At 34.7% G+C, this 72,089-nt stretch overlaps 1 protein-coding gene and 1 long non-coding RNA gene across 7 annotated transcripts; both read right to left on the reverse strand.

Moving 5' to 3' along the window:
- Positions 1-25,148: 25,148 nt before the first annotated feature.
- On the reverse strand, positions 25,149-29,649 carry LOC145136126 (uncharacterized). 6 transcript variants are annotated; one of them, XR_013720244.1, is made up of 9 exons: positions 28,682-29,645; positions 28,494-28,554; positions 28,186-28,377; positions 27,558-27,761; positions 27,377-27,461; positions 27,215-27,291; positions 25,783-26,015; positions 25,340-25,374; positions 25,149-25,269 (listed from the first exon to the last, which is right to left on the reverse strand). It is a non-coding gene; the product is annotated as an uncharacterized LOC145136126 (long non-coding RNA). The 6 variants fall into 6 exon arrangements; XR_013720245.1 differs by having other exon boundaries at positions 28,186-28,745; positions 28,856-29,649; XR_013720242.1 differs by having other exon boundaries at positions 28,186-28,554; positions 28,682-29,647.
- Positions 29,650-46,296: 16,647 nt separating this feature from the next.
- On the reverse strand, positions 46,297-46,986 carry LOC145139465 (uncharacterized). Its single transcript, XM_079073280.1, has one exon. The coding sequence runs from the start codon at positions 46,984-46,986 to the stop codon at positions 46,297-46,299; it is 690 nt and encodes a 229-aa protein (XP_078929406.1).
- Between the last annotated feature and the right edge of the window lie 25,103 nt (positions 46,987-72,089).

Here is a 72,089-nt window from a genome sequence, read left to right on the forward strand (position 1 = left end):
TCATGAATTCATGAAGCCCTTAAATCAATAAAGTTGGCACCTTTATGTCAAAAGAGCTCATGTAGACCTCAGATCTGAAAGAATAATCATTTGGGACGTCCTAATACCCAACATCCACACAACCATGGCTAAGAAGCATAAACTCTAACCCAAGAAGGAATCTAAGCAACTAATAAGCAAGGTGAGAACTTGATACCTCAAAAACTTGGCAAATAAGATAGATATTTTGGATCCAAGACTTCTTCTTCAAGCCAAGCAACTCCTAATTGCTTAGCTCCTTCAAAAACTACCAAAAATGAACTCTCAAGGTTCTCCCCAAGCTCTCACACTCAACAATGGAAGATAAGGCTCGATTTTAGGGTTTCTGGACAGAGGAGGCTGGTAAGGAGGCTAGCCAAAAAACTTAAGGCCTTTAAATAGGATGCAACATCCTAAAAATTAGGGTTTCTCAATCAACGTCCAACTCGTCGAGTCCCCTTCACTAACTCGTCAAGTTGGTCCATAAAAACGCACATCCCAAAAGCCTCCAGCACGTCGAGTTTCCCACCATTAACTCGCTGTGTTGGTACCTAGGAAAGGGGATTTATTTCCACAATTAATCTTTTAGATTCCGGGTGTTACATTCTCTCTCTAGAATACTTGTTATTTTCTCTTTCTCTTTCTAGAACTTGGTTCATATTCAGTTTCTCTATCTCTAGAGATTTCATTCGAAAATCACTTTATCTCTCTAGAAATATTCAAGTTCTTGTGATCATAATGTATTTGGCTTATGATTCTTGGATCGTGATGATTAAATATGTCAAATACAAAGTTAATGAGAAACAATTTTATGGGTTATTATTGAAAGGCGGGTTGATTTCATGGGAAACTTTCTTAGGGAGGATTGAAAGATGATCAAGGCAAGTTGATATTTCAACCTCTTATTACAATTGATTGTTTGATTCAAATTTCCATGAATATGTTATCTTGGAGTGCTAATCAAAAGGAAGGAAAATAAAGAGAATTATTCGATAAAGAATATGTTTCTCTTATTGAAGACCAAAATGATCTTCATGTTCTTAAGTTTGTTGAATTTCAAGAAATGGGAATTCAATGTGATTTTGATGATGATGTGAAATTTTTCCGTTCAATTGTAGTTCAAACCAATGAATGTGTGAATTCTTGTGATTCGTTTGAAGGGATGCTGCCTTATTGAAAGCCTTCAATTCAAGAAGTTCAAATGTATCAAACTCCAAGAGATTTGATTCAAACTTGCAAAGTTGAAGTTGTTAAGAGTGAAGTTGTTCTTGAATGCAAAACTTCAAGATCTAAAAAGATGAGGAATAAAAAGAAGAAGAAGTTCAAAAGCAAGAATAATTGGGTTTCTTCACAAAAATCTTCAAATGTTGTCTTGAAGCCAAAATCTATGAAAGAAATTTGGGTTCCAAAGAAACAATCATCAAGTGTTGCAATGAATTTGAATTCCAAACCAAAGTTGTTGAAGATTCTTATGAAGATGATGCTAGATTCTTGAAAAATGTGAAGAACGGATTATACAACACGCATCGTGGGTGGTACAATGTGAAGATTGGAGATTTTCTTTTTCCAACAAAAGAACCAAGATCTTCAATCATTGATTCATGTGTTGAAAATGGAAAATGAATCATCAAGATGGTGTCTCAAATTCTCAAATGGATTCAAAAAAATTCATGTTGAGATCGAAGATGAACGATCAAGGTTTTTCTATAAATCCGAATTCAATTATTTTTTTAATCGTGCTTTTCGTTTTTGATTGTTGATCGTTTTGACTTGTTGGATCAAAATTGTTTCGAACCCTATTGATGATCTAATAATTTTTTTAGATCAAGCCCAATCATTTTTTTTGTTCATTGATTCATACTTCGAAGCCCAAATTCAATTGCTACTGTTCATCTACTCATTTGATTGAGTATCTTACTGTTCATAGATCCAAACCTTGATCCCAAACTAAAATTCCGAGTACTGATCATCTAATTCGACCCTAAATCACTTTTCTTAATTTATCTGTCCATCTATTCAATTTCCATGGTCCAAGAGTGTCACACCCCCAGCCGGCGGCGGAAACACCGGGCGGTGTAACTTCATTTTTGTATCACAGTTATCAAACATATAATGAACACTACAGAGAATTTTATAAGCTACATACCTTTGTTGATGATAGAAAGTTACATTATTATTGTTTCCTATTGATTATTACATAATATTCGAATGATCGCACACGTCCTATATATATATATATATATATATATATATATATATATATATATATATATATATATATAGATATATATATATATATATATATATATATATATATGATCCATATGAACAGAGATGATAATAGTAAAACTTCTCCTGTTCGACTAACATTGCAGCTTATCAAGTTCCTGAAAACACATGCATTTTTAAAATACGTCAACATAAAGTTGGTGAGTCCACAGGTTTTGACTCTGAGTGAAAATAGTACTTTTTCCAAGTTTCAAAAGTATAAAATCACAGCTTAAATGTGTCATTCTGACACATACTTGTCTCCAACACATAGTATATATATCCTAGGTATAATGGTTACTTCATAAGTAGCATACCTATAGTTTCATGTACTCTAAGTATAAGTGTTTGTAAATCTTATACTTAACATTAATACTTGTATATCGACAAAGTATAATGTTTATCGAGTATTATTGTGCTACCATGAGTCCATAACCGCGACAGTATGACTAGTTTCAAACCTCTGATTGATGCTACAAGTTTCGCACCTTAAGATAAATTTCGCATGCTTCATCGACGTCGGATAACAATAAAATGGGCAAGTTCGTCACCTTCCAAATGTTGGGTTGTAGCTAGCAACCACGGGTGGGGGGTGTCAACCCACATATATCTATACACAACTTCCTCGCCCGCACGGGATTAGCGGTTACAGGTCAGAGGATTTCCACTAAGATTTCTAATCTTAGTTTATGAATACAATAGCTCATGTAGACTTTGTCGACCTTCTATAGTTCTAACAGTAAAATCATATTTGTGTCTAAAACCCTAAGTTACTAGACTATGCTTTTAAACATTACTCCTAGTTTCATAATACTTAGGCAGTACAACAACTATAACTTGAAGTAAAACTAGGTTTTATCATAACATAAAACCAATAATAACAACATACTTAACAATTCGTATATATAACTCTCAAGTATAACTCCGAGGCAATATCACACATAATATATATATATATATATATATATATATATATATATATATATATAATTCCCGAGTATAACTTAGGGTCTATATTAGTAAGACCATGCTAACAAGTTTAAGATAGTTTTATAACTTCAAAATATCAGATATATTCTAGGTATATATCATACGAAATAACTATATCCCGGTTAATATAACTATCTATGTTGATACGAACATACTATCATATAAAATAGTATTAACTAGTATACAATATTTAGCAGGTGTTTTCCCCCGAAAACATTAAAAAGTGGGGCCGTGAAACTCACCATAGTAGCGTGATTTTATGGAATCTAACTAGAAACGGTCAGCGGTTCGTGATCATCGGGCTCGGGACGTGGAATGCCTTCAGCAAACGAGAGAGAGGTAAGAATTTTAGGTGTAAGAATGGTTAAGGTCGAGCTTGCTATTTATAGGTTGTCCAAAACATGTCCACGTCGTGGAGTATAGCGACATCACCTCCTAGACTTGTCATTTGCGTCCTAGCTTCGGAAGGTGTCAAGATACTCATTTCACGTCGTGATCTTTATGGCCACGTCGTGGAGTCTTAACACATCACTACCGTAGACTTGCTATTTTCATTCTAGCCTTGAGAAGTGTCCTAGATCACATTCACGTCGTGAAATTTATGGCCACGTCATGGAGCATGGCTGATTAGGGTTTCTGCTATGTGTCACGCTCTTACACTACTACATCTTCGGAAGATCATAGCTTTCGCACACGAACTCCGTTTTTGACGTTCTTTATATCCATGCGTAGGTATATACGAGTACTACAACTCTCTTTTAGATTCCTATAGTTAAATCTCACTATAGTTTAAGTTCTTCTTATTATAGATATTTATAGTGTTAGAGTTTATCATAACTTCTTCACGCGAAGTTAGATTGGGATTTGTATGGACGTATACTTTGATTTATATGATAAAGACGTACGAAAATTCATACTTGCATAATAATTTACCATGAACTACATAGTAAGTTTATCACACCACTTGTTTAACAAAATCACATTACTTGATTAACATCATCACATGTGATTGTTGTTGGCCTATTTTGACTGATGTTACAAAGTGTACTTTTGACTCTTTCTTGTTCACCGATTCGATTATTACTTCCTGTTCACATCAAGAATTGAAGTTTTCATATTGATGTTTGTATCTCATAAATGAATGAGTTCATGATGGTGTTGAATCGATTTTGACATGAATTGAACTTAGTTTGTGTCAAATATTGCTTAAAGTCAAACTCGTGATTTTCAACTGGTGACGGGTTGTTGAGTTCAAGTCAAATTTGTTTTGAGTTTGATAATCAAAATGTGTTTTGAATTTCGACTAGTATGATGTCGACTGGAGTTCGACTGATGTTTGCAATTTGAGTCGGAAGCACTGAAGTCAATGTCGAAAGTCAAAATTAGGTTCTTATGAATCTAGAATCGAAATCGAACTAGCCTTGTATGATGTATGAATAGTTATTCGAGTCTACAGGAATGATTGTTTGATTCCAGGTCGAATGAATTTCTGATGATTCGAAATTGATTAGAGTCAATGGAGCATTAAAAAATTGAATTCGACTAACATTCCTTTATTTCGTATTAGGATTGAATTGTAGAGGAGAACAGAATTCGAAATAGAAAGTGAATCAAATGGGTAAGGAATCGAGTATTGGTGATGTTAAATTTGTGTTCAATGTGTGACTTATGATTTTGACTGGTGAAAGTATGTTTGAGTTAAATTCGAATTTGTTTTGCGTTGAGTCAAACGAATTGGCGTTCGATTTTTTTGTTTATAGGAAGATTGTGAATTTGATGGGGTTAATGGTTCGATGTGTTGTTGTTAGATCGAACCAAGAAAAATTGGTAATTGAAAGTACGTTTGGGTCGAAAGCAGTACTTAGAGTCAAATGCTTTGAAGTTGAACATGTACTGGACATCGAACTGGGAAGAAGACAGATGGAATTCGATGCATACGTTGGATTCGTTCGATATGCAACCGACGATTTCGACATAAGAAGGTTGAGTCGTTTTGGTTTTGGAGGTCGAACACGGCTTCGCTGTGGGTCAAATAGTGTGATGACGAACACGAGTTCACATCTATAGATTGGGTGTTCGTCATGTAAGTTCTCTTAAGTCTGCATATGTGAACGAAGTGAATAATTCGATTTATTGGTGACTTCATGGATCCAAATGAATTTAGACTGTTTTGATCGTTCGCATCGAACAAACATCGCTTTGGGTCGAAAGGTTTGAAGTTGAACACTTCTGGCCCTTTCGAAATCACATCTGGAAACCAATTTGAGGTTGAAATCATCTTTGTATGGTTGTTCGATGGGCACCCAACAATTTCGACATGTGACAATCGATTATTTCGTATATAAGATCGTGTTTTGGGTTTGGAGGTCGAACAAGTTTTCGCTTTGGGTTAAGTGATTAAGATATCGAGCACAATTTCGATATGTAGTCAAAAGGAGTATTTTTACTTGTGGAATTCAATTTCGAATTGTGAGTTGTGTTGATCGTGTTTGTATCCGGTAACAATTAGGGAAGAAAACAAAAATTTTCATTTCGAGTCCCCTATCTTTCAAAGAAGTGGCAGAAAAGTCCCACTTTCGAAATGGGATCATTTTTTTGTGAAGTATGTTGAATTTTCGTTTCGAATCTCTGACGTTTTAGCACTTGGACAGAATTTACCCAGTTTCGACATTGGGGTATAATTCTGAGAAATAGGGAGATTTTTCGAGTTCAGTCCCTGAAGCTTTTACAAATTGACACTTTATGCCCAGTTTTGCTTTTGGGGTAAAGTTTTGCATTGGAAGATACTGTGGCGCAACGGGTCTCTGCATAATTACAAAATTGACAGTTTATACCCAGTTTTTCGAATTTCTTGCAACTTTCACCTAAAATTCGAAAATTTTCACAAAATTTGGAAATTTTTCTTGTCTTTTCATGATTGTTTTCGTGTAAGATTTTCGCGGTTGCATTTTTGCCACACATCAAGGGGGGGGGGGATTCTTCAAAGTTTATTGCTCGAGCGCTTCTCATTCTATGTATATTTTATAATCACTTGTTGATTATAAAAAAGGGAGAAGGTAGAAATGGGTATTCGAAGCTTCTCGGGTATTCATTTGTGGATTTAAAGACCGGTGTTACTTCGATGGGAGTTTGTCTTGATCACACGAGCTCGTTTGGAAATTAAAGTCGGGACATCCAATCCTAACTTTCAGGGGGAGAATGTTAGGGTGCAAAGTTCTCCTTGGATGTGGCTTACTCTCTTGTATATGTAAATGGGTTGGGTCTTTCCTATAAATAGGAAATGAGTGACTCCCATCATGTAAGACCCATTTTTTGAGTGTTAGTTTAGTGAGAGAAATATTCAAAACTTACTTGTACTCTTACTATTCTAATGGATTTTAAATGATTTTATTTACTCCTTGTGTTCTTGATGTTTGTATGATTCACTAGATCTTTACAATTATTCATATGTCATCATAATTAGGGTCACTACAGTATAAACAAGTCATTAAGATCATTGTGTTGTGTTGGTTGATTATTATTTATTCATAAGATGTAATACATAAATATGTATTTTTTTCATTTGTTTATTTGTTGTACTAAATTAGTTAGACTAGTTGTATTCTTTTTTCTGAATATAACAAGTTCAAGAAATGACCATTACCTTGAAGATTTGAAGATCGTAACCATTTTGGACTATAATCCCAACCTAAAGCATGTACTCTTTGTTTTTAGGGTTAATTATAGTCTAAATGGTTTAAGTGTTATCACACACATGGAGCCTTGAAGTTCTTTTTGCAAGCAAGAGTTGACTTGGCAAGTGGGAGCTTGAATACCTTTTGAAGTGTCCCTTAAATCCTTTAGAAAAGACTTAATAAGTCTTGTGTTGGCTCACAAAAATTATTACTAGTTTATGGCTTGGTTTATACACATTTTGATGCATGCTTGTGATGTTTATTTTATGTTTATTATATGTTATGTTTAATGTATGAAAATGGTTTTTACATGTTAAATAACATTTTATCATAAAATAATATCACTTGCAGCTTGAGGAATAAATATTTAAAAGATAACATAAGTTGTTTATAAATGACTATTCATTAAAGTGTTTTAAAACGGTTAAAATCGAGTTTTTGTTAAAAAAAATTTATTGTAAAACTTTTAAATAGTGTAACACCAAGTTTTAGCAATGTTACAATTTCGAGATGTCGGGCCGGAATTTGATCAAGATATAGTTTTTGGCTTCAAAGGAATAGGGTTTAGGCCCTTTTTGGATATTGGCAATGTTGGATTAAGTGATAGAACCATCGATCCGTGCCTTGAAGCAAAGGGTAAAATTAGGAAGGTGATATATTAGGCTTCTTGCATGAATTAAGGATTTTAGTTCGATATCTTTTTATTCAGAAGTAACTAGATAACAATGTGGGGTTCGTCGATACCTTTTCGAGCATATAAATAATGTCGATAACGGAGTTGAAACGAAGAAGTTATGGTTATTTGAAGTTAAATTGGAAGTTTAGGGTTTTGCCCTACGCAAGGCGTAGCTTGCTGAATGTGGATCGCGTTTCTAATGGGCTATGCATTGCGTAACTTAGGTTACGCAGGGCATAGCCGTTGCTCATTAAAACCCTAATCCTAAGGTTTTGGGCCCTATTTAAGGGCTCTAACTTCTTGGAACCCTTCCCATTACCAGCCTCCATCACCTCAAACCGTTCTTTTGAAACCCTAGCCATCAGTGGTGAGATCTGGAAGAATTAGTGTAATCCTAAACCCTAATTTTTGTTTTTCGACAATTACCTAGGGTGCTTAGGGTTTCTTATTTGATGTTCTTAGTTATAGGTTCAATAGAGAAAACATAGATCCTATTTAGGTTGCGTGCAAACTTAAGGGTTTTAAGTTTATTTGTTTTACCTAAATCCTATCACTAACATCCCTAAACACATATACCATGATGTTCTTTGCTTTGGAGGACCCGACAAGAGAACTTCCCAGTGAGGTCATCCATCTTGAAATTTGGCCCAACAATGGACACTTAACACTAGATTTCTCATGGGATTTAAGGCTCTTGAGGTTTTAAAACCTATATTTATATTAAGGTATCAACATTCCGTAGAATGATTTCTTATTCTCCTTTTCAGTCAATAATGTAGGATCATAGTTGCAGCTCTTTCACCCCTTTTGATGTGATTTGACGTCCTCGTCGAACAAAACAAGTCAAGTCATTCCCTTGATCTGATATGTAACGCCCGTGTTTCTCGTTAGGCAATATATAAATATGTAACTGACATTGTTCAACAATTTTAATCCTTAAATGAATAAACAAAAAGTAAATTGTTTGAATCTATGTGATTTATGTGCTTATATTATGTATATATAATATTAGGCGAAAACTTAATAAATATGGCTAAAACGAATATTAAAATAAAATATTAATTAGGATAAATAACCTTGATGAAATTCGAAGTAGTCGTAATGAGTATTCTGGGGATATAAGGAACGCTAAAATCTGATTTTGTATAAAGAAGTTATGATCATTTGAAGTTTCGTGTTCGACCCGATACGACAAAATATGTCGTAAATAGTGAATCAGAGATAAGTTGCTTATTAGCTTAAGTAATCTAAATGGAATTCGTAGTAACCATAAAACCGAGAGTGTTCATGTAGAGAACGTCCAAATCTGACTTCATATGAGGAAGTTATGATTTTTCGAAGTTTCAAGGCAGCAGTGCGGACACAGAAATCGAATTTTAAATCGGTTGATTGTTAGTCGAAACAATCTAAATGAGAGTTGAAGATCTCATAAATAGGAGTCCGTCGATATAAAGACAACCGAGAATAGATGTCGTATGAAAGGGTAACATCCCCCACATCACATATCACAATATTGTCTACTTTGGACTACTCGACACGAAAATTTCTCAGTGGGTCACCCAACCTGGAATTTCTTTGCCCGAACATGCTTAAACGCAAAGTTCTTATGAGATTGTTTCCCCCGTGGCTTTTAAACATGTTGTGATAGGGAAAATTTTGAGCATAAATCGGAAGGCAAAAGACGGATGAAATGGAAAAATATTTTACACAACCACATCATAATTGGCATCGCTACGTTAGCTGAAGAAATAAAAAAAATTGGCAACATACTTTGGAGAGACACAACCATGTCAATTTTTGGCCTTTACATGCACATGGCCATGTTAGGAAGTATAATGTTATAATTTTTGGTGACATGGCCATGTCACTTTTTAGTTTCCGAACTTATGAGAAAATCAGTTGTGGTTGGTATATTTGTTTGAACATTATGGCAATTCTTACATAATTATTAAGATCTTGTTCGATAGTTATGTAGTGAATTATTTCCAATTAAAGAGCTTGTTTTAATTGGATAATTTATAACTTTGTTGAAGACCTTTTTTCAGTCTAGCTTTAAACAATAGGATTTATTATTCGATATGTTCATTAATGACTCTAATCATACTAAGAGTTTAACAAATTATTGCACAATCACAACTAATGATCAAAATTTTCCAACAATTACATAATTATAATCTAAATTTCAATTAGGTGGATTACTTTAATCATTTGCATTTGTTTTAGATTATTCTGTGAAATTTTTATATGGATTCATTACATTTCTATCGATATGGCTTTTGATTTCATAATTTCATTATTATAACTTTAGTCGGACTTGAGTAATGCCATTAGGGTTTTAATGACGAATTGCTAATCATTTAATGAATCTATAATCATTTAGAGAATCGTACACTCAATTTTGGAATCAAAGTGGGCATTGTATTACAAAAAAAATATTGGTACAACGTAAATTTTATATCCTGTGAGAATGCTCGTTGTAATTGATGTTATCGTTTGCGATGTTACCTTGCTGATAGATTATCAACAAGGTAACATCACAAACGATAACACCAATTACAATGATCCTTCTAAAAGGATAAGAATTTACGTTGTATACTATCGTGATAGTATACATCCAACTAAATGATAAAAATGTATTAGGAGTTTGTTGATAGTATATTGCCAAAATTGCAAAAATGGTCCCTGTAGTATGCATTTTTTCTGAGGTATGTTGATAGTATATTGACAAAACTGCAAAAATGGTCCATGTGGTATGCATTTTTTTTAGGTTTGGTCCAAACCTCGACTTTTTTGGATTGGTGGTCCTTTTAAGCTAGTTTGTATGTGGAAAATGTCCCTTCCCAAATTGAAAAGACTAAAATACCCTTAATATATTTATTTTTCATTTTTATTTCTTTTTGTTAAGTATTTTGTGATTAATAAACAAAGAGAATAAGGATGCCAGGGTTCGATCCTCAGTGCTAACAAGAATTTGAGTATTAACACTAACACCTAACCAATCAAGCTGTCGTTCAAAAAATAAATATGGCTCTCTCTCTCTCTCTCTCTCTATATATATATATATATATATATATATATATATATATATATATATATATATATATATATATATATATATATATACCACTAAATCCCTAAATCCCCAAATCCATTACGCATCTCACTATACCACCCACACTAAGAATCGCAACATCTCTTCTTCTTAAAATCGATCGACAATCTCCATAATTTTTTTCACAATCGATCGACACCTACCTGGTGTATCCTTTTGAATCGATTATAGGTCTCCCTCCCTTTTCGTCTTCTTTGTTTTGAATAGAGACCTGGGTCAGCAACACTACAAGAAAAGGGCTTCTAATGATTTGTTGTTCAAGAATAAGGAACAAAGTCGATTCTTACCTATCAATCTGGAACCCTAAATCGATTTCCTCAACGTGTATGTGTTCAAGAATCTGGAACAAAATTGTAACGTCCCAAAAACGAAGACTAAAATTTTTTATTTTTATATTAATAAAACCATTATCCAAAACAATATCATAAAACCATAGTGAAATCACAGAATGTCAATGAACATCCAAATACATCAGAGTCATGTAAAATGCATAACAATATGGTGTGTGCAATGCAGGCGTCCCGAGCTCTCCCCTTCGTACCAGAAGTACCTGAAAACATAAACTAAAAACCGTAAATACAAAGCTTAGTGAGTTCCCCAAAATACCACATATCATACATATCAAACATATAATGGGCCCACCCGGCATCGAGCCCCGCTCGGTATACAGATTTGTCAGTCATTGGGCCCCGCTTGCTATACATATAAACATATAAACAGATAAACATATAACACATGCAATAATCACAAAGATAAATAGCATACAGAATGATCATCGGGCCCAGCCCGGCATCGGGCCCCGCCCGGTAAACAAAACAAACACATAACATATGCAAGAGTCACACAAACATCTAGCATCCTAAACATAACAAACTGTGGGTCGGCATTGGTGCCTTCGACCCGCTAAACACAGCGAGGAAACTCACCTCTAGCTGTTGTATCTCTCAAATAAAATCTCAATCTGCTGGTCTGGAAGATCCCCGTGCTAACATTATCAAATAAATATCTAATTAATAATTGGATCTCAACCCATACTCAAGAATCTAGTCTACTTGTCCAATTTCCAGGATAACAGGCCATTTTACCCTTTTCCTTTCTTGGCGCAAAACCAAGGCCCAACCCAACTACTCGAAAAGGCCCAAATTCCTCAAATGGCATCACAAGGCCCAATAAGGCCTAACTTCCAAATTGGGCCCAAAAATCATTATGGACCTAATTCTAAGGAAGTTCATAGCCTTTCCATGGCCCAAAGTCAGAAGTCCAATGGCCAAACAAGGACCAAACTCTAAAATCCAAAAATATGGCCCAAACCGATGAAGTCAAACCGAAGGTCCATTTGCTAAGTACGCGGGGCTTACTCATCTCGTACGCTTAGTGTACTCCTTCCGGGGCCAATACGCGCAGCGTACCAACTGGGTACGCGCAATGTACTCCCCAGATCACCACTCCACTCCATTAAGCACTTAATCAGCTAAGACCTCTTGCCAAACTCTCAGATCTGATCCTAAATGGCGACTTAATACGTAAAGTTGGAAACTTTACACCCATGCATGACTTAATGGGACCTAACACTAAAAAAGAAGCTTAATAAGGCTCTTAACACTTGCATGGACCAATATCTTTCAAAACGTTTTTCATTTTAATGAACAAGGGACCTCAATCGAGCTAAGATCTAACATCCATGGCTTCTGTAGTATATCAGAAGCTCAACTTTAGCTCAAAAGACCGAAAAATGCATAAACAAGGCCCCAAAACTAGACCTAGCATAAGGAACCATCAAGTAGGCAAGTTTATACCTCGAATACCTTGCAAAGATGATGGGGAATCTGGATCTACAAGCTTAAGATACCCCAAGACAATCTCCAAGAGTTCTTCTTCCTTCAAATCACCAAAAAATACCACCAAAACTCACTTTCAAGCTCAAAACTCACAAAAAAAAAACTTGGGGTTTCGATATTAGGGTTAAGGTTGATGAGGCAGAAGATAATAGGGTTTGAACACAAGTTAAGGCCTTTAAATAGGGTCCAAGACCCTAATATAGGGTTTGCATCAGACTGGAGTACTCCCTGCGTACTCTTGGTATGCCCAGCATACTCCCTCGAACACCCGCGATCAACCTGCCTAATACTTTTGTTATATACTGTTATGAACAAACTATGTTGCCAGCTTTTGGAAAAGACGGAGCATTTTAGAGTCACGTCTTTTACTTTTGTTATATACTGTTATGAACAAACTATGTTTTCAAACAATGTAAATATTTTTATTATAATGTAATGCTTGTGTTTACTACGCTTACTATGATACAACTGTTGTGATACTACGCATGACGTCACCCGCCCCGGACGTTTCCGCCGTCCGTTTCGACGGTTCGGGGTGTGACAATGGCTCAAGCTATAACGATTGGATGCGCAACATAAAAATGGCGCTTCGTTTTGAGGACAAAGAGTATGTCCTTGAAAAGGAGCTCAAAGAAATTGATGAATCCAAAGCCACTCCCGAAGAATATGATGCCTACAAGAAGCACTATGACGATGTCACCAAGGTGGCATGCATCATGGTTGCAACCATGTCCCCAGAACTGCAGAGGTACTATGAGGACTACTGGCCTTTTGAGATGAACAAGGACCTTATGGAAAAGTACCATAAGCGAGCTCGTCAAGAAAAGTTCGAGGTAGTCAAATCACTCATGGCTTGCAGGATGAAGGAAGGAGAGTCGGTTGTTAGTCATGTGCAAAGAATGCAACGCTACATTGAGCGTTTGGTCAATCTCAATGTGGAATTTGATGAGGAATTGGCCATAGACATGGTCTTGAACCCATTTGAACAACACCGAGCAGATATTGGCCCAATTGCACAACTTGTTGCAGACAACAGAGGCAGGAATGAAGGGTAAAAGTGTAGCCTCCACTCCTGCTGGTGCCCTTGTCTTGGCTGTTGGACGGGGAAAGCGGAAAAAGAGGAAAGGTCCTCCTAAGCAAAATTGGAAGGGCAAGACCCAAGCTGGGTCATCAAGTAGTGGCCCAAAGGCCAAGCCCAATGTTGTAATTCCCCATGTTTCCGACCCAAAAGACGCTGATTGCTTTTATTGCAATGACAAAGGGCACTGGAAAAGAAGCTGCCCAAAGTATCTGCCCGACATCAAAGATGGAAAAGTAAAGCCATCTTCAGCAGGTATTTACACTATTTCTTCTAATAACTCATTATCTTCTCGTTCATGGGTCCTTGACACAGGATGTGGTTTTAACATCTGTTCTGATTTGCAAGGGCTAAAAGAAAGTGAGGAGGTGGAGCGAGGGAGGATAAACTTGATCATGGGAAACAGAAAGTCTTCACCAGTAACCAAGATCGGAGTTTATCAACTTTTGCTTAATAATGATGTTAGATTAGATTTATTGAATTGTTTCTATTCGTCTGAGATGACGAGAAACATTATTTCATTTCATGCATTGTTCAGACAAGGTTTTAAGTATTCTTTTAATGATTTGAATGGTTCAATTTCTGTTTATAAGAATGGTGTTTTTGTGTTTGAAGCTTTACCTTGTGATGGTGTGTATGAAACAGTGACTTGTGTTGATAGATTAGGTAATATTGTATTTAATATTGACTTATCTAATAGTGTAGACAAGGCATGCTTGTGGCATTGTCGTCTTGGACACATTAACAAGAAACGCATAGCCCAACTCTAAAAGGATGGAGTGTTGGAATCATTTGACCTAAAATCAGATGATACGTGTGAATCTTGTCTTTTGGGAAAGATAACAAAATCTCCATTCACAGGGTCTTGTGAAAGAGGTGAAGGTATGTTGGACCTCATACATATAGATGTATGTGGACCCTTCAGATCAACTACAAGGGATGCTAATGGATTTTATGTGACTTTTACTGATGATTATAGCAGATATGGTTATGTCTACTTAATCAAGCATAAGTCAGAAACCTTTGAAAAGTTCAAAGAGTTTAAACATGAGGTCGAAAATCAATTGGGCAGGAAGATAAAGGTACTTAGATCCGATAGAGGCGGGAGAGTATCTTAGTATCGAGTTCAACGACTATCTAAAGGAATGTGGTATAGTTTCACAAGTAACTCCTCCTAGGACACCACAGTTAAATGGTGTGGCTGAGAGGCGTAATCGAACCTTGTTAGACATGGTTCGTTCTATGATGAGTCGTGCTTCACTTCCTATTCACTTCTGGGGGTATGCCTTAGAGACAGCCGCCCACATCCTCAATCTTGTCCCTACAAAGAAGGTTGCCAAAACACCTCACGCAATGTGGACGGGGAAAGTTCCCTCATTATCACATATTAAAGTCTGGGGTTGTGAAGCTTTCGTAAGACGAGAGACTCACGACAAGGTAGCAGCTAGAAGGGAGAAATGTGTTTTTATTGGTTACCCAAAATAGTCTTTTGGATATTTGTTCTACAGAGCTAGTGAAAACGTGGTCTTTGTAGCACGAAGAGGAGTCTTTCTAGAAAGAGAGCTCATATTCAAAGAGGACAGTGGGAGCACCATTGACCTTGAAGAAATTCAAGAGTTAACCAATGAAGGAACCTTAGATGACACTAGCACTCAACCAGAGGAAACAGTTCCTGTTGAACCAGTTGATAACTCATTACCTCTTCGAAGATCCACTAGGGTGAGTGTGCCACCTGATTTGTATGGTTTCCATATTACTTCAAATGGTGACACATTCATCAGTGATAGGACACTGGTAAATTTAGATGAACCAGTTACTTACAAGGAAGCAATGGCAGACCCAGAGGCTTCCAAGTGGAAAGAGGCAATAGACAGCGAGATAAAGTCTATGTATAACAACCAAGTTTGGAATTTGGTTGATAGTGCACCAGGTCGTAAGACAGTTGGGTGCAAATGGATCTTCAAGAAGAAGACAGACATGGATGGAAATGTGCACACATTCAAGGCTCGACTGGTTGCAAAAGGTTTCACTCAAACCCCGGGGGTTGACTATGATGAGACCTTCTCGCCAGTAGCTAAGATTAAATCTATTAGGATATTGCTCGCCATAGCTGCCTTTCATGACTATGAAATCTGGCAGATGGATGTCAAGACTGCTTTCCTTAGCGGGAAGTTGGCTGAGGATGTTTACATGAATCAGCCAAAGGGTTTTGTTGATGCAAAGTTTCCCAATAGAGTGTGCAAGCTTGAGAAATCCATTTATGGATTGAAACAAGCATCTCGCAGCTGGAATATTTGCTTCCATGAGAAAGTCAAAGAGTTTGGTTTCTCTAGGAGTGAAGATGAGTTTTGTGTATATATCAAGGCTAGTGGGAGTATAGTGACTTTTCTGGTGTTATATGTCGATGACATATTACTCATTGGTAACGACGTTCCGACCTTGAAAGATGTTAAGTATTGGCTTGGAAAGTGTTTTGCCATGAAAGACCTTGGAGAAGCTGCCTATATTCTTGGGATTATAATATTGAGAGATAGAAAGAAGAGACTGATTGGACTTAGTCAGAGCACATACTTGGACAAGGTACTAAAGAGGTTTAGTATGGAAAATTCCAAGAAGGGAGAGCTACCTATCCAAAGCAATACCAAATTGAGTAAGACTCAATGCCCGAGTACAGATGAGGAAATGGCTGACATGAGTCGTGTACCTTATGCTTCCGCTGTCGGATCGATCATGTACGCTATGACATGTACTCGCCCTGATGTAGCCTTTGCTTTGAGCATGGTCAGTCGCTATCATGGAAATCTGGGGAGAGCTCATTAGATAGCGGTTAAGAATATACTCAAGTATTTGCGAAGGACAAAGGACTGGGTCCTTGTACTTGGTGGCAATGATAATTTGAGAGTAGATGGTTACAGTGATGCCAACTTTCAAACGGATAGAGATAACTTCTGTTCTCAATCTAGCTGGCTATTTCTACTGAATGGAGGAGCAGTTACTTGGAAAAGTTCCAAGCAAGATACGGTGGCTGATTCTACTTGTGAATCAGAGTACATAGCAGCGAGTGAAGCGTCGAAAGAAGCAGCTTGGTTAAGGAACTTCATCGGAGATCTCGGAGTTGTTCCGACCATCCAGGAGCCCATGGAACTGTTCTGCGATAATGAAGGAGCGATTATCTTGACAAAGGAACCCATAGATCATGGTAAAACCAGACATATCGACAAAAAGTACCATTTCATAAGACATAGAGTAGAAGAAGGTCATCTTGTTGTAAAGAGGGTATCATCTGAGGATAACCCAGCAGATCCCCTCACAAAGGGTATGAGTACGGTTAAGCATATTCAGCATGCTCGGAGCATTGGACTGAGAGATGATATTAGTTTTAGCAGTTAGATTAGTTTTATTCTGAAACTTGTAACAAGTAAATGTAATCGACTTTTCGTGATTAAATAATAAAGTATTATTTATGAGTTTGTTTACTGCCTTTTGTCATTTGTTTATTTTGTATTTCATATTTTGCATGTTTTACTTCCTAAATAATGTGATTATTCAAACTCCACATTCGTTCGTACTTTTGGAAGTAAGTAGTGAATTAAGACTGTCATGAATTGGATTGCAGATTGTCTAAGGGAGTTAGACATAGCAATAGAATTATTGCAATGTTCATGAGTACTTAGAAATAGAGATTTGAGTATTGGATAAACCCTCGCTCAAAGTATTACTTCATGGAATTCATCACGAGTAATATTGAGACAATAATATCTTATAATCTTGAAACGGAGATATATGAGTTGTAATTTGCAAGTTCGTTATACATTGGTGATACGAAAACACATCAGTAACTTGGTGTTATAAAACGCATTGTCATGTATAATTTGATGAGTGAAAGATACAGGCATATGAGTCAAAATTTATTCGTTCCGTTTGCCCTAACGGGAAAAGAAATATATGTGGGCCCCTCGATGATTTGGTGTTGACTTATGTGTTGGGCCCAGCCAGGACTAAATTGATGTGTTCAATTAGAAGTCCTATATCATCACAAATCAGAAATCGGGAAACATAGCTTCCGGACAAAGAGATTGATTACATTCCATGTCTTATGTCTAGGGATATCTTTCAAAACGAAGGATTATATGATCACTTATCTTAGGACACGTAACTGACTGGGTCAGAGTTCAGCAGCAGCTTTTGGAAGCTACAATTTGCTGGTCAAATTTAGAAGTCATACTAGCAATTATAGTTACAGACTTATCCAAGTGGGAGACTGTTGGATTAGGTGTCTAAGCCCATAACTATAATTGGTATGTACTTGAATTGATAGCAGCATAGTCCTTTTGGGTTGCCCTCAAACCTAGCAACTAGACAGGGAAATTATGAAAGGAGAGATATTGATTTATTATAAGATTAATAAATTAATATAAATGATTTATTAATATGTTAAAAGATTAATATATTAACTAGAAATCATAATATTTAATTAATAGTTAGCCAGAAATTAATTAGAATTGATTTTGGGGTTAACTGTGTTAATTATAAAGTGTAGGGACTAGTTTGCAATTATCCAAGAGTTGAGTGGAAGGTTCCAGAACCTCCTTGGAAGGGGGTGGACGAAATCTATAGGGTAAACCCTAATGATTTCGTCCAAGGGGCTTAGATAAGGCCTTTGGATATGCTTAGGCCCTAAGCAAAGGAACATTAGGGTTTTCCCTAAACCCTAGATCCCTCAGCTATATACAGAGTCTCATGGCTCCCAAAATTGGCACTCCTTCTTTTGAAGAAACACTAGGACGATTTTTGCATGCCCTAGCCTCTCTCCTCATAAGTTTCCTTCTTGCTAGCTCGTGGGTGTGATTCCATTAGAGGCATTACATTTGTGGTGCTAGGCTTCCAAGAAGATCAAGATCAAAGGATTACCAATTGTTTGCTATAACAATTGAAAGGTATGTAACTCTAAACCCTAATTTGTTATTTTAGAAAATAGCCTCTCTCCTTAGGGTTCTTGTTTTGCAAATCAAAGTTATATGTTCAATAGTTAAAACATAGATCCAAAGTAGGTTGCATGTGAACTTAGGAATTGTTTTCCTAGTTTATTTGTTTCATCTAAAACCCATCAGCTACAGCAACAACAACATCAGAAAGAGAAGCATATCGATCATCAAATAGCTCAATCATAGCAGTCTTGATAGACCCACACATCTTCGGCATTGACCTCCGGATAGCAGCAACCACCTCAGTGGAGATGATCTCTCGTTCCAAATATTGATCCTCTCGTCTCCTCCATTCTGAAATTAAACCAAAACACATCAGAAAAGCCACAATATTGATTGCTATAATCATAAGATGAGACTAAACTCGTAGGGTTTGTGACTTCCTTGCTACGCGTACGGGTCTTGTGCTTCTAGTAGTACGAGCCCATACTACCTTCCACACATACACGTATTTTTCTCAAGGATCATCAGAACCACCCAAAAAATACAACAAGTAGGATACACATACATCCTATCCTCACTCCCTAGAGAGTGGCTAATCACGCCTCATCTGGCCGACTGCTCACACACCTACTCACCCATAAAACTTCCACCAACCCTGCAGCCACCCGTTCATGCTAATCATACATAACATTGGATCCTATAGACAGTTGAATACTTGATTCTACCCTAAGCCCTTCATCAAAAAAGAACAAGTAATAAGGCTAAGTCAAATATTCTCAGGCTATAAGATCTTAGTTATGCACAACAATGATGCACACTAAGCAACTACAGTAATGATGTCAATTTCATCTAACATACAAGAAGTCCTCCTAAGAAATCAGGCATCACATATTAGGCAATTCTATCAAGCAGTTCCTGAAGATCTCTAGCCTATCACTAGCATGTTGTTCTACCATAAATTATCATATCAAATAACAGTGTGGTAACTCGGGGTATACTTTCTTGCTCTGGCTGATTGTACACATCGCATCCTTCCTTGGTTACTTTCGAAAACAATTTTGAAAACTGTTTTAAAACTTTTGTAATTCCTTATTTTGAGTTTGGATTCACACGAATGTTCATCCAATTCTCTCAAACCAAGGCTCTAATACCAACTTGTAACATCCCAAAAATCATAGTAAATTTAAAATTTTCAAAAACAACCCAATGACCATATTTGTTTACACACCATTGTTTCAAAAGTATAAATCATAATCAAAGTATCCCAAAATCCAATATCAAATAAACATGAAGATGTGCATGATCACACATTCGCTTTCCCATGATCCTCTGATCTACCTGAAACAATAAACTGAAACCGTAAACCAAAGCTTAGTGAGTTCCCCCAAAGTACCAACACACACAAACATATAACAACATATACTGGGTCCACATCTAACAGACTGGATTACCCCTGAACCCACAGTATGAGTCTGGCTTGCCTTTCAGGCCCACAGCTCATATCTGGCTTGCTCACGAGCCCACAACATATGTCTGGCTTGCCCTTTAGACCCACAACTTATGTCTAGCTTTCTCTCGGGTTTGTTGGCTACCGCACAAAGCAGTACTACTTCAACCCAACCATACTATGTCGACATATATATAACATATAACATATATCCAGCAAACAGATAAACATATAACCAGTCAACAGGCAGATCTACAGATCACTACCGCATACTACATCTTATTTACCAGGATATCGATCTAACGTATCATTATAATATATCAACATCCTCTATACCAGGATACATAATCTAGTGGCCCGACATTGGTGCCTTCGACCCACAAGTACAGTGAGGAAAACTTACCTCAATCCGAGCAAATAGTTGAATAGGTCTCTGCTCCGAATATCAGCTCTAACTATCACCTATTCATCAAATAGTGACCAATCTTAAATACAACTCAAAATACCCAAAATACCCTTAGGTAAAACTTGGTCAAATCTTGGTCAAAGTCAAAAAGTCAAACCTGGTCAACATAGCTGAGTACGCCCAGCGTACTCAGCTTGTACGCTTGGCATACACGAGTTTGACCAAAACGCAATGGCTGACCACGAACGCCCAACGTTTGTGACTAAGTCTTTTTCTTTATTATTAAGAGCTTAATCCTTAAGCTCTTTTGTCCATATTCCAGATCTAGCCTTAAAATAATGTCCTAACCATAAAGTTTCCAACTTTATGGTCTTGCATGGCCATTAAGTTCCCAAACACAAAAACTCTGACTACTTAACCCATTAAGACCTCGTAACTCATGCATGGAAGAAAACTAACAACCAAGATCACATTTTTATGCTTCTAGATGCTCCAAAACGTCTGAAAGGACAACTTATATGGATTAGAGTAATCCATACTCATAATACCAAGCTTATGGGACCAAAAGAACACAATTTCATGGCTAAACAATATCTAATCAATGCTTCATCAAGTTCAAAGCTTTTTACCTTCAAAAGGTGTCAAATGATGCTGTTATTCTGGATCCAAAGAGTTCCACTTCTCCAAGATGATCTTATCTTCTTCCTTCCTCCTTCAAGGTTACCAAAACACACTCTAATGCTCAAAAATGCTCTCAAATGGATTAGGGTTTGCAAAGGTCGAAGTTGGGTTGGAGGCTGATGAGAAAATGGAGGCTTGGGACTTTAGGAAGTTTAAATAGGGTCCAAACCCTAAATAGTAGGGTTTGGGATTCTTGCACGAACGTCCGGCGTTCCCCAGCGTTCGCGAGCTTTGCCCAATATTTACGAAAATGTCATCATGGACCAAATTTGCAACCAATTCTCATATTAAGGGTGAGAATGTAATTAATTCTCATGCTAAGGGGTTAAAAGGTAAATACCTAAATATTCGGATGTTATATATATGTTTTTTATTTTTCAATGTGTGTATTTGTGTATGAGACTTTTGAGTTGCATGAGAGAGAGAGAGAGAGAGAGAGAGAGAGAGAGAGAGAGAGAGAGAGAGAGAGAGAGAGAGAGAGAGAGAGAGAGAGAGAGAGAGAGAGAGAGAGAGAGATTTTCTATATTTATTTATTAATTATAAAATAGTTAAAAAAAATAAAAAATGAATATATTAAGGCTATTTTAGTCTTTTCAATTTGGAGATGGGCATTTTCCACATACAAACTAGTTCAAAAGAATCATCAATCCAAAAAAATCAAGGTTTGGACCAAAATCAGAAAAAATACAAAGCAAATGGATTATTTTCGCAGTTTTGTCTACTACATTTCAAAAATTAGTCCAAACTAATCAAAAGAAAAATAAAATAACAATATGAGATGTTACCTGATGGTATACATCCAAAATGTCTGAAATAATACAAACTATGCACGTACCAAGACGACAAAAAACAAATTATTTATACAACAATAAGCATATGAAAGGTATGTAGAAAGTTTATTCGCCGTGTGAGTGCAACTAAAAGAAATTTATAATCTTTTATAGTAGATATCCAATACGTGTGTGAATGTTACTTTGCTTCATTTAATGAAATGATTGTTTCAATTATTAAAAAACCAATTATATATAATTTATTAATTTATCTTATAAATCTTTAAAAACTTTCTATTTATATTTATCTATCTATCTATATTATATTATAAAAGAAACATTTTTTTGACAACATGAATTTGAAACCCTCAAACTCTTTATATTTCATTCTAACGTATGTATTTTTATTTTACTATTATTTTAAATATGTTATAAAATGTGAAATATTATCATATTAATGATATATATTTCAAATTATCAATATAAAATACTTAAAATATTAATTTAAATTTAATGTTAATTCCAAAATACAAATCTAAATGTCAAATAAACTTAAAAATATTCAAAGACTATTTTAAAAAAATAGTTTAAAACGTTTAAATGTTTTAAATGTAAAACTAAATCGAATTTTCAAATTAACTAAAAAAATATCCAAAACGTTTTTTTATAATAATTGAAAGTTTTTCAAATAAATGTTTTTTAAATTAATTACCAATAATAATATTTAAAAATAGCATAACCTTATAAATTACATTATGTTAGCTTATAAAAAATGTCGAAACGTAATTTCTAAATTAGTTAATCATAACATTAAAAGTAACATTAAACTAAGATGTATATTTAGATGTATTCGCTTATCAGTTGTGAATAGTGACCATTAAATGATATAATCTTAATAAATGTTATAATATGGTTCAAAATTATTACAATTTTATATAAAAAAAATTAATGGAAGACACTATTATTTCGTAACATAATTATTTTCTAACATATATTTGTCAAATTTTAACTATATAATTTTATTCTACACAACATGTGTATATTTGCCTAGTATAATATAATAGGCCGGAGATTATTTATATACACGTTATCTTTTACACTTTATCAATTTACCCTTATAAAAATGTCTTAAAAACGATGAGCAATTAATTGCTTTGATAGTATATGTTCTTTTTGCACTTTACGGTTAATTTGTAATATAACCAATTCAACCAGGAAACTAATGAAATCGACGGATTTGATGGCTGCAATTAAGATTTCATGACATAAATTTAAATCGAGTTTTTGTATTTATTTTATAACAAAATGTGGTAATAATTATTATCGGGTGTGGAAAGAGTAGCAGATCACACAACTGTTGAGGCTAAAACGAAGCTCCAAATCGAACTAATGGAGGCGGAGAAAATATACTATTGGACTTAAATAAATTGGCTGGGTGTAATAACTATTTTATTAGTTAATGAAACGAAAAAGAAAACAGCTTGTTTGAAAGAAGAATTGAGAAACGATGGTGGTTGAGTATTGCTCATATGAGGGTTTAATTAGAATATTCAAATGCTGAAGATTGATAACAATGGTGGAAACAATATGTGGATCGGGTGAAGAATACAAACAAACAAATTGGATTTGGGTTGTGATTTCCATGACCATGTGGTGATTGTGGATTTGTTGTCGATATACTATTGGGCCAAAGTAATGAGTTTTGACTGAATATAATCAAGAAAGAAAAACAAAAGCAGTCTTGATGTATTTGATTTCTATTAGGTCATCTGATATAATTAAGATGGGATATATTTCATCATCATATATAAACCACTTCATTATAAAGTACTCACAAATTACTACTTTTTTATTTTTTTATTATTTAAATGAATATTTTTTTTAATTAATTACAACGTAGAGAGATGTAGAGAAACATAGAGAGATATACAAAGAAAGACTAGGGTTGGATGTATTTAATTGAGGTGGTGACCACATTCAACAACTTCACAAGCCACCACGATGCACACGAGGTACTGTTTCACTGTAGTGATGGGCTGCCACGATAGCAATGAAAAGCCTTCATTGTATGTATTCCAGTTCACTTTACAAACAATGTTAAGCATGTCGATTGTGTGTAATTTGCACTTTGGCCCCTGAACTTATTTGTCTAATGTTTGTTGTGTTGAAACATTTCAGAAAATTTAAAATAGTTATTGATCGTTAAAACCTAATAATAATTAACAACTTATGTTAGTTTTAGTAAACGTTGATAACATTCATATTGGTCGAAGTTTTGCTATAATTGTTATCTTTTTTTATGTACCAAAACTTGATTGGTGAACTATTTACTTTTGAGAGTTTATAGAGGTTGATATAAATTATCTAATTATAAAATTGTTATTTTTATAGGTAGTTATTAAACATTGTTGGAAATTTCAAAATCCTAAAGTAATATACTTGCATAAAGGCTGGAATTCAGGTATAAACCATGATCGGTTGATTAGGGTATGCAGGGGATTCAACCTAGTTGCAACGAGAGACTAGTTGTAAGGGGATGATTTACCGACTTAAATATGATAAGAACTAGTGTATTGTATTGGAATTCTTGTTCGGGACTTATAGGAGTTCTATATAGTTGATCATGCATTCTACTAGAGCCAACATCGCTAAGGTGAGTTCATGTGACTTTTTAAATGGGTTGTTGCGTTATTTTTTATTTTATTTTAAAACATGATTATTTATACCATGCTGATTTAAATCGTATTGATATGAACTTTTAAATTGCATAAACATTATTTGGTATTTTGTATATGCTGTGTGACTGTGCTTATTGGGTGGGTTGTGTTAGAATATGACATTTTGTAAGAAAATGCATTGAAATACGTTGTTATACACTATCACAACTTAGTTGAATAATTACATGTATTGTTGTAAAAAAAAAAGATGTTAAAGAGAATGAGTGATAACCCTTTTTAACTAGTGTCATACCCGTCCGGTGGACAGGTTGACAAACGTATAAACAATATATTGATTTATCTTATTTTTATAGCATATTACTTTCATTTCTTTCTATATTAGTTATGTACATGACAAATCTATCCAATTATCTTTCTATCTCTTATACATAAGATAAAATAAACAACATAGTGAATTTAAGACTAAAAAACTGAAATATTATCTTTATTACGATTTTCTATTGAAACATATTATAATATGAAAAACCAAGAAACTGTTAGCTATTACACCATTGTCAATACAATGAAGAGAAAATAGTACTACAATAATGTAAAATAAAAACCATTTAACATCCTACTTTCAAGTAATATTAAAAAAGAAAGCACCACACATTGTCAGAAATTTAAAAGGCTTGTAGTGTCTAAGTCAATGTTATCTTGTGAAATCTGGAATGAAGGATGAAAATTAATTTGATTGGAAATACGATTTTAAGGTAATTTTATTTATGTATTGTACCTTGAGATCATCATGGTGTCTGGATGGAGGGTTTGCTGCAGAAAGGACATAGGTTTTGGAATTAACAAGTGTTGTTATTACTGTTTTAGTAATCAATAGATATTGTATGTTGTTCCATGGTTTCATCAATAAAATTTTTGTAAATATATGAGAAAATGTTGAAAACAATTTAGTAAAACAAAATAACCTGGTTTATAACCTAACATGTCTTAAGGTCTCATTTTGATGAATTCATCTATGTAGAAACTCTATAAGGGTCTTCATTTATTTAAGTTTTATATTCATACAGGCAAACATTACTATCAAGCAAAAGACATGAATTATAAAAGAAAACCAGTTAAGGAAAAGTTTTTATCCATCGCCCTGGGGTATGTATTTGAATGTCTATTTATAAGGAGTGGAATAATTTTGGTCGAGAGAGTTCATGGAACATTTCGGCATACCTCAACTCTTGGTCTTCATTTTTAGACACAAAAGCAAATCATTACTTTTGGAGGTGGAGGTGGCATCTGAACCAAAACAGAACCAGAACAATTGGCTTCAAAATCGTCAAACATTCCCGATTGAACTGCGTTTTTTAACAACTACATGAATTGCTCCTTTGACATTACACTTGTGCTCACATGGAAGCTTGTTTTGTGGGTGTTTTTCATACATCTCATTCCCTGCAACTAGTCTGACACATATTCTATTATGTATTATAGCATTCTAATTTCATTTCCTTCTATCACACCATTGTATGTCTAACTAATTTTTCTTATTAAGACAATCTACTTTTAACAAAATACCTAATTATAGCATTGTACCTTACCTTCAAAAAATTTCTTAATATGATATTATCCTTTGAAAAATCTACGCAATTATTTCTTTTGTATTTGGATAACATTGCTAAATTTAGATAGGCTTTCAAATTACAATGCTCTAAGAGATAGAAATGAAAGTAGGATGTTATACTTAACTAACTATCATATTCCACCCAAATCCTAGCTTTCCAAGCAAATGAGAGTTTAATTCAATCTTATTAAATAGGAAAATGTAAAAATTTATCTAAACCAAATTTTGTAACTAATTTTTGAAGTAAAAAAAGTAAGGGTGCGTTTGGTTGTGGAAAATTTTCCAGTTTTCTAGGAAAATTTTCCAAGAAAAACGGAAATTTTGAAAACGCGTTTGGTTCGTTCAGTTTTCCGAAATTTTCCAAGAAAATGAAAATTTTCAGTTTTCCAAATTGTATGTAAATTAGAAAAGTGATTTTTATAGTTTTCCAAAGTTTTCCAAATTTCTAAGATGAAAAATGAAAACTCCTCCGGTTTCAACCAAACGCGTTTTCTAAAATTTTCATTGAAAATTGAAAACGAAAACTCAACTCTATTTTCAGAAAACATTTTCTCAGAAAATGAAAACAGTTTTCCACAACCAAACGCACCCTAAGTTTCTCTAATGAATGAAGCATAAGGGTCTCTTAAATATGCGGATTCCGAAGGGATTGGAATTCGAGATTCCATTCCACGACATATTTACTTGCTAAATGGATGGACTTTACTAATTTAGTTATGGAATCCTTTAAATTCCACGCTTGATAGGTTTCATCATTCCTAAAGGGAAGGTGGAAGTAAATCGATTTCAATCATTTTCATTAAAAGACCAAAATACCCTAACTGCATATATTAAAATAAATAAAAATCCACGTTTGACAGATTTCATTCCTAAAGGAATGGTGGAAGGAATTCGATTTCATTTTTCTTTTTTCATGAGAAGTCTGATTCCTTTAACATATTTCATTCCTTTCGAAAACATTCTAAAACTAAATTGAAAAAGAAAAAAAATAAGGTAAATATGTAAACTAAATTGAAAAAGAAAAAAAAGGTGAATATGTACCTGACAGATATACCATACCATTCAGTGGCATCACATATCCTGCTATTTGCACAAGCATAAGCACGATGGGCATCTACCTGCATATTATTTCCCAAAACTATAAAAATAAGTAATTTTTCCTATAAAAGAAAGCACCAAAAAATGTCTATGATGCTCATATACCTTCTGGAACATTAAAAAAAGGAGCGATTCTGATGATTGTTCAACCCACTCGTCCCCATCTTTGGAGATGAAAGTCTTTACAATTCTTCAAAGTTGTAAAAAAGGAAAAAATTAAGATTCATGGACGAAATATTAGAACAAAAGCAACAAAAAAATATTGACGTAAATGTTCAGTGAGTACCTTTTTCTTATCACAACATGGTCATCTTCTGGAGAAAGTCAAAGAAAGCAAGTTGTGTTTCAGGGAAGGTGAATACTAATGAAAATTCTAGCCTCTATGATGGATTATATCATTGTAAACGGCATTGTATTCTTCATTTCTTCATAATTGTTTTAAAACACAAAAACTAAAGGTCTTAAAAGACAAACAGGAACTCCATGGCATCTGCAAAACCAGTAAATCCCCACTTCAATCAGATGATCTAGTACTAATTTTCTCTTTGACCCCTGTTTTGAATAAAAGCACATATTTAATCTTTGATTTTGGTTCAATTTCTTCTAGATAAATTTAGTCTTTGGGGTTTTTGATGCTTTGATAATGTTTTCAAGTTGGATGTTTGACTATGTCTTATAGGTGTATGATAAAACGCCTAAGAGGGATCATAATTTAAGGAAATCCTTATTCTGTTATAGAAATTTAAGTTTTTTTGTAAGTTTAATTTCATTATATCTTTACTAAGGGTTCTTTTTTCATTGGCACACTACAAGAATCTATCAAGAAACATGTATGAGGTTTGCATATAGAACTGATTCCATGTTTCATTTCATTGTAACTTCTCAATAATGATGCTGCAATTGGAGGGACTTACATGAAGCTCTGATGAGGAAGACATGCCAAACACGTAAACCTTAAATAGGGTTGCTGGAGTTGCCTGTGATTGTAAACCTCTTGACAAACATGTTGAAGAACTTCAAATTGTCAGCCAATGGTCCACAATTGGATTTCATACTCTAGCTATGTTATTCATATCACATGCATCAATCACCAACAATAAAAGAACCTAAAATCAAAAACAATAACATGAAAAATTATAGAAAACTGAAAGCACAATCAAACATTTCTCTTAATCAGAGCACCATATCTGCAACATCGGTTTTTTCTAAAAAAAAAAACAACCTCACCACATCAATTCCTTCTTCTATAGAAGTCTACATTTGACATTAAAATCCGGACGAACCTGTAATCAAGAAGATCTTAGACATTGAATGGGAGAGCTTCTGGCCTCTATAACATATACAAAAGTGCCCCCACTACATGTAACCTAAACTACCAAGTATAAATATTTAGCTTGATGTAAGATATACCTGTCCATTTATACACAAATCTCATGGTGCTTCTGGAGTTATTACAAAGGATTGAAGGCAAAATCTGTAGCAGTGCATGTGTACATGGCTTCTTAGATTATTAATAAACAATTAACTTTTCAGATTAACCAAAAGAAACATAGAGGCATTAATACAAACAGTTGGCATGCTTACTTATGAAAATTAAAAACAAAAAACAAAAAACAAAAACGGAGGCTCAGATCTGTTGTAATGGAGTTTGTTTTGCCTAAGTCCGTCATGGCTGCAATCGCAGTTGCAGAGCATGTCAATTTAAAGCGAGAAAACTCTAAAGACAAAAAAATGCCTTCCGGATTGCCCAGCCAAGATACAGATCAGGTCTCCAAACTCCAATTTTGCTCAGGCTACATTTCATCATCATCGCCTCGTCCATCTGAAGTACAAATCAACATCAACAACAAAATTACGCGAATGCCCTCAAAGAGAGAGATAGAGAGAGAGAGAGAGTAGTTGGTGGTGAATCGGCGTCGAAATCATCGGCTCAAAGGATCAAATGGCAAGAGAAGTTGATATTAGAGAGCCTCATCACCCTCGTCGGAGTCTCATTCGCTTGAGCAAAAAACAGCGAACTAACATCGAACCATCAATTTATAGGCGGATGAGGACGAACTGATGCAGAAGTTACCGGCATGGACGCAATCGTGGGTAGAGACGGAATCGTGGGTAGAAGAAGCAGGAGCCGATGGAATGAACTGCAAACAACCGCCAAATTGGAGTTTATGCGGCTCAGATTGAAAGTTCATGGAGTTTAAACGATTTGGACGACGGTTGTTAGACTCACCGTCGTCAATAGTATTAATAATTACCACAACCACTAAACAAGCTGATAGAAATTATTTAAGCATGCTGTTGACGTAACTTTCATTATAATTTTTTTTTTATAGATTTTTGTGGTACATGCAATTTTTGCGGTTTGATGCGCATCCTTAGAAAAAAGTGTGTTTGAAGCCGAAACACTACGAAGGATAGTAATGTGTGTAGTAGTTATCTTCCTTTGCGTTTAGAGTGGGTTTTGACCTATTTGTTAGGTTGTTGTAAATTTTCAGAATTGATCCTGAACAAATCGTAAAACTTTATTGTTTATTTATGTATTGGAAAAGTTGATGTCGTGATGATTTAATATCCCAACTCTTTATAAATTTATTATTACGTACAATGTTATAAGTAAGATTGATATGAGAAAAAAAAAATGGTTAATTTGAACGGCATGTCCACCCTTAGAAATTAACTAATTTGTCCTTAGATATGAAAATAAAAATACAATAATTGTATTTTGATATACAGGGACAATCTTTTTTATTGCATTCTATTTTTTGTGTGTTAGAGCTATGTTTTCAATCATTGTATGTTATCTTGACAGTATGATTTAGTGTTTAGGTCCCTAATTTTTATTTCATTACTGATGCTAATGGAAATTTGATTCTTGCTCATCCAACAATCCAACAATTGCATAGAGGTAAGTTTAGGTTGTTATGGTGAACTTCTTTATGTTATACTTTACACTGTGTGAAATATAAGTCCATTTATTATCATAATTTAATGAATATTTTGACTATTTGTAAGTGTTTTACCGACAACCAGTCTGTCTATCTTTAGAGTCAAGTTGAACCCCTCATGAAGATGTTGCACCTGATTTTGTCTTTGTCTTTGAATTATGGACTAAAATTTGGTACCAGTTATGTAAAAAAGTGTCAATTGCAAAAGATGAGGTTTGTCACACCCTTGACAAGGAAACAACTTTTTTATGGAACAAATCTGCAAGCGAAGACAACCATCGCCCTGACGCCCTTCATGGATGCAGGATGCAATATACTAGACTTAACCAACAAAATAAAAGTAATTACTTTTATCTTATTAAAATCAAGAACTGTTGGTATCTTAAATGTGTTCTTTTATGCATTTTATAAAATGCAATGTTGACGGCTATTGTCTGACATGGATGGAAAAACGCCTCAACATAAAGAGAGCGTGACAAATCATATATAACTAACTCTTTGTTTTTAATGCTTTATATTTAGATAGGCTTGGATTGCAGCTCTTCTTTCAATATCTGATCTTCTTATATTGTATGTTTGATGTGCCATGTTCTCCTTTATATTTATAGGGTTATGGAGGAATAATTTGCTAAAGTAAAATAAAGGCTTTTAAAATTAATGAGGAACCTTAACTTTAATGGTGACTCTGGTTGTGAGCCTTTCTGCCCAACAACTCAACGCAATGGAGGAATTGGTGCATCAATTCAGAATTCTTGATTCCATAGATCAATGCATGCATTCTCATGCTTCTACAGTAAGAAACAAAACTTCTTCACTGCCCTTGAAGCTGCGGTAGAGAACATGTAGTTTTTAATTATAGAAATTCCACTGTACTTTTGTTTATTTGTTTATTTAATTTATAATGTTTCTTTATATATAGTTTCTAATAGGTTTAATCTGTTGTAACTAATACTAAAGTAGAGGGGATAAGAAATATAGCTTATTGTTAAATTTGATGATTATTGTGATTTTTTTGAAATATAGACAAAATGGTCATTTGATTTTATTTGACGGTTTATTAACTTTAGAAAAAGATAAAAGCCTTATTTGACAACACTTTATTCCTTTTACCTATACATGAATTAATGGAAAACTAAACAGCCCAAAAGAAGGTTATTTTTGTCTTTTCATTATTTATACACTCTTATGTTTAGTAGTAAGATACATTATTGTCTTAGCCATATGAATATGTGTACATAAACGTAATTTATTGCAAATTTTAGTTAGGAATCGCCAAAAGTTGCTTGGAATTTAATGTTGACTTCATGAAAGGATGAACCAAATTTCACTTTGATTCTAAATGATAAGAACGAAGGTTATAAATTCCGTAAATATGGTTCTTTAATTAGTTACTAGGATTGTGACTAATGACTGTTTTAACCACATAATATTGAAAACAGGAAGTTATAATAAATAAGTTAATTTAAGTACAATGTTATTTTGTAGATTTAAACAACGATTAACAATTTTAATAGTTTTGTGTTCATGTATTGTTATTATATTATCTTCATCATTGATTGTGTATATTCTTTTAGAATTATATATCTCATTATATAACATAATCATTTTATCGTTAATATAAACATAAATAATGTTGTTTATATCTTCAAAATATATTTCAAAATTAATTTAAATTAATAATTAACTAAACATCAAAATTGTTTTATGTTGTCCCGTGTTGTACACGGGTTATAACCTAGTACTTCTATATAACTATATAAGTAATACTTGGCAAACTGAAAAAATCCCGGCAACATTCACAATAAAATATAAACCAACATTTTACTTTGTTTAAAAACTTTTTTTTGATTAAATAAGTTAAATCCTTTTTAAAGAAACATATAACAATCTAGTATAAAGTAAAGTAATTATACTTACTCAGGGCCGGCCCATAGGTCTGGGCAAGCTGGATGGCCGCCCCGGGCCGGCGGCAGTGGCGAGTCTAGAATAAAAAACCACATGGTTCATTAATTTTTTTATATATATATTTTTATACAAATTCAAAGATTTTTATAGGTAAGGTGGGTTCTAATTGTTTTTTAAGATAGGTCCCTAAAAATTTCTATAGAAATTTTCAATAAATTAAAAAAATTAGGTGGGTCCTAGGACCCACCTTCCTTATACCTAGCCTCGTCACTGGCCGGCGGGCATCCAAATGCCAAAAGACCCCTATTTTATATTTATATATAGGGTTATATAGTGACAACCTATTAATTTTAAGGCTAATGGACTAGTTTTTCAAATGTCAAGATTCTAATCCGGGATGCACCATGTCCAAAATAGGGAGCAGGAGCAAAAATTATACCTACTTGCATTTCCACTTTCCAAGGAGTCATCATCTTTCGATTTGTATGGAAAATCCAAACGTTCGTCCGATTCTCCAGAAGACAACTCCCAGCCGTTAGTAGTAAATTCTCTTTCTTCAATTTCTTAATTCTTATTTAAGCTAATCGGTTTCTTTCTCTTTTCTTTTATGATTTTCTAAATCCATCCACAACGCAAGGCAACACACGTTTTCAGAAAACTACAACTTTAATAATCTATTCTTTGTCCTTATTTTTGATCTTTTTTTTTTTCTGAAATAGTACTCTTTCAGAATCGGGATCCCCGGGAGTTTGAAAATTGAAATTCAGTTTCTTATTCTTTCATATGCAAATTCGAGAATCTAATTGTGATTTGTGAATATGTGTAAGCTCTAGCATTATTGAAATTCGATTCTTTATGTTAATCTGCGAAATATCTTATTGTAAATGTTAATATGTGCAATTTGATTTTACACTGAATCTCAATTTTTGTAAAAATGATTCTGCCTAATTCGATTTCTCTGTGTTTCTGAACATCATATATGCTTTTCCAATTGCTCACAGGATATTAGCAACAACCACAATAGCAAGCAGGTACTCTCTTAGTTTTTGTTTCATTTTTTTTGTTATTCTGTTGTTATCTGTGATTGTTAATGTATTATATGTGATTGTTTTTTTTTTTTTTTTGTTAAAAATGATTCCTAGAAAATGTGTGGGCTTTGCATCTAAAAGTAAATATCTTTAGTTTTTTTTTTTGCTAAAATTATGATTTTGAGTATGTTTTGACATTTTTATTTTATTATTTTGTAATTTAATAGCCGTTTGACTGTTTGGCTTCCTGAGGAGGTGATGCATGAAGAGTAGAATGGTCTTTTTTTTTTTTAAATTACAGTCGTTAATAAATAATATATAAAATAAGAAAAAATAAGGATAGTACGGTCATTTTTTTATTTTTGTGATGAACTAAAAAATATAAAAAAAAATTCATTCTATGAAGAGTGCGAGTGTAAAAAATAGTAATGGAATAAATACGCAATTTTAATAAATAAGGGCAATATGGTTTTTTTATCTTTGCGAAGGGCCTCGTTCTTATTTTTTACTCCGGACCTCAAATTGTTTTGGATCCGCCCTGTACTTACTAACGACAATTATATACAAAGTATAATAATTATGTTCACCGATAAATAAAAATAAGGTATTTCATATCAATATTAAATTTATATTTATATTTAATACAGATATTAGTTATATATTTTTTAACATTTTGCAATGCATGAAGAATGTTTTTAATAAATTTTAATTAATTTACATAGTGGGTATAAAATAGATGTGGCAAATTTTAAATATAATTAAAACCGGTCAAATGGTAAAGCATTAGTGATTTAGTGGAAACTAGTAAGTAAAAGTGAGCATGGGTCGGATTGGATCGGTTTCGAGGTAAAACCGAACCCAACCCGTAAATTCTGGTTTTTGGGTTTTAAAACCCAATAGGTTCGGTTTCTCTATTTCTATGGCCGGTTTCTCGGTTTTATGGGTTCAACCCATAGATTCATGGGTTTTTGGTTTAAACCCGTTTTTCAGAGAATATAAATATACTAACAAATTTTTTTCAATCCATTTAAAACAACCAAAAACACCAAAGTCAATTACATAGTTCAAAAAATATTAAAACTACCAAGTTTTGAAGCTCATAACCAAAACATGAAAATCAAAATAACATAGAAATAGTTGGGTTGGGTCGGGTTCAGATCGGTTTCAAAACCATTGGGTTGGGTCGGTTTCAATGGGTCGGTTGTGACAGGGCAAATCCAACTTAAACCGAAAAAATTGGTTTTTAAAATTTTAAACCCAAACCCGACTATATGGTTTGGTTTCAGTTTTATCGGTTTTTATCTGTTTTTGGTTTTCGGTTTTGCTCACCCCTAGTAACTACCTCTACTTTGTGGAAGGGACCGAACTTGCTTAACTATGAAAATATAAGGAGCAAACCTATAAATATATAAAAGTTATATGACCAAAGTGTGAAACCCAAAAAATATAGGGTGAAACATGACAATGTATGAAAGTATAAGGATTAAACCTGTCAATATAAAAAATTCTTGTGGCTAAAGTTTAAAATCTAGAAAATCTAAGGACCAAAACTGTTAATATAAAAAAACTATTGTGGCACATATGATGTGGAGACACATTGTCCAAGTCACACTTCCTTCATCGACAATGACCCTTCCACGTTTCAAAAGGTTTAGTGAGCAATTCTACATTTGATAAAATGTCAAATAACAATTGTCAAACAAATTACAACAACATAAAACCAAATGCAGAACAAGCCTTTTTAATAGATTAACCAAAAGAACATAAGCGTGTATAGTCATATTTCATACAACAAAATTTACAACCAAAAAAAACATAAGATGACGATCCATTACATGATATTACTGGGACCAAAAACTCGAAAACTGAAGTAACTTGAAAACATAGACCAAAACCGAACCGGATAAGGAATACCGGTTCTGGTTCTGGCACCGGTTCCCGGACTTAGAACCGGAATTTAGCCCATCACAATTCCAGTCCATTATTAGAACCGGATTTAGCCCATAAATTTTCATGCCCACAATTCATTATCCTGTCTTTGTTGCTTTTTGTATGTTTTTTTTTATGTTTGCTTTCATTCTGCTCGGATGAAAGCCAAGTGTTTTATTCCATAACAAAATACAAAAAAGCCCACTACAACTTAACCAAGATCATGTCTCCATGTTAGGGATGAAATGATCTATAATCATTAATATATAACAGTATGTCATTATTTGCATCAAGCTTCTATAATAATGATTTATGTTCATCTCGTGCATCCTTTTACAAGATTTTTCCCCCTAAATATAGTAAAATATATTTCTACAAAATAAATATATAAATTAAAAAAAATCATATACCGGTCTTGTCTGATATTTTTCAAGATTTCCAGGTCGGGTCCGGTTCTTACCGAAAACCGACATTTAAACATTGGAACCAGGAACCAGCCCGGTTATATGTAAATCTGGTTCGGTCCGGAGCCAGTTCCGGGTTTTTTCCGGTCCGGTCAGCTCTCCGGTTCATACGCTCATCCTTATTACATTCAAGCTTTCGAACATGAATATTAAAGATTCTGCAAATAAAGATATATTCTCGATACCCAATACTAGAATCACAACTTTCAATTTCGTTATGTTCATTGAAATCCAACCCTCTTAGACGATGAACCCCATTACCTCTTTTTTGGCATTTTATGTTAATTTCTTGAATTAAAATTGTGTTTTTGACCCACATTTAATTTTATTTCCGCAATCACAAAATCCCAATGCCTTAATGGTGAATTCATCATGGAATTCAACAACTTGATTCCTTGTTCATTCGATCTATGTCCTTGAGAAATGATAATTATCATATAAACATATTTGGAATCGATATGTTCCTTCTCACATGCCATATTTAGGTACTCTAATCGAGATTCAACATCAACCAAATTGAAATACTCCATCTAATCATCTATAGTAAAATTATACATTAGATTAATTAGAACTTTAACATAATAATAATTATAGCCATATCATTCATTTTAGAATAATGCTAGAGATTTCTTTGTTGAAACAATTCATTAGGAATGAATCACATCGTCATACTTAGGCAACCATGAAGTTGTTGGAAACTTTTCGATTGAAATGCGTTGAATGACGTATTTGTGTTTTGTTTCTTCAAGAAATTCAATTATGCAACTATATGTGTACAAAATTCTAAAGATAACCATTGTTTTGTTGGTAATTTTCGGACAGACGTTTCATAATGTGGTGATAGGATAGTCATTAAACATTAATACAAGTTGGTATTAGAATAGAACTAAAAGTCCTAGTTTTTGTGGTTATCCTAATATATATGTGTGGTATATATATGGTTGTTTAGATATCGAGTTAGGGTATCGATAAGGAAAATGTTGTATCAAACTATGAGTTAGTTCTTTGAATATAACAAGTCAATTTCCATTAAAACGTTTGTGAGTTTCTACACCAATTATTTTTTTTGATTGGTATCAGAGCCTTTGAATCAACATGGGGGATGCTCTTAATCTCGCTTTAAATATAGGCACGAGTAGAACGAAAGAAGGCTCGTCTCTCTTGCACGAGTAGAACTAAAGAAGGCCCGTCTCTCTCGCTTCATGTACCTATGTTGAATTATGTAAATTACACAGTATGGTCAATCGGAATGAAGTTAATTCTCAATGTGCATCAGGTTTCTCATACTATTGACCCGGGAATGACCGACGTGAAGAAGAATAATATTGTCATTGCAGTTCTTTTCCAAGCAATACCCGAAGACCTCATCTTACAAGTCGGCATGATGAACACGCCCAAAACAATTTGGACTGCAATCAAGACTCGTCATCTAGATGCTGATAGGGTACGAAAAGCACGCTTGCAAACCCTCGCTACCGAGTTTGACAATCTAAAGATGAAGAAGATGAGTATTATCGACGAATTCCCAAGTAACCTCTCAGGCATCGCGTCAAAGTCATCCTCACTTGGTGAAATCATCCCTGAGAGCAAACTAGTAAAGAAATTCCTTACTAGCCTACCAAGAAAGTGCGTTCATATTGTTGCCTCGATAGAGCAAGTTCTTCATCTTAAACTGTTGGATATGAAAATGTGGTGGGGGGATTAAAGGCTTAGGAAGAACGTGTTCGTGAGGACGAACCTGCTATCTATCAAGGTAAGTTGTTATTCAACAGTACAACACCCAACACTCAAAATCATGATGCCAACAGAGGAGGAAGAGTTGGACGTGGATCAGGGCGAGGACAAGGAGGAGGTCGCCACCCTTAAAAATCAACGTTGACCAACACCTAATTCCAATGGAGAGGCCGATAAACCAAAATCAAAGACCAAAGATAGATCAAAACTTCAATGTTACAGATGTGACAAATTTGGTCACTTTACGTCCCAATTCTCGGAACGAATGGCTAAACAGGAAGAGCCTCACATGGCAGAAGTAGACGATCACGACCCACCATTGTTTATGTTAAAAACACTCTATGAGACCGTGTTTTTGAAATGAATAGAAGGTGATATCTAGCAGATACGAGATGGGAAAAGACGAGAATGAAATGAGGTACTTAGACAATCAACGTTCTTCACCAAGATCAACAGATGTATTGGGGGCGGGTCAAATTTGGAGATGATTCTTTTGTCGATATTCAAGGCAAAGGATCCATTCTTTTTTAGGGCAATGGAGGAGTTCAAAAGATATTAACTGACATATACTACATACGTGATCTCAAAGCCAACATAATTAGTTTGGGACAAGCAACAGAAACCGGCTGTGAAGTATCAATGAAAGAGGATCAATTACTCCTCCTTGACAGTCATATAACCCTCTTGTTCAAGGTAAAACTCTCAATAAAAAGGTTGTACAAAACAAAGATTCCAACTGAAATACCCATCTATTTACATAGACGCCTTGGTGATCAAAACTGGTTGTGGCATGCAAGGCTAGGTCATGCTAACTTTGACACAATTTCAAAGATGTCAAAAAAAGACCTAGTTATCGGCTTACCAGTGATCACATGGACTAACCAACTATGTGAGTCATGCATAGTAAGAAAACATAGTCAAAAACCTTTCCCTAAGAACTCCAATTATCGAGCAAAAGAAACCTTGGAACTAACTCATGGAGATCTATGCGGACCGATCTCACCATGTACTATCGCAGGAAATAGGTATGTTTTTCTCTTAATCGATGATTACTCACGTTTTATGTGGTGTTATCTTATGAAAGAAAAAAGTGATGTGATAACCTATTTCAAGAAGTTCAAAGTTACGGTAGAAAAAGAAACCAACAACTCGATCCAAGTATTTCGTACAGATAGAGGCGGTGAGTTTACTTCACAAGATTTCAAAACTCTTTGTGAAGAACACATGATGATAAGATACCTCACATCTCCATACACGCCACAATAGAACGACATAGTGGAAAGACGAAATCGCACTCTTATCGAGATGACGCGAAGCATCTTGAAAGCAAAGAAAGTTCCTAACTATCTTTGGGGTGAAGCAGTAAATCACACAACCTACATAATAAATTGAATCCCAACGAGAGCAGTAAAAGAGGCAACTCTATATCAGCTATACTACAAACGAAAACCCAACATTGAACATATTCAGGTATTTGGATGTGTGGCCTATGAAAAAACAGTTGGAACACAATTAAGAAAACTAGATGATTGATCAAGAAAAACAATTCATCTTAGATCGGAACCAAGAAAGAAAGCACATTGTTTGTATGATCCAACATGTCACAAAATCATTGTATATCGATACATGATTTCGATGAAAACACGAATCGGGATGAGACCTCATTGGCCGATTCTAACTCAACACATAAACTTGGTATGTTTTGGGTCCATTTGTCAGTGATAGTAGACACCGAAGAAGGATCAGTGGAAGATGGCTCAGACCATGTTAGTGGTGAGCAAACAGGAGGAGAAAGTGGGGAAAGTAAGCTGGAAATTGAACAACCAGACGAACCCAATGAAGATCATGAAGATCCTCCCCTACGAAGGTCAAGCTAGACCACTCAACCACCACGCAGGTATGATGACTACGAAAGTAGTTTCTATGTCAAGAACATGCACCTACTTCTATCCTTAAATCATGACAAGCCATCAAGTTTTAACGAAGCGCGAGATAATCCAAATTGGGTTAAATCTATGGAGGAAGAAATTGCTTCCATCTAAAAAAATGGTACCTGGAAGTTAGTCTTAAAACCTAACAACATGACCATTTTGGATCTAAAATGGGTATTTAAGATTAAAAGGGATGCAAAATGGTTCTATAAGCAACTACAAAGCAAGGCCCGTGGCAAAAGGCTACCTGCAACAACGACCTGGCATAGATTTTGATGAAGTATTTGAACCGGTTGCTCGAATTGAAACCTTTCGAATTCTAATTGATCTCGTGGCCTCAAAAGGGTGGGAGCTGCACCACTTAGATGTGAAATATGCTTTTTTACACGATGAATTACAAGAAAAAGTGTTTGTTTACAAACTAGAAGGTTTCGTGAAGAAAGGAAGAGAGGAATTTGTATATAAACAAATAAAAGCAGTATATAGTAGATACAATTATAATATATATAAATATAAGGGGTAAATTTAAAACTCTTTAAATTTAGTTGTCTATTATTAATTCTAATCAATTACGAGGACACAATGTAACAATTAATAAATCATGAGGGGTTAATATTTAAATTTATAAATCTCTATTATAAATAATAGTAAATATTTAAATAATAAATAAATATTCAAATTCAAATCTCTATTAAATAATATTTATCAATTTTGCAGATTTAAAACATTTTAAATTTGGTATTTATCCATATTTAATAAATCTTCAAATTTGAAAAATGAAAAATTAAGGAAACCCTAAATTCAGTGGGCTCAGGTCGTGAGCATCAAGCTCTCACGTCGTGAGCTGCGAATGAAGGTTTTATCAATTACAAATTTTTCAATCATTATTCTTTCATTCAATTTCAAACAAGTTTTTAAAGAAAGTGTGGATCTAGGGTGAATGTAATCATGAACCAATGGCTCTGATACCACTGTTGGGTTTTCTACGCATCAAATACACTCTAAACTAGGTAGCGGAAAAATCGAAACAACGATATGCCTAAGTGTACATGCAACCTATGGATCTATGGTTTCATGCTAATAACATCTACCCTAGAAAACAAACCATACCTCTTATGTAGCCATTGATCTCCATGCTTGAGATCTTGATCCTCCATGAAGTTGCTTGGATGAGAGGACCCAAATCAGAATCCCTCTAATGGTATCACACCCAATGACACCAAAGAGTGGAATAAAATAACTAAGAGAATGGTCAATTTCACAACCCAAAGATGGTTAGAAATCGACCAATAGAGAGGGAGGAAGAAGGGTTAGCGAAACTTCAAGCCAAGGTGCAAGGAAGAATGAAATCCCTAAGGCCCTATTTATAGTCGTGGATGTCATCCTAGGTTTTGTACTCCTTCCCATGTGGGATGAGGAGGCAACCACGAAATTCACTCATTTTCCCATGTGGGATGGAGTGATTTTCATCCAACTCTAATTCCATAAGGGTTCTGCAACATTCCTGATTAACCAACTATCGATTACTGAATATTCAACTCTTTAATTAATTAAACTATTAATTAATTCCCAAAATATATTTCCAATTAGTTTCTAATTAATTACTAACCATAATAATTAATAAACCAATTTCTCCTTTATTTATTCTACTCAATTTGGGTCTTGAGGGCAACCCAAAAAGACCTTGTTATTATTAGAAATATTATCAACAGTTAATGACCTTGGACACACTTTCCAACAGCCTCCCACTTGGATAAGTCATCAACTATACAAGGATCAATACTTCTCCAATAATCAACAGAGAGTTAGCGAGCCAATGCAACTACCAAACTCTTGATCTAATCAAGATTCAGCCCTTAAATAAGTGATCAACTATCCATTCGTTCTATGATATATGTATGAATTCAAGACATGGATAATGGTTAATCTCATAATTCAAGATTATGTTTCCCGATATAGATTAGTGACGAATGCATCTGACTACTAAATTTAACACATTAATTCCAGTTAGGGCTTGGCCAAGCACTTTAGATGTCAGCACCAAATCATCGAGGGGCCCATAGATATCGCTTCTCCTGTTAAGGTAGAAGGAACAAATAAACTTCGACTACATAGTTTTTGTCTACTTCATCATGTCACACATGGAGATACCCTTTATAACTACCAGTTACAGATAGCGTTGGAGTAGACCAATGCATAATAGAATCATAGAGCAAAACCCTACATGTATCTAGGTTTGAAGAATAGAAGATATTAGCGTCTTAGAATTACACGTGACTGGATCCATGAAGTAATCTCTAAGCACGGGTTGGTCCAATACTTAAATCTCTATTAAGTACTCATGAGTGTTAGCGTAATCTCTATGTTATGTTTAATCATTATGGACAATCCACTAATACTCATGACAGTCTTGAATCACTACTTACTTCCAAGAGTATGACCGACTGTGGACGTTTGAGTAAATTAATATCGGGAAGTGGGTTCCAAACATGCAAAAGGAGAACACAGTGATAATATAATTGAAATGACTGATCTCCATCATATATTAAGATCTCCACTTAATAATCGCCAAATCGAATTAACACTTATACTTCTTAAGTTCTCAAGTTTAAAACAAACTAAACTAAAAGTGTTTAAGCAAATTCATTTGCAAATCTAATGCTTCTTGACTTTCTCTGACTGTCAGACTTGGTTAGTGACATTGGCTTATGGAATGGACCGACAAGATTATCTTTCGATATGACTCATTGAATATGATATCCTTACATTTGACTCACTATCAAATGTGTTGGTACTTACTGAGTATTTTCTCTTGTGAGCTTGTGTGACTTGGGATCCATACTCGAGGTAAGTTCACCCTCATAGTCACAAGAAACTTTATTTATTCTACTCAATTTGGGTCTTAAGGGCAAACCAAAAGGACCCTGTTACTAACCATAATAATTAATAAACCAATTTCTCCTTTATTTATTCTACTCAATTTGGGTCTTGAGGGCAACCCAAAAGGACCCTGTTATTATTAGAAATATTACCAACAGTAAATGACCTTGGACACACTTTCCAACACTACATTCCAGAACGTGTCGAGGAAAAGAAAATCTTTGTAGAGCATATTAGTGGGAAAGAAAAACAAGCAGACATTCTGACGAAGGCACTTGCCAAGATCAAGTTCGTTGAGATGTGCATGCTTCTTGGGGTGGAGAATCTCTTAATTTCTTTTCGGAAATTAGGGGATGAATGTTGGTAATTACCGGATATACAAGGACTTGTGACAAACCTTTTATAATGGAGTAAATAGCACAAAAGACACTAAGTTTACACCAAAATTCTAATTTGACATTGTGTTTTTTTTTCTCAAATTTGACACTATGTTTTCCAATTTTTTACAATTCTGACCACTTGATCGGTCAACCCGGTTACTTGCTGACGAGACATGATGACGTGTCAGTTTTGATGACGTGGCATGTTGACATCTCAAAATTGAATTTTTTTCCCACAAAAGGCACTAAGTTTTCATTTTTTTCGGTTTTGACACTAAGTTTAATTTTTTCTTTCAATTTTGACATTCTGCTTTTTGTTCCAAATCGAACATCATTTTTCCAATTTTGTTCAATGTTGATCATTTTCCATTTGAAACCGTATAAATATATTTTTTATATCACATTTTAAACTGTATAAATACATTTTTTTCGTTTAAAAACCACATTTCTATATAAATACAAAGTTTTTTTTACATTCAAAGCATAATGTTATGCATAAATATGCATTAGTTATATCATGAGAATCAAACTAACCATAAGTTTCGAATAAGATGTAAAAAAATTACGGGTTGCAAACCTGACATCTGGGCCTTGATCAATTACACGTCTCCAAACTCATTTTAAAGTTGCGTATTTAATATAAAATATGGTTTTTATATAACTAATACATATTTATACATAAAATTATGATTTGAATGTAATAAGAAAACTTGTATTTATACAAAAATATGGGTTTTAAATGAAAAAAAATATATATTTATACGGTTTGAAATGTACTAAAACAATATTTATACGGTTTCAAATGGAAAATGGTCAACACCGAACAAAATTGAAAAAAAAATAATGTTCGATTTGTAAGAAAAAAATAGAGTGTCAAAATTGAAAGAAAAAACTAAACTTTGTGTCAAAATCGGAAAAAAAAACTTAGTGTCTTTTGTGGGAAAAAAATTCAATTTTGACATGTTAGCATGTCATGTCAGCATGCCACATCATCATGTCACGTCAGCAGGTAACCGGGTTGACCGGTCAAGTGGTCAGAATTGTAAAAAGTTGGAAACACAGTAACAAATTTGAGACAAAAAAAACACAGTGTCAAATTAGAATTTTAGTGTAAACTTAGTATCTTTTGTGCTATTTACCCTTTATAATGTGGTGATAGAATAGTCATTATCTATTAATACAAGTTGGTATTCGAATAGAATTCAAAGTCCTATGTTCTGTGGTTATCCTAATATATACGTGTGGCATATATATAGTTGTTTAGATATCGACTTAGGATATCGGATAAGGAAAATGTTGTATCAAATTTTGAGTTAGTTCTTTGAATATAACAAGTCAATTTCCTTTAATTCGTTTGTCATTTCTACGCCAATTATTTTCTTTATATTTGGCCACTACAACAAAATGAAGCTAATGTAACCTCGCTAAAAAGTTGCATTAAGCCTTGAAAAAGTTGCATTATGCCTAAAGCAACCTTTTACCCAAGGTTGCATTAGGTAAAGTTGCATTAGACCTAAAGCAACCTTTTTATTAGAAAATGCAACCCTTTTAGAAAGAGTTGCAAACATTATTTCGATGCAACCTTTTTTGGATGCAACTTTTTTGTATGCAAAAGTAACTTTTTTACGCTCAAATGCAACTATTTTTACACTTAAATGCAACTTTTTCTACAATCAAATGCAACCTTTATGATATATTTTTTTAAGAACTGCAACCTTTTTCTAAAGTTTATGCAACATTTTTTACGTTTTCAGTTCAAAAAAATGCAACCTTGTTTACACTCAAACGCAACCTTATTTTTTGATTTTTTTCAAATGCTAATTATCATGCTTCTAGAGATAGAGACACTACGTGTTTTATTACATTCGTAGCATCATACTGTTTCGCATACTACATTGCTACAAATATACATTATTATTACAATTGGATGATAACAATAATAAAATTAATATCATAAATAACTTTATGGTCTACTTTGACATGTATCCAAATTCAAAATAATAACCATAAATCAAAGTTAACAAAAAGTTGTCAATTATAATCACAAAACGTACAAAAAAACCTCCTATATGTGTACCAAACCTAGACGAGAATTCATTTTAGAAACTCTCGACCTTTTGCAGGTAGTTATTTCATAAATCTCTACATTATGGATTCAAAGTTTTCTCATTGGTTGTTAATATCAGCCTTTTTTTCTTTCATGGTCCTCTTGAATCTCTTGCCCATCTATAGATGTTGGTTTCACTTTCTTTTTTCTTTGTTTTTTTACTTTATACCAAACTTGTCAAAGACTTTACAATGCTTTTAACGCCCAAATCCCATAGTCTTGCTTAGTTCTTGAACCCTCAAATGTATGTTCTTTTCATAATCATTCATTTGTGTATGTGCACTTTTATCTTGCTTGCTTTGTTTTCCCATTACCGACCTGCTCAAAGTCAAAATAATTATGTAGAAAAACTTCAGTTTTTTAATCTCACAACAATCCATTGTTAGTGTCATTATTAACACCTGATAAGAAAAAAAAATCAACACATGGACCATTCTATAATTTGGTCTTATAGAGAAACCACGAGGACCATTTCTGAAAACTTCATCTTAAATAAGTACCATTATTGACCACGGGGAGCAGTTCTGTAATTCTTTCTAAAACAAAGACTATTTCTATAAAAAGGAAATTCAATAAGAGGACCTTTACTGGAATTATGTCTAGCATAGGGACCATTTCTAAAAAAATTCAACACAAGGACCATTACTATAATTACATCTAGAAAAGGTACCATTTATGTAATTTGGTATTATAGAGGAACCACAGGGACCATTTCTATAACTTCATCTTAAATAGGTACCATTATTGAGCACGTGGAGTATTTTTGTAATTCTTTCTAAGACAAGAACCATTTATGTAAAGGAATTTCAACAAAGAGACTATTACTATAAATATGTGTAGCACAGGTACCATCTATGTACTTCTGTCTAGCTAATGGACCATTTCTAAAAAAATTCAACATAGGGACCATTACTGTAATTGTCTAGAAAAGGTAACCATTTATGTAATTTTGTATTATAGAGGAACCACATGGATCATTTCTGTAACTTCATCTTAAACATGGACCATTACTATAAATTTGTCCAGCATAGCAACCATTTCTACAAAAAAAAAATCAACACAGAGACCATTTCTGTAATTTGGTCTTCTAGTACCCAATATTAGCATTGTATTATCATTATTTTTTTTCTTTTTAACCACATTGTACTCTTTCTTTCTTTCTTTTCTTTTTAAGGCACTGTAAGTTGAAAAGTGTACCCAATTTTAGCATTGTATTATCATTATTTTTTAATATTAGGAAAATTTTCATGTAGATTAATTTATAAAAAAAATTTGGAATATGATCAATTTTGTGTGTATATAGCATTGTCCAACCTGTAGGACTCACTCGGCTCTTGCTTTAATCAATCAGTTTGCAAATTGTCCAACCTACAGGTAAAATCAAAATACTCAACTTTAGGTGCCCAAGTTATTAGAAAATAGCAAACACTTTAACAAGATAAAAAAGGAAAACATTGTACATTTCTTTCTACTATTAGTAATAAATAAATTGCTATTATTGGTAAAGAAAATTTTAGTGTGTTGCTATTAAGGGTAAATAACTGAAGTATATTGCTATTATAGGTGAATAAATATAATACTTTGTCAATGATGGCATTATGAATATTATAAACTTCTTATAACCTTTAGTTTATTGATGTTGGATTCAAATAGGAGGTTAATTTTTTTTTTTAGAACGGCAGAATTTTATTAAAAGCAAAAACTAGCAAGGAGCTAGAAAGATTACATCAAGGAAGTAGCAAGAGAGGGGTTATGAAGCCACTCAGTCCAACGTAATTTAACCCTACCACATCTATTAGAAATCCAAAAAAAAGATTTCTCAACCACATCATAAAAAATAATCGACTTTTTGGTTAAAACCGTTCCAAAAATAGACGCATTACGAAAATTCCGTAAACACCAGAATGAAGTAATAATGACCGCATCAAAAGCCTTTCTTTGACCTCTACTCAAATTGACCCCATCCGACCAATTGATTAAGGACGGCACCGTGATCTGCGATGGAAGAGATAAACCCCACCATATAGCAACCCTACCCCAAATATCCCGTAAGTCACGGCATCCAGCAAAAGTATGCTCAATAGTCTCGACTGCAACCATGCAAATTGGGCACATTATAGAAGGGACCATAACCCCTCTATTTGATAATCTCTCCCTCGTAGGAATACTATAAAGCTGAATCCTCCCTACTAGAATATTGAGCTTAATAGGGACCCAATTATTCCATCTAGTACCCATATCCTCCGAAGGAACCAGGCCACTATCCAATGCAAATCTTACAGACGAAACAGAAAATGAATCAGAAGTATCAAGAGTCCACCCCAATCTATCCGGGACCTGTTGAAGCTGAACATCCCCCAACACTTCCAAAAAAGAAAGCCATTGAGATTCTTCAATTCCACATCTAGGCATACGTCTAAGGACATCAGTGTTCTACCCCATTAAAAAACGATCCCTGACATTAGCTGATCTATTCATATCCAAAGCAAAGACACGATGATAAGAAATTAAAAGAGGATTATTGTCGTGCCACTTGTCATGCCAAAAGGAAGTATACGCCCCATCACTAGTTCTTATAGGAACTAGGTTATGAAAGTCAAAGCCCCTATCTTTGAGATTATTTACAATCCTAGTAATACCATTCCAAGGACCCATCAACTGTCTCCTTGGAATCAAAAACTATTATTATCCCCCAAAACCATATATACTTTTGACCACCCTCACCCATAATAAATTTGGTTTATGAAAAAACCTCCACTTCCAACGTAATAATAATGCCCTGTTAAAGGCAAAAAGACTCCCAATTCCCAAACCTCCAACTTCTTTCGGGCTAGGATTTTATCCCACCTAACCCAATACATACGGCGATCATCCAAATCAGCACCCCAAAAAAAACATTGATCTCAATCTCTCCAAATCCTTTATCACTGTAAGAGGCACCAGATAAATGGACATTAAGTAGCTGGCAACCGAACCCAAAACAGTTTTAACTAGAGTCATCCGCCCCCCAAAAGAAAGACACTTGGCTTTCCAAGTCGCAAATCGTTTCCGGAAAGAATCAACAATAGGACCCCAGGAATCAATTCTAGCCATATTCTGACCAACGGGAACCCCCAAGTGTGAAAACGGAAAGCAGCCCGGAGAACACCCCATGCAATTAGCCATAGAAGACACTTGAGTAGCCGTGACTCCCACTCCATACAACTTGCTTTTAAGAATATTGATTTTCAGACCCGAAGCTAGAAAGAAACATCTAAGAATACGAACAATATGAAGAGAATTCTCCTGATTCCATTCCGTCAAGAGAACCACATCATCAACATAAAGAAGGTGGGAAATAGTAATTCCCCCAATCTTGATTCCCCTATAAGCATTAACTAACTGGGCCCTAGTAAGAGCCACATGCAACCCCTCCATGGCCAAGACAAAAAGAAAAAGAGATAGGGTATCCCCCTGTCTCAGACCTCTGAACATTTCAAATTCCCGGGATGAAGAGCCATTCACCAGGACCGAGACCGTAGCAGAAGACAGCATCTCCAAAATCCAATTACACCACAAAGAGCTAAACCCCATAATTTGCATGATTTCAAGAAAATAATCCCATGAAACCGAATCATAAGCCTTTTCAAAATCCACTTTGAATATCAAAAGTGGATTCTTAGAAGCTTTACTCCATGCTACAATTTCATTGAGAAGAAACGGACCATCCAAAATCTGCCTGCCTTTTATGAAAGCCGATTGCTCCACACTGACCAGACTATCAATAACCTCGGCCAATCTATTAGCAAGAAGTTTACCAATAATCTTGTATTGGAAACCAATCAAACTAATAGGTCTATAGTCTTTGACAACCTTCGGGTCTCTAATTTTTGGGATCATAGTGAAAATTGAAGCATTACGTCCCTTTGGAATAGACGAATGCGTATGAAAATGCGACACCATGTCAAAAATGTCATCCTGAACAATATCCCAATACCGCTTTATAAATCCAAAAGTGAACCCATCAGGACCTAGAGCTTTTGAATACCCGGAATCCCACACTGCCTTCTTTATTTCCTCTCGAGAAAACGGAGCCTGAAGAAACTGGCTTTGAGCAGACGAAAGATGAAAAAAATGGGAATGCTGAGTTCGGGGTCGAGAACCCGCCTGCTTAGAAAAAAGAGTTTGAAAATGACCACAAAATTCCTCCTTAACCGTATTTGGATCGTCAATCCAGCACCCGTCCTTCAAAACACCTCTAATAGCCATTTGTCTTCTCTTATTATTTATAACCCCATGAAAAAAACCCGAGTTTTCATCACCTTCAATGCCCCACTTGATTTTCGCCTTTTGAGCTAACTCCAAATTTGTAACATGGTCTAGCTCCGTGATGTTCCTAAGAATATTAACTCGTTGCTCCCGTAAAGATGCATTCCCCCCAATTGTCATGAGACAAGAATCAATAGATTCTAACATTGTTTGGAGCTCCATGCGTTTAGAGCTCATTTTGACCCTAGAAGTTGTATTCCAAATACGAAAATTTGATTTAAGAAGTTGAAGCTTCTTCTTAAATTTAACCCAAGGATGTGAAGCCCTGGTTAAATTCGGATCTTGGGACCACGAATTTCTGACAACATCATCGAACCCCTCCAAGTTGAACCAAGAATAGAAGATATGGAAGGGAGTAGGCCCATAATCAACACTATGCTCTGAAAGCAAAATAGGTCTATGATCCGGAGTGTACTTCTCCAAAACCATACCTGTCAAATGGGGAAAAGCATCCAAGATACCATGAGAAGTTGAAAATCTATCCAACTTACTAAATTTTGACCCCCACTTGTCACTCCAAGTAAACCGAGGACCACCAAGAGGAACATCGAATAAACCCGCTTACTCAATAAAATTGTTGAATCTCCTGGCTGTATTAGAGTTAAACATAGTACCAAATCTTTCCGAATCATCCTGAACCTCATTAAAATCACCCATCAAGACACATTCACCTTGGAAAGAATTAATAAGCTGGAGAAGATTATCCCAAAGAATTCGCTTGGAATCAGCCCCTTGCGGAGCATAAACCACAATAAACATGACCGGAAGACCCGAAGAAGAGCATATTGCCTCGATAGCCGTAAAATAATCAGTGATATGGGAGGATTTGAAAGAGACGGAATCCAAATCCCAAAGAAGAAGAATGCCACCCGAAGCTCCACGAGAAGGAGAGAATACGTAAGAAAATGAATTATTCCCCCAAAAAAGACCGAGCCATACAAATATCAATAACTTCCATCTTCTTTTCTTGAATAGCCAACAAATTAACCTTATTTTTAAGACACAAATTCCGAACCCAAGTCCGTTTATTTTTACAACTCGCTCCTTGAATATTGATGGAAAGACAATTCATCTCAACACCATTTTATCTCCGGTCCCTTCAACAATTTCCTTTACCCGGTCATAACATCCCTCCAAATTGTATCCCATTGCCTTTCCAATCTTCATTGTTTTTTGGATCTCACTTAAGAAAGACCCTTTATTATACGAAGTATCCGAACAGCCAGCAAAGCTGTTACAATTTGAAAATCCTGGAGGATGAGTTAAATTATCTTCTGAATCAACAATACCCGATAACCTTCCAAAGCCTCCCGAAAAACCAATTGGCGCATCATTACGTTTAGCATTCATTTCCTGATTAGATTTATGGAACCGAGAGTCCATAACCGAGGGCAAGGAAGGAGCTGGAGCTGCTGCCGGGTTGCCTTCCTTAACCGAACCACCTGCTGGTACTGAAACAATGTCCACCGGCCCCTGTTTTGCTGGCTGAGCAGGCCTCAAATTCTGAAGTCGAGCAGCACCAGTTAAGGGTTCAACATTTTGCTGCTGATTAGTAGATCTGCTATGACAAAAAAAAATTTGCTCGTCTATTTTTTCTTGAGAATTCCGAAACTGCCCCTCAATATAAATAGGAATTCTGCTGCTTTCATTAGGCTGTAACTCTTCACAGTTAACTTTTGAATTGACTTCCCTTTCGTTTCTCCCGTCCTCTTTCATTTTTTCAAGAGTCTCATAAATTCCAAATGGATCAATTGACCCTTCTTCCTTGTCACCTTGCGAATTCTCATCTTGATCTTCCAATCCATTACCATGCTCACTTGAACTGTCACTGGTAACCTTATTATTTTCCCATGCAAATGATGGGGTCCACCCAGGTGCTTCTTTTATTCTAACCAAAAAATATTGACCATCAATACTAACTGTCACAACCTCTAAGATAATCTCTTGGAAAGAGGATAGTATACAAATTCTTTTTTTATATACATCCTCTCCCAAATCATCATCAATATATATAATATTTCCCCACTTAGCCAGAATATTTTTAAATGCTTGCTTACTCCATGCCCGTAGAGGTAATCCTTCCACATCAACCCAAATCAAACGATCTAAAGGCACAAATTTTCTATCCCATGGTCGTTTCTCAACTATCCAATGATCCATAGCCTCGCTTTCAAGGAAATTTTTACATGCATCCTTATGTTTAAACTCTAGCATTACCCATAATCCGCCAACATAACGGATGTCAAAATCCTCAAATCCTTCATCATAGCATAGCATACGAAGATTAGGTAACGTAGGAAAATCCCTACCCCTGACTAGGCATGCTCGACTTCTTTTTTCCACAATAAAATCTCCTGCAGAAACTTGGACAACATCACCCTTGTTCTTTGAAATAGATTTAACCCCAACTCCTTTAACTACACTTGCATAAGTAGCTGATTGGTAAGCAGTTTTGTCATTAACCCTAAAGTTCCCTTCTGTTGCATGAGATGCATGAGACTTGGCTTTTTTTGAAAATCTTGGTACAGAAGCATAGAGTTTGTGGTAACCAAACCAAATATCACATAATTCTCTTATCATACGATCAGAATCAACGACATCCACAAACCTTATAAATCCAAAACATTTCCCCAATCGAGATTTCTTATTGGAAATATAGACATCTACCACTTTGCCAATTCGATTACACATTCTCCATAAATCACTATTTAACACGTAATCTGGGAAATTGGTGACATAGAAAGAAGAAACATTGTTACCTGCTTCATAATTCCCATTCCTGAACATTTGTGATCATTACATTCCCGTTTTCTTGATCCCTGAATGAATAGGTTGCTAGCGGTCTGTAAAAGATGAACCCATGATAATATCCGATATTGAATTGGCTATAATCTGAATATTAGAAGTAACCGATTGCTTCAGAAATCGATCACCTTACCGGCGTTTGGGACCGCCGGTGAAGGTGTTTTTCAAAATTCCGAAATCGCCGATCGTCGATATCAAATAGGAGGTTAATTATAATAAGTTTTACATAGTAAACCACATTAACAAACAGAATGGAGCTGTAGCAACCTCTGAATAATTACCTTCTGCTGCTACTCATTGAGTCTTGTATTCCAGAAAACAAAGATCGACATTCATGTTTTAGTCGATCAAGTTAAATCTATAAAACTTAATATGTTGTTAGCTCCTTATATAATCAAATGGACATCGATAAAGCATAATCATTTAAATAGATTTTTTAATCACTTAACCCTATTTTTAAAGTTCTACACCACTCACGTATATTAATATATTTATATACATATTTAATGTTAAAGAAATTTTGCTCCAGACTATAATACCTCATGAGATTTATCCCACTGTTTCATTTTTTTTCAAACATATATATAACTAATGGATGGAACGAGATGAACGGATGAAGTAGCTAGCCCTTCTTATTAAGATGACCGTTTTTCCCCTTCGGTTTACCATGGCCGGTACCGGAACCGATACCATGCTACTTCTAAATCGGTTCCATGCTCCGGATAAAATTTTGAACAATTTCGGTATTATGGAAACTCGGGTTTCCGTACCATGCACATCCCTACTTATTACATAGAAAAACACATTAAACAAATAGAATGGAGTTGTAGCAACCTATAAGTAATTACCTAATCCACAACCAACTTCAAATATGAATAAGAATCCTAAGCCAAATATAACTTGCACTTGACAAGTTAGACATGCCAATTTGCAAAAATGTTTAGCAAAGGTAGATTCTTTAACACATAATGAAGGGCCCTAACTTAAATCATAAAACTGTAAGGGCGAAGAAAGAATCAGAAAGAAGAAAATGTTATAGTAGATTGGAATCTAGATTCATCCACATAAACATGATCGGTTGGCATATGTGAAGGTGCACAACATATATCATTATGGAAACATATTCAGGTTAACCTACAATGGATTGGCCTAAAATACATGTTAAAACCTATAGGGGTGGCTATCACAAGCAGGAAAAAACATGACATTCTCTTTTGGCAATTTCTGAGAATTGTTCCCAATACACAACGGTGGGTATTGTTCCTAATACAGGATTCGTCTTATTTCTGCTTAATAATCTATGATGGTTACTTATGATGCTAAATTTCTGGAATGTATGCCCAATAAACAAAGTTGGCAATTATGACTAATAGAGGAATCATCTTCTTTGTGCTCCATGATAGTTACTTATGGTGCGAAACGTTTACAAAAGGATCGATATGAATGAGAACAAAGAAGTGAAGTTACTATTACCTATCTTGCTCCTTGCTATGAATTCGTAAAACCGGTATAAAGATGGACGACACCCTACGCGATGAATTGAGCCACCGGGAAAGAGATGACCGACGACTCTAGGAAGGAGATGAACGGCGCCCTAGCTGACGATGTCACCCTTCAGTGGGATCACAGTGACTTAGGTTACCTACAATAGGTTGAAAAGTCAAAAATGAAAAAGATGTCATGGAGGGAAATAATTTGTATAGATTATTACGAGGAAAATGAGAGGGAATATTGAAACCAAGAAAGTAATTATAAATGATTTTTTAAATAGTTGAAGGAAAATATATTTATAAAAAATATAAATTTAATTATTCATGATATGTAATTTTTTTCCATATTACGTATATATAGATTTATATTATAATTAATTTTTAATTAATTGTATTCTTTAGTTTATATTGCATAATTATAAATAATCTAATTATATAACTTTTTATATTAAGGTTACATTCAGGTTTTAATAATGCAACTTTTTAAATAAAAATTACAAATTTTTAGTAAAATTTGCAACTTTCTAGAAAAATGGCAGATCTTTTAATGTATCCTTTTTCTTGAACGAAGTATTTTTTTTTTTAATCAAATGCAACTATTGTTAAAAGGTTGCATCTAAAGGGGTTGCATTAGACTTGTTTTGTACGATGAAAAACATGAGTGAAGGAGGATGATTTGACCTGTGCAACAGTGCCGACCAACAACTGCTTTGGAAGAGACTAAATGGTAGCCTGCATCATTGTTAACTCTTTCTATTTTTAGATTTTTGCGTTAGACACAGACAATATGGGAAGCAAATCATGGGATCAAAATAAAGAAGATGGATAGGTTTTATTGGGGAACGAGATCAACTGTAACTTAATGATGATTCATTTAAGCTACAACCTTAATTACACTACTAATGATGCCTAAGACGTGAATGAAAGGTGATGGAAAAGATTACAAAGCCCTACAGTGCACGACACATGATGGGTTCTAACGGAATAAAATGGGCGGTAATTTGGATAGGTACCATAAGTGATGGATTTTGGAAACAATGAAGATGTTTGGTATCAATTTCTCAAAAGTAAGACCAAAAATGCATATACATGCATACCAGAGGGACCATATTTGTAATATACTCTAAGCAAAATGAATAGTATGTTAAAAATTATTAGAAAGACGTGACACGTCAAAAGAGTACATGTCATCTATAATGACACGTCATTAATATAATCTTTCGGCAGGAAACGTACCCACGATCTGTAATAAATCTTTGTACTGATTAGCTGACACGGGAACTGCGATCGGCCCATTTTCTTTGTACAAAATAAATATAAAAATGAAAAAGAACACGTAAGCAAATCTAGTTATTGGTTAACTCATGTGAAGCAATCTCATCAACACTTGTGCATTTCCACCAAACACACTTTTTGCCACCTCACTTAAAAGTAACTACATGACTCACTAACTCTCCCGTTTTCTTTTTTAATTATAACTTTTTACTTTTTTATTCATTTAAATCTAAAACATTAAAATAAATTTATTTGAAAGAATATTATAAAACATCTCTAATTATCAAAAAAAAAAAATGTTTATCCATGTTATATTTAAGTTAACTTTATCAAATTAAAATTTTATTAATGTTATTTTTTTTTAAATTATTGACTACTTTAAAAAAATTATAAAATTAACTGATTTAGTGCATCTCTTAGAAATATTTTACAAATCTCATCATCTATTTAGTTACTTTAAAATGTACATCACATTCGTAAAATTAAAACATAATTGACAATAACATTAAATAAAAATTATAATTATATATATATATATATATATATATATATATATATATATATATTACAATACATAAAATTATAATAATACATGATTAAATTATTATTTATACCGAAAGTTGTTCTATGGCATCAATCGCCCATAATTCGAGAAAAAAATTATGAAATCGTATATGGAAACGTTAGGTTTTTTGACATACAACAACACCAAGGATGGATGGAATCGTTCCCATCAAACCTGTTGAAGCCCATGAAGCCGTCGAGCCGAACCGAAGGTGAAGGAGGTCGTGAACTTGTTGAACCCGCCGAAGCTGGATCCTTCTCAACCCGTCTTCCCCATTTTCCATCTTTGCTTCCAACCTCCAGCAACACCCCTCTTTCTTTCTTGCTCTCCTCCAGCCGATCCTCTCCTCCTTCCTCGTCAACCCCACTCAACCCCTCCATCTCAACCCCGCTATGATGCCGTCCACCCTAACAAACTTTTTTTGTAAGCAAAAACTGCCAAAACATATAAAACTAAAAAAATATAAATATAACATGTCATTTTCTAATAAAACAGTGGTAGAATAATTGCATTTATATTTATAAAAAATATAAAAATATCATATGTTAATTAGAGATTTTAAATTTAATATTGAAAATTAAAATGATAAAAATAACTAGTCAACAAAAATAAGCTTTAAATATTAAATAGAATAAGGGTGTAAAATATGTCACTTTAAAATAAGTCTATTAATTATGCACAATATAAAACTGAAAAAAAAAACAGTTATTATAACATAAATATATCATGTCATTTTCTAATAAAACAGTGGTAGAATAATTGCATTTATAGTTATAAAAAAATATAAAAGTATCATATGTTAATTAATTAGAGATTTTAAATTTAATATTGAAAATTAAAATGATAAAAATAACTAATCAACAGAAATAAGCTTTAAATATTAAATAGAATAAGGGTGTAAAATATGTCACTTTAAAATAAGTGTATTAATTATGCACAAAAAAAATTAAAGAAAAACAATTATTATAACATAAATATATCATGTCATTTTCTAATAAAACAGTGGTAGAATAATTGTATTTATAGTTATAAAAAATATAAAAGTATCATATGTTAATTATTGATTTTAAATTTACTATTGAAAATTAAAATGATAAAAATAACTATTCAACAAAAAAAGCTTTAAATATTAAATAGAACAAGGATGTAAAATATATCACTTTAAAATAAGTGTATCAATTATGCAAGATATAAAATTCAAAAAAATAATTATTGTAACATAAATAGCTAATGTTATTGACCCAAAAAACACTATTCGATAGTAAAAAAATATTATCTGAAGTTTATAATTAATATTTGATATTTTAAAAAATATCCGGTTGGAAATGCTATAAGAAACAACATTAAAATTTTAAATATGTTACGTTATTATATTAATTTTTTTTAAAACGACAAACTATTTAAACCTACTCTTAAATATCACTCATGTCTCCTTTGAGAGGGTCACTCTTTACATTATTATATTAAATAATTTAGAATATGTTAAATTAAAAGTATCTTGAATACCTTTTTAAATTTTCAATAAAAAAGTCTTTTTTATATTTAAGTGATGAATTTTTTAAATAGTCATTCTAACCCATTAACAAACTCTAACTTTTTAAGCATCTTATATATTTTATTATATATTTCATGCATTTTGATATTGTATTTAATAACATTTCATTTATATCTTAGTTTTAGTTATATGTAGATACAAAAATCTTATTACTTTTTGTTAATTAATTTATTCAATTAAATATAGAAAATATAAAACTGAAAAAACAAAAGGAATATATCATTTAAAACTAAATTTTAAATTTTTAAATTAAAATATATATCAAATTTTATAAAATGTTACGGTTATATATATATATATATATATATATATATATATATATATATATATATATATATATATATATATATTATAACACACAGTCCAGGTAAGCATTTCATTAATTTAATTTTGGAGTTTCACATGGCTCACAACGTGAGGCAAACCTTAATTGTGGGGTTTTTTTTTGTATTTAAAGGTAGTAAGGCCTAGGGTTAGCCTACCCTCAGCCTCCATCACTTCTCAACACTCCCTTTTGAAACCTCATGATATGGTCTTATTTAACTATATATTTGAAACATCCCAAAAATACAGACCAAAAATTTCGTTTTTAAAATCATTTATAATAAAACCATAAGTCATCCATCCTCGTAAAGAAACCATAAATCGTGTATCTCAAAGTTGATGAGTTTTGAGCATCCTAACACTCCTATGGTGTACATGCAGCCCTAGTAACCTTGGATCTATGTTTTACTATGAATACATGCAAATTTGTTTTTCCAAGGTTCATAACCTATCTAGCATGGCATGGGGAACTTTAAACATAAAAGCTAGAAGAATTACATATCTTTCAATAGTGAGTTAATTCCTTGAAGTTTGAGAGCCAAGCACCAATAATGTGGATGCCTCAAATGGAAGTCACAAATCACCACAAACTTTGGAAAAACTATGAGAGTGTATGTTTGCTTGTAGAAATCGGCCACCTTCTTTTCACACACACAACTAGTGCCATTTCAAGCATCATAAGCTCCTTTATATAGTGTGTGGAATTAGGGTTACATCTATGTAAACCCTAATACCCATGACTCTTCCTTTCCAAGGATCCATGAGTTAAAAGCTCCATGGACTATCCATGGACTCCCATGCATGCCAAGCCCATTCCAAATGAGTATTAGCCCACACTTATATAAATACATGAGCCCATATTTAATTAGTCACCTTTTTTATCACCAAATTAATTCTAAATTAATTTATGATCAAATAATAATTAAATAATATGATTTCATATTAATATATTATAACTTATAATATATTAACAAATCATAAACATACGATTCTCAAAGGTTTAACCATACAAATAGTTCGGGTGAAGTGCAACCCAAATGGACCATGTCGGGTCGGGTCAAGTATATACCAAATAAAGTTATGGACTTAGACACCTTATCCAAAGTCTCCTACTTGGATAAGTCTAATAACTATATTTGCCTATATTACTTCAGGAACCACCCGACAATCGTAGCTCTTAAAACTCTGTTGAACTATGAAGCGCCATTTTAGATAAGTGATCATATAATCCTCTGTTCTCAAGATATCAGCCGGAAAAATACATGGAACAACGTCGTACTTATTGTCCAGCAGTTTGTTTCCCGATTTCCGATTTGTTTGACATAGAACTAAATTGAACATATCAATTAGGTTCTGACCGGGCCCGGTACATAGGTCAAAACAAAATCATCGAGGGGCCCAGATTCTAATCCTCCAAGGACTAGAAGGAACAGATAAACTTCGACTCATATACGTGTTCTACTACTTGTTGAATTATACACAAAGGCACATTTTATAACAGCAAGTTACTGATGCGTTTTCGTGCAATCAATGCACAACCAACTCATAGACAACAACTCATATCTCTAGGTTTGAAGACTTATATGATATTACCATCTCACGATCACTCGAGATAAATTCCATTAAGTGATGAAAGTGAGCGTGGGTTTATTCCAATACTCAGAACTTATGAGCACTCATGAATGTTGTAGCAACCATTGCTATGGCTAAAAACCTTTAGTCATCTACAAGCCCAATTCATGACAGTCTTAATTCAAACCTACTTCCGACGTATGACCGACTGTGGAAGTTTGAATAAAGTAATTTATTCTGGAAGTCAAAACATGCAAAGCTGAAACAATAGTAAATAATTGACAAAAGACAGTAACACCTTACTCATAAATAAACACACCTTTTATTCATCATCAAATGTCGATTACATTTTACAAGTTTTAGAAATAGCTATCTAATCTCTAAAACTAATATCATCCTTCAGCCCGATGCGCCTCGCATGCTGTAAATGCCTAACCCTCGACAGTCCCTTAGTGATGGGATCTGCAGGATTCTCTTCTGATGATACCCTCTTTGCCACGAGGAGTCCTTCTTCTATCTTGTGTCTTATGAAGTGATATTTTCTGTCAATGTGTCTGGATCTGTCATGATCTCTCGGTTCCTTGGCTAAGGCAACCGCACTATTGCTGTCACATAAAATCTCCATAGGCTCCTTAATAGCTGGTACAACTCCAAGGTCTCCGATGAAGTTATTCAGCCATATTACCTCCTTTTTCGCTTCACTCGCTGCTATGTACTCTGATTCACAGGTCGAATCAGCTACCGTCTCCTGCTTGGAACTTTTCCAAGTGATTGCCCCTCCATTTAGAGTAAAGACCCAGCCCGACTGAGAGCGGAAGTTATCCCTATCAGTCTGAAATCTAGCATCATTATACCCTACTACTCTCATGTCATCACTCCCACCAAGGGTAAGGATCCAATCCTTAGTCCTCCGCAGGTACTTGAGAATATTCTTTACCGCAGTCCAGTGAGCCTTGCCAGGGTTCCCCTGATATCTGCTGACCATGCTCAAAGCGAAGGCCACATCAGGGCGGGTACAAGTCATAGCATACATGATCGAGCCAACAGCGGAAGCATATGGTAATCGACTCATCTCAGCTATCTCAGCCTCTGTACTTGGGCTCTGAGCCTTGCTCAGTTTGGCATTGCTTTGGATCGGTAATTCTCCTTTCTTGGAATTCTGCATGTTGAACCTTTTCAACACCTTATCCAAGTAGGTACTCTGACTAAGTCCAATTAGTCTTTTACTCATGTCTCTTAATATCCTTATCCCTAGGATATAGGCAGCCTCTCCAAGGTCCTTCATAGCAAAACACTTCCCAAGCCAGGACTTCACCTCCTTTAAGGTTGGGATGTCATTTCCTATGAGCAGTATGCCATCCACATACAGCACCAAGAAGCTAACTATACTCCCACTAGCTCTGACATATACACAGGACTCATCTTCACTTCTCGAAAAGCCAAACTCTTTGACTTTCTCATCGAAACAAAGATTCCATCTACGAGGTGCTTGTTTCAATCCATAGATGGATTTCTCAAGCTTACACACTCTATTAGGGTACTCTGTGCTGACAAAACCCTCTGGTTAACTCATGTAAACATCCTCAGCCAACTTCCCATTAAGGAAAGCGGTTTTGACATCCATTTGCCATATTTCATAGTCATGAAATGCAGCAATGGCTAACATAACCCTAATAGACTTAATCTTTGCTACTGGTGAAAAGGTCTCATCATAATCAACTCCCAGAGTTTGAGAAAAGCCCTTTGCAACCAGTCGCGCCTTATAAGTGTGTACATTACCATCCATGTCGGTCTTCTTCTTGAAGATCCATTTGCACCCGACTGTCTTACGACCTGGTACATTGTCAACCAAGTTCCAAACTTGATTGTCATACATGGACTGTATCTCGATGTCCATAGCCTCTTTCCATTTAGCAGCCTCAGGGCCTACCATGGCTTCCGTGTAGCTATTAGGTTCATCCAGATTTACCAGTTTGCTATCACTGATAAGTGTATCACCTTCCGCAGTAATATGGAAACCATAGTAATGCTCAGGTGCATTCCTAACTCTCGTGGAACGCCTCAGAGATACAGATTCGTCAGTCGAATCAACAGGAGTTTCCTCCTCAGGTTGATTGCTAGGGTTTGAGGTTCCTTCACCACTTGACTCTTGAATTTCTTCAAGGTCAATTTGTCTCCCACTGTTTCCTTGACTCATGAACTCTCTTTCACGAAAGACCCCTCTCCTTGCCACAAAGACCACATTCTCATTGGGTCTGTAGAAGAGGTAACCAAAGGAATGCTGTGGGTAGCCGATGAAATTACACCTCTCACTTCGAGGTTCGAGCTTATCGTGAGTCTCGCGCCTCACAAAAGCCTCGCAACCCCAAATCTTGATGTGGTCTAAGTTGGGAACTTTCCCAGTCCACATCTCATGAGGTGTTTTGGCAACCTTCTTTGTAGGGACTAGATTAAGGATATGGGCGGCAGTCTCTAAGGCATACCCCCAAAAAGAGATTGGTAGCGAAGCTCGACTCATCATGGAACGAACCATGTCCAACAAGGTCCGATTATGCCTCTCAGCCACACCATTCAGCTGTGGTGTCCTGGGAGGTATCAAATGTGAGACAATCCCACACTCCTTAAGATAGTCGAGGAACTCTGTACTAAGATACTCACCACCTCGATCGGATCGAAGCATCTTAATGTTCCTACCCAATTGATTTTCTACTTCCTGTTTAAACTCTTTAAACCTTTCAAAAGTCTCTGACTTATGCTTGATTAAGTAGACATAACCATATCTACTATAATCATCAGTAAAAGTCAAATAATAACGATTAGCATCCCTTGTGGCAGTTTTGAAGGGTCCACATACATCAGTATGTATAAGGTCCAACAAACCCTCACCCCTTGCACAAGTACCAGTGAAGGGTGATTTTGTCATTTTCCCAAGCAAATAAAATTCACAACTATCATCTGACTTTAGGTCAAATGACTCCAAGACTCCATCCTTTTGGAGTTGGCCTATGCGTTTCTTGCTTACATGTGCAAGACGACAATGCCACAATGATACTTTATCCAAGCTAGTAGAGGAATCAATACACAACACATTATTTCCTAGGTTATCTACAACCGACACAGTTTCATACACACCATCACAAGGTAATGCTTTAAAATAAAGAACATTATTAAAGAAAGCATTAATACCACCACATTCATTATCAAACGAAAAGGTAAACCCTTGTTTGTACAAACCATGAAAGGAAATAATATTCCTCGCCATTTCAGACTAGTAAACACATTTATTCAAATCTAACTTTAACCCACTACTTACCAACAAAGTATAAACTCCAATCTTGGTCACAGGTGAAGCCTTCCTATTCCCCATGACTAAGTTTATCTTCCCGTGCTCCACATCCTCACCTCTTCTTAGGCCCTGCAAATCAGAACATATGTGAATACCACAACCTGTATCAAGGACCCAAGAGTTAGAATTGATGGGTTTTAAGCATAAGAACAATCCTATGTGCTCATACAAACCCTAATGCTTGGATCTAGGTTTCTCTATTGTACATGCAATGAATCATAATTAATTAATCTCTTTTAGCCACAAAATTAATTCTTAATTAATTCTTGACTAATATTAATTAAACTATATGATTTCTCCTTTAATATATTATTCTTATAATATATTAATAAATCATAATTAAACCTTTCTCTCCTTAATTCATCCTACATATTGCTATGGTGAAGGCAACCCAAAAGGACCATGCTCATAATCGGGTCAAGTACATACCAAAATAGTTATGGACTTAGACACTAATCCAATAGTCTCCCACTTGGATAAGTCTAATAACTATTCTGCGTATGACTTCAGAACCTGATCAGCAATCGTAGCTTCCAAAAGCCGCTGTCAACTCTGATCTTATCAGATACGCGTGTCCTTTAGATAAGGGATCATATATTCCTCCATTCTCAAGATATCGTATAGACATGAGACATGGATTGAAATCATTCTCTCAGTCTATGCGTCGTTTCTCGATTTCCGATTTATGACGACTGACTAATTGAACAAATCAAATCAGTCCTGGCCCGGCCAAGCACTTTCCTTTGTCATCACTAAATCATTGAGGGGCCCACAGATATCGCTTTTATCCCACCTTGGGTAAAAGGAATGGATAAACTTTGACTCAAATGCTTGCTTGCACCTACTAATCGAATCACACACAACAATAAGTTTTATAACACTAAGTTACTGGTGTGTTTACTTATCATCAATGTGCAACCGACCAGCAAATAACAACTCACACGTCTCGGTTTCAAGAATATACAATGTTATCGTCTCACCAATCACTCGTGATAAAACCATGAAGTGATTCAAGTGAGCGTGGGTTTAATCCAATACTTTAATCTTATCAAAGCACTCATGAACTCTGCAGCAAACTTGTGCTATGTCTAAACACTTTAGACAATCTACAGACAGATTCATGACAGTCTTCCTTCATACCTACTTCCAACGTATGACCGACTGTGGAGGTTCGAATAACCTAGTTATTCTGGAAGTCAAAACATGCAAAATGAAACGCAATAATAATATTAATCTTATATGGTCCCAAAACTTTTGAGCGTAAATAAAAACACTTTTATTTAAACACCATATTGATTACTCATTATTCATTGCTTACTGTTTCAGAAAATCAACTTATTACTCGAATTATAACCACAATTGTCCCATGCTCCAAGCATACACACTTTGGTTTCCTATGGTCCATACTTTGTGAAATAGATCAATTGAAAACTTTTCCAATGAAACTCATTTCACAATCCCCAATCCTTATTATTAGTATAAGAATACCAAATTCTTGCCACTTTTAGAATATGTCTGATTCTAACATTTTATGCAATGATTCTTTCGTAATGTCATAGCACAAAAGTCACCAAGACCCGGCTAATGAAATTACAAGGTATTCTATCGGAAATTGTTACAAGACAATTCCATAGACGTGAAGTCTCACATTTAAAGTACATTCCTTTGAACATCCTTCTCGCATAAAAGTTTCTAATCTAAACATATTTCTTAATATCCAACTCCCATTAATGGAAACATTTCCATATTTGCCATATGACAACTCATTCTTAATAGAATCTTATCTATTCATAATAATGTCAATATTGTCCATCCAGTACTATACTTCCAACTACTCACAAGCGACAAATCCTCAGTGAACCTCAGATCGTCCTTTGATAGTTGTTTAATTATTTTAGTCAAAACCAGTTCTAGTCCCTTTTCCCTCTTAATGCCCTAGGCATTTGGAAAATTTTAGAATGGTCAAATATTATAGCATATGCAATCGATCCTATACCCGAAGCGTATTGGACACGATGCATAATGTCTCACATACAGACATGATACTTCATCATCCTTCTGCCATAATATTTTATGTGCCCTGTTCCCACAATTCGAACTATGAAGAGGGATGTCGTAATCATAATCGAATTTTGAGAATGCACTATGTATCCTTGACTAAATTTATTAACATTTCTCGATCTAAGCTTTAGAATTTTGAAACGAAGTATAATATTCTCTCCCTTAATTATAGCAAAACAACTTTTCAACCCTTGCAACTTTGCAAAATGAATCTTTGTTTTCTATAATTAATATTGCTAACTTGCAATACTTACCATAATAATCATGCTCCCACTAACATGATGATTATTTTCTTACCAGCATAACACTTATGCTCCCACTAGCTTTGACATGTATTCAGAAAACAATTGAACTTCTAGAAAACAATGCTTATTGAATTCCTTAAGTTCATATTTCTAATACCTAATGCTTTGATAAGCCTTTATCTAAGCTTTTTAAGCTCATACACCTTTGCCTTAGATAGCTCACATGTGTGTCTAAACAATTCAGAATTTATGTTACTAAGTCCCAAATGTTCAGATCAATTGCCAAATCTCACAATTCGAACTATGAAAAGGGATGCCGTAATCATAATCGAATTTGAGAATACAATTTTCACAATTGCTATCTTCTTAAAATCTCTCTTAGTGAAAGCATTTCCTCACAATCATTTTCATGAAGGAGGAAAACCTTATGACACTTAGATTTTATGATGTATGTGTTCCTATCCATGTGAATTTGTCAAAACGAAAGTTTGCGACAAATCCAAAACCATATGGACTGAACTTGTTCAATCTTGATTTCTTGCCTCATGGTAACATGAATGCCCACCATGTCTTCCAAGCAACTCACCCTTTCATATCAATGTACTTTCCATTCATCAAGGTGCTTTGTCTTTATGCGTTCAAATGAGAACTCATAGAACTCACACGCATAATTAACTCAATTGGAATGGCACAGAAAAAGAGTATGTCATCCACGATAGGCTTTAAACCTCAAGTCGTGTGCTAGTGATGATCAACTAGGTTTACTCTTGATTTGTTCTTGAAACTTTTCAAGACCACTAAGACTCCCACTGACTCCTTGACATATAAGATTCTCTTGTCAAGAAACATTTCTTGACAAACAAATATTCAAGAGTTAGTGTAGCCTTTTGTCAAGTTTAACACTTCACACAATTGGTCCTGGTTGGTCTTTGTCTTATCCAAGACATCACAACTTACCAATTTCAAATGTTCAAGAATAAGAAAACTTTTCCAAATTCCACATTTGTCGAGTGTTATAAACCTACTTAAGACTTGTCACTCATGTCAGAATCTTGACTCTAAGACTTGATATTGGAACGAAGTATGATTGACTTCTTGATTTAACCATTTCTACAATTCTCGATTCCTCTTCTTAGACATGCAATTGCACTAAGACTCACTTAGAGGATCAATTGAGATATGGTTCTTAATCATTAAGACTTATCATAAAACACAATAAAAGGTACTCTCCCTTCTTCTTAGAATAGAGAAACTTTTATCTTTCTGCCTACTTGATTCTTCTTATTCGTTCTGCTATTGATTGAAACTCTTTCAATCAACTCAGAATTATACTTAATCTTATAAGTATAATCATATTTACTAAACTTTAGTAAATCATGACGAATATCTTTATCACTCTTGTGGTGGACTTGATCAACGCACAACCTAGTGTACTCGATCTCCTGGTCCTTCTCTTGACACTTTGCCAAAGAATTAGTCTAATTTCCAAAATATGAAGTTTCTCATTCATCACGCAACCAAGTTGTATGATTCCAAGTTTCTATCCAATTGAAACTTGGGCAATGAGAATCTTCCTTTATTTGGCAAATCCTCGTATTTCACAAATAACATAATCAAGAATCACATCCAATTCAACATTGCTAAAATTAGAAATACATAAACATCCATTTTCACATATGCCATTGCAAGGATAAATAAATAGGACGAAATCAAATTTCATTTTATTGCGGAAAAACTTGTCCTTACAATGCAATTCAAATGAAAAATATGCTATTTCAATTTATAAGCAATCTATTCTAACTCTAAAGTAGTAGCTCAAAAATCCGATCTTCAAGCAATGCGATCGAAATCCATTTCTTCACGATCAGATTCAGCTTACTTCTTCCCTTAAGCTTCCTCTCTTTTCTTCGATCCTACAAAACATCAAAATGTAATCTTATCACATCATGTATTGAAAATCAAAGAATAGGAACTTATAGAGTTAGTTATTGGATTTTACCTGAAGTAGAGCCATACGTCTTGACTCTCCCATCTCTTAGATCTCTCAGGTAAACAGGGCAGCTTCGTCTCCAATGCCCCTTCTCTTGGCAGTAGAAGCAGATGGACTCTTTTGGAATGACACAAGGAACTATCTCAGAATTTACCTTTTCTGGATTTCCAATGTCACCATTTTCAATGTCCATTGAAGTTTGGGAGTTTGATTTCCCAGACAAATTTGCTCGCTCAGCACGCCAAATCATTTCTGATTCAGCAACTATAAGCAAATAGGTCAAATCAATGAGGGTCACATCATGGTCCATCATATAGTACTCTCTAACGAACTCACTATATGATTCAGGAAGTGACTGAAGAACCCAGTCAACAGCCAACATTTCTGAGATATCGACACCCATCATCCTTAACCTATCAATGTGTGACTTCATCTCTAAGATGTGTGCACACACAGGTTTCCCATCTTCGTGTTTACTTGCCAATAGGGCTTAATTGAGCTTGAACTTTTCAAGCCTTTGAACTTGTGGGTTAGGGAGAATAATTGGAGGAGATGGAGGAAGTGAAGCATGACTCTCATTTCCTTGATCGTATCGTGGAACGTCATCTTCATTTGGAAAGCTTGTTCCAATGGACTTGGGAAGACCATTGTAAGATTTAGACATCTACAAAACGGGAGAAAATTCAAGTTAGTTGATAAGAATCCTTGATGTAACACCCAAATGAAACATCAAGGCTAGGATCCAACACAACCTTCTACAACCTAGAAGAGGGATGCCGTAATCTAGTTGCAGAATATTTGAAGGTAGGTAAATGACGATTTACCAATTCCCACCATGAAAAACGAAAAAGAAATTTAAGTTTTAAATGAATTGAAACTCCTAGATCTTTTGAGATTCATTGAACTTTTCAATGGCATGTAAATCTCGATTATGCCCTTCTATTTGTGACTGGGATGCCGAGGATCACAAACAAGGTATGAATAACCATACGAATCACGTGGTGTACCCAATTGCTACTATCACCTAATCAATGTGCCGGTTAGCCACACACGCTCCATTGATCTATGATAAACATCGAGCCACCCTTCGCCACCAATGTCAATCCCAAATTAGTGTGCCGGTTAGCCACACACGCTCCACTAACGTTTGACAAGGGTACGAAGTGTAATTCTGTGGATTAGCATACAAATTCACATTTTGCCCTAAAGTAACTAAGATTGGGAATTTGTAAAAGCATTTAGTTACTTTGTACTTCATTATACTTATAATGGAAGGTTTCGTCCTATCCTACCCGTTCGGCTAACGACCCTCCACTAGTCAAGAGTGCGGTGGGTAAGAGTGGATACCCATTTAATCGCCATTTTATAGGCAATTTCCTTAAACACCCCTTATAGACCAGCTTCGTGAATGAGGCCTACTAACGGTAAGACTGACTCTTTACTCATATATATAATATTAGACTTTTAATGTTACATATATATAGTATAGGGTGTATTTTACACTTTTAAAATACTAGGTGGTTTTATTAACTTTCTCTTTTAATTAAACTTTTAATTAACTTAACAAAACCATGAGGGTGTAATTTGAACTTTTCAAAATACTAGAGTTTTAGAATTTAAATATTACATAATTAAACTATTAATCAAAATTTTAAATTCCAAAACTTGAGGGCAAGTTTTGAAACATTTCAAAACATTAGGTTTTAGAATTTAAATATTTCAACATTAAACTTTTAATCAAAATTTTAAATTCCAAAACTTGAGGGCAAGTTCTGAAACTTTTCAAAACATTAGGGTTTAACTATTTAAATTTCAAAAACAAAACTTTTAAGTTCAAATTTAAACTATAAAACCTAAAGGGAGTAATTTGAAACTATTCAAACTTACTAGGGATCAAATAACAAATAATATAAATCAAACAATTAATTTAGTGATTATCTATATTTGACCTAATCCAATTTTAGTCACAAGATAATTACCAAATAATTTGAATAATCTATATTTATCATATAAAGAAACTATTATTCAAAAGATTTGAAATTATCTTTTGTTTTGGTAAGGATAATCATTTACATACAATAAAATTCGGATTTTATTATCAAAAACGATTTTGGCATCAATCCTACAGCAAAACAGCAAGTAAATCCCGAAATATACTCTGTCAGACTCCCGGACTCGCCGAGTCAGTCCTGAACTCGCCGAGTAGGGCCAACTCGCCGAGTCCAGATACTGACTCGCCAAGTTGAGTCGGGCAGAGGCAAAAAAATTGATTTTCAGCAGAAAAACGACAATTGCATCACATACAACAAAAACCAATCAAGGCTCTGATACCACTCATGGGTTTTAAGCATAAGAACAATCCTATGTGCTCATACAAACCCTAATGCTTGGATCTAGGTTTCTCTATTGTACATGCAATGAATCCAAGACTTACAAACCCTAGATCTATCAAATAAGAACTGAAATAAGGGTTTAGTAATTACCTTTGATTGTTATATAGCAATAACAATCAATCCTTGCTTTGATTGGCTTCAGAAAGCTTAGTGCCTCAAGTGTTGCACCTCTAATGGAGTCACAAACACCACTAAGCAACTTGGATGAAGAGGGAGGAGAGAGGAGGCACCAAAAACGGCTGGAAACCCTAAAGGATTACTTGTCCACGTTTTTGGGGCTTAAGGGTCCTTTATATACATGTAGGCTATTAGGGTTTACAACTAGGAAACCCTAATCTGGCTGCTTAGGCCCTAAGCAGCCCATGAACTCCTTTAACATATCCCTTGGACGATTTCTAATGGGCTTCCCATAGAATTTGTCCAACCTATATATTATTAGGTGATCCATAGCCCAATCGTAATTATCTTATAACTACAAATCCAGTCCTCTAAGTTTAATTAATCTCTTTTAGCCACAAAATTAATTCTTAATTAATTCTTGACTAATATTAATTAAACTATATGATTTCTCCTTTAATATATTATTCTTATAATATATTAATAAATCATAATTAAACCTTTCTCTCCTTAATTCATCCTACATATTGCTATGGTGAAGGCAACCCAAAAGGACCATGCTCATAATCGGGTCAAGTACATACCAAAATAGTTATGGACTTAGACACTAATCCAACAAGAATATGGTGAGTTATTAGACAATATAGTGTAAATACATGCATGGGATGGTTTCACTTTCCCATCCTTGACATCCTGCAAGTACTTTGGGCAGTTTCGCTTCTAGTGCCCCTTATTCTGGCAATAGAAGCAATCAGCATCCTTAGGGATGGCAGAAGGAGTAGCAGAACCACCTTTGGTTCCACTTGATGAGGAGTCATCAAGAGACTTTCCCTTGGTACCCTTCGAAGGGTTCTTCCTCTTCTTCCATTTGCCTTGTCCGATAGCCAAAACAGGGGTTGCTGTAGGAGTAAGAGTAATAACCGACTTACCTTTAAGACCACTTTCGGCGGTCTTCAGAAGTCCTTGAAGCTTGCTGAGTGTAATTTCCTCCTTGTTCATGTGGTATGTCATGCAGAATTGATCATAACACGAGGGTAGGGAGTGCAAAATGATGTCAATTGCCAACTCCTCAGGGAAGTTCACATTCAATTTCTGCAAACGGTCCACATACCTTTGTATTTTCTGCATGTGGCCCGTGATGGATTCACCATCCTTCATCCGGGTTGTTATCATGGAGGAGATTATTTCATACCGCTCTTGACGAGCACTCTGATGGTACCTTTCCATCAAGTCCTGGTGCATCTCAAAAGGGTAATAGTCCTCATAGGAATTTTGGAGGTCGGTTGTCATCGTGGCCATCATGATGCATACCACTTTGGTGGCATCTCTCTCATGTGTCCTGTATTCAGCGATCTCCTCATGAGTAGCAGTAGACTCATCGAGTTCCTTAAGCTCCTTGTCGAGGACATATTCCTTGTCCTCGTAACGAGTGACCATCCTGATGTTCTGAATCCAATCCATAAAGTTGGAACCATCGAAGATGACTCTCCCACAAAGGTTCATGAGAGAGAAGGAGTCGATAGGGTTAGAACCCGAAGCATTGTTGGAAGACATCTGAAAAGAAGAAAGACAAGTTTAGATTATATATATATAGTCCTTAATAAGACACCCAAATGTAATATTAAGGCTAGGACCCAACACACTATATCATAACTTTGAAGAGGGATGCCGTAATCTAAGCTATAACATATTTGAAGGTAGGTGAATGGCGATTCACCAATTTCCACCATGAAAACGAAATAGATTATTAGGTTTTAATTGGTTTTGAAATTCCTAGATTCTTTTGAGATTCATTTAACTTTTCAATGGCATGTTTCAATCTCGATCGTGCCCTTCAAGTTTTGTGACTGGGATGCCGAGGATCACAAAACAAGGTGTGAATAACCATGCAAATTCACTTGGTATCCTTAATATTATCACCTAATCAATGTGCCGGTTAACCACACGCGCTCCACCGATCTATTATAAACATTAAGTCACCCTTTGTTATCGTTACTAGTCCAAGTTAGTGTGCCGGTTAACCACACACGCTCCACCAACGACTTGGTAAGGTACAAAGTGTGAATTTCATGGGTTGGCACCATTTTCACATTTTCCTAAAGTAACTAAGATTGGGAATTTATAAAAACATTTAGTTACTTTATACTAATCATTATACTTTTAATGAGAATTAAAGTCATTGTCCTACCCGTTCGGCTAACGACCCTCCACCAGTCAAGGAAGCGGTGGGTGAGAGTGGACACCCATTAAGCTGCCATTTTATAGGCAACAACCTTATACCCCCCTTATAGACCGGCTTCGTGAATGAGGCCTACTAACGGTAAAACGACTTGATCTTTATACATATATAAATATTAACCATTAATCTTATACTAGTATAAGGGTTGAATTTTAACTTTTAAAATCCTAAGGGTTGGAATTAAAGTATTTTAATGTGTGTGTGACTTTACAAATTCCAAAACTTGAGCGCAAGTTTTGAAACGACAAAATTACAAGAATGGTCCCTGTGGTTAGGTCGAAATTGTCACTTTGGGCCAAACAGGTTTGGACTAGCACTTATGGCCCAAAGGTTTTCATTTTCTTGTCACTTTGGTCCAATTTACTTTATATTTTTTAATAATGACCATTTTACCCTTTGTTTTTTACTTTTTCAGTTTTATTTATTTATTTATTCAAATACTTTTATAATTAAAGAAAAATAAAAAAGAAAATCTTTCTCTCTCTCTCTCTCTCTCTCTCTAACAAAATGGAAACTTTTGTTTTAATACCAAGAACTCAATCCATCACCATCATCTTCTTCAAAACCCAACTCCACCCATTTCCTTTCTCACCCATCCATCGATCCTCTCCCCTAGCCCAAACATCTCCGTCGAGCTCCACCATCCACGAGACCAGAGCGCCGAGAAAAACAGATCGGTGGTTTGATTACCACCAACATCTACGACCTCAGATACACCGGAAAATCCAAGTTTTAAGCCCGTTTTTGTGTTGTGGTTTTTATCGATCTTTTATGTCGGCTTCCTTCCGATTAAGATCTTCAATACATTGTGTGTGTGTGTGTTTTCTCTGGTGTTTGTGACTCTCCAGTCCATATCTTTAAAATTAGTACCAGCTCTATACGGGTACTGTTCATCGTCTTCTCCACCTTCTCATCTCCTTTTGTAATCAGTATCTTTTGCTTCGTGGAAATGGGTTTATTGGCTTACTGAAATAGAGGATGGAAAATATGATTTTTGCACAGATCTGGGATGTTCATGGCGGCTAGGGTTTCTTGGTGGTGATGCATCGTGTGTGCTAGGGCTTGCTTTAACATCTTATTTTTGCATCTAGTTTTGAAAACTGATTTATGAATGTTCTTGGATAGATTAGTGCTTTCGTAATATGATTTTGAATGTTTTATGTGCTTTAAAATCGATGAACATTCAAAGATAGATTGTTGATTTCTAATTTGATTTTGGTTATCAATGTT

This window comes from Lactuca virosa, chromosome 9 (assembly GCF_052849685.1).
Source record: "Lactuca virosa cultivar CGN04683 chromosome 9, Lactuca_virosa_CGN04683_v6, whole genome shotgun sequence".
NCBI classification, from domain to species: domain Eukaryota; kingdom Viridiplantae; phylum Streptophyta; class Magnoliopsida; order Asterales; family Asteraceae; genus Lactuca; species Lactuca virosa.

Coding starts and splice junctions, on each gene's coding strand:
- LOC145139465 (XM_079073280.1), bottom strand. CDS start 46,986: ATGCCTAGATGTGGAATTGAAGAATCTCAATGGCTTTCTTTTTTGGAA.